At 33.2% G+C, this 60,948-nt stretch overlaps 4 protein-coding genes, 1 long non-coding RNA gene and 1 pseudogene across 6 annotated transcripts; 2 read left to right on the top strand and 4 right to left on the bottom strand.

The window, feature by feature from the left end:
- Positions 1-310: 310 nt before the first annotated feature.
- On the bottom strand, positions 311-4,546 carry LOC122608767 (ribonuclease TUDOR 1-like). The gene is made up of 13 exons (XM_043781857.1): positions 4,391-4,546; positions 3,494-3,568; positions 3,246-3,359; positions 3,048-3,146; positions 2,759-2,950; positions 2,513-2,644; positions 2,308-2,415; positions 1,848-2,213; positions 1,381-1,710; positions 1,032-1,262; positions 738-926; positions 539-659; positions 311-456 (listed from the first exon to the last, which is right to left on the bottom strand). The coding sequence occupies exons 1-13, from the start codon at positions 4,544-4,546 to the stop codon at positions 311-313; spliced, it is 2,259 nt and encodes a 752-aa protein (XP_043637792.1).
- A 6,705-nt stretch (positions 4,547-11,251) lies between these two features.
- LOC122608766 lies at positions 11,252-14,232 on the bottom strand (annotated as a pseudogene).
- Positions 14,233-18,008: 3,776 nt separating this feature from the next.
- Positions 18,009-19,838, bottom strand: LOC122607793. 2 transcript variants are annotated; one of them, XR_006325098.1, is made up of 4 exons: positions 19,565-19,838; positions 18,860-19,326; positions 18,197-18,311; positions 18,009-18,114 (listed from the first exon to the last, which is right to left on the bottom strand). It is a non-coding gene; the product is annotated as an uncharacterized LOC122607793 (long non-coding RNA). The 2 variants fall into 2 exon arrangements; XR_006325097.1 differs by having other exon boundaries at positions 18,009-18,311; positions 19,565-19,833.
- A 10,156-nt stretch (positions 19,839-29,994) lies between these two features.
- On the top strand, positions 29,995-32,463 carry LOC122607417 (inositol polyphosphate multikinase beta-like). Its single transcript, XM_043780385.1, has 2 exons — positions 29,995-30,086; positions 31,436-32,463. The coding sequence occupies exon 2, from the start codon at positions 31,436-31,438 to the stop codon at positions 32,291-32,293; it is 858 nt and encodes a 285-aa protein (XP_043636320.1). The 5' UTR covers positions 29,995-30,086; the 3' UTR covers positions 32,294-32,463.
- A 3,174-nt stretch (positions 32,464-35,637) lies between these two features.
- On the top strand, positions 35,638-40,669 carry LOC122607271. Its single transcript, XM_043780207.1, has 12 exons — positions 35,638-35,706; positions 35,802-35,948; positions 36,494-36,617; positions 36,765-36,904; positions 37,010-37,154; positions 37,336-37,535; positions 37,923-38,163; positions 38,430-38,516; positions 38,649-38,794; positions 39,266-39,373; positions 39,749-39,837; positions 39,944-40,669. Exons 1-12 carry the CDS (start codon positions 35,638-35,640, stop codon positions 40,461-40,463), a joined length of 2,016 nt encoding a protein of 671 aa, XP_043636142.1. The 3' UTR covers positions 40,464-40,669.
- A 4,452-nt stretch (positions 40,670-45,121) lies between these two features.
- LOC122606857 (respiratory burst oxidase homolog protein C-like) lies at positions 45,122-52,013 on the bottom strand. Its single transcript, XM_043779737.1, has 12 exons — positions 51,272-52,013; positions 51,022-51,184; positions 50,857-50,905; positions 50,605-50,718; positions 50,082-50,504; positions 49,569-49,952; positions 49,386-49,481; positions 48,673-48,788; positions 48,473-48,575; positions 48,113-48,180; positions 46,718-47,250; positions 45,122-45,677 (listed from the first exon to the last, which is right to left on the bottom strand). Exons 1-12 carry the CDS (start codon positions 51,903-51,905, stop codon positions 45,568-45,570), a joined length of 2,793 nt encoding a protein of 930 aa, XP_043635672.1. The 5' UTR covers positions 51,906-52,013; the 3' UTR covers positions 45,122-45,567.
- Positions 52,014-60,948: the final 8,935 nt, after the last annotated feature.

Below are 60,948 nucleotides of genomic sequence, written 5' to 3'. Positions count from 1 at the left end.
TTTTTATATATGCATGAGACAATCCCATAGAGTATACATGCTTCAAAGCATAAATAAAATTACAGATGACACATTCAAGGGTCTACACAATCAGAGCTAGCGCCTTTTGAGCATGTTTCACTGTCGTCTTCACTTTTTAGCCTTTGAAGGTTTGAGTTTGTCCAGTTGTGACCAAAATTCGTCTATCTTTATAACCTTGTGATCTATAAATCCATAAAAGAAAAATCAGGTAATTAATTAAGTACAAAATGAATAAGAAAAAGTTAAATAAAACATTAACTAGAAAGCGATAAAAAACAATTTTTTCTCTCTAATGTTTACCGGCATCAAGCAAATAGTCGTCATTTGCATCTGAATTTATATCATCACCATTCTCTGACTGAGATTCAACGTTACTCTTCCTTTGTAGCTGCTCCAAGGAAAGTTGTGGAAAACTTTCTTCCATCAATATTAAATCTACAAATCCATAACGATATAAGTATCTAAAATATCAAGACATCACAAAAAATAAAAAATTAACTCGAGGTCTAATCTTTACTGGTTTCTTTAGCAGACGGGTTTGCACGTTTATCCAGTATTTTTTCACCGGCGGGCAGATCAGGGTTCACATTTTTATCCAATATTTGTTCACTGGTTTCTTCAACTTGTTTTCCCCATATCTGCAATAAATTGTTATGTATTTAGAATTAAAAACATAAATGTTAAAGTATATGTTTAAAAGAGCCCAATTTTCTTACCTTGAGTTTCTGTTTTCTGGCAAGCTGCTCGGCTTGAGCAAGAAGGTGAGCATCTGTCATATTATTTGTTCGAAAGAAAGTCTGAAGCATTGCAAGACCGGCTTCCAAAAGTGTGACACCGGCATTCGTATTTGATTCCCATAGAGAACCCAAGAAAGTCCCATTCTTATCAACCGTTTCTACTTCAATCTACGACACCCAAATCAAAATACAAAATGTACTAAATTTAGTATAAACAAAAATAGATACGGTATACATGTAATACATAATATTAATAGGTAGATGAAGTTGTACCTCGACATCCCTCTGCATTAGTTTCCTTCTCATTAGTGAAATAGCTTCATCAGAATAAGCCTCCTCCCGACCGGGGCATCTAACACCAGATAATGAGAAAGTAATGCTGCACGCTTCCTTTGGAACATGAAGTTTAAATCGGTGGCCACTTAGTACGTATTCAACAATAGCAGCCGTCCTCCTGCTACGTTGCAAAGATGGCAAATACTCTTTGGCTTTCTTTGCTGATTCCTGAAATGATTACAGTTAGAAACAATTGAGTAATTAGCATTTACATATACACCAGTACTACTCGTAAAACTAGTACTATTAATCATGAACAAATAATTAATGTGAATTAGCTTCTAACCTTTGTTAAATCTTTAACATGCATAACTGGAGAATCTTTAGAAGAATGAATCCCCTTCTTGTTAGCTTCAGCCCGTGACTGCGCAGCAAGAAGTTTCTCGTAATAGTGTGATCTTTCCTCAAAATCTCTATGTCCAACGACAGTGCCAAAACCTCTAGAAATAATAAGTTCAGCAACATTTACACCAGTCTGCTGACCACCTGATGAGGATACATTCTCACTGTCCTTCCCTTGTGACAACAAGAAAACTGACCCGAAGCCCATTACTCGTGTATCTGTTGACCCGTTGGCTGTGGGGACCCGCCCAGAGTATTCCATTGAAACTTGTACCTAAAGGACAAGGTAACATATTTAAAATTATACTCTAATGAATATGCATTTAAAAGTAGTCTAAGAAAAGCTAGATATTATCAGCCAAATCCTCTGTTATTCATTTAATCTGACTATGTAGATAACATTTTACTTACATGACGGCCAATTAGCCTTGTTCTTAGAAGTTCCTTTGCTTCACGGGCATAAGGATCAGGCTTTACATCCATTATCGGATTTCCCATTTTAGGACACCTTGTGCTAGATAGGTTTACTCGCCTTTCTGAGGCCGGGCTTCCATATGGTACAGAGTCATCCGCAACAATGATGCAGTCCCCACTAACAACTTCAATAACCTTTCCAGTGAAGTTGTTTGAAATTGCCTTTGAATCCGTAGCTGGTGGAACATAGTTTGCCCACATCCTCAACTTATTCTTCTTTGCTTCAAGTTCCGCAGCCTTCAACTTCCATCGGGCTTCAAGTTCCATCATATTTGCACTCCACTCAACATACTTTGCAAACCCCTGAAAAGGCGCGATAAATTGTTTACACACATTTTAATCCATCGTAGTTACACATATATTATCTAAACATTTGTAACTATGAATCACATCTTACGTTTTCAATAAGCTCAAGTGCAAGGTCTTTTGCTTTTTCACCATCAGGATAATACACGGAACCAATTAAATTGCTATTCTTGTCAACACCCTCTAAGACAATCCGGACCTGTACATAACTTTTGTTAGTAGACCGTAAAAAACGAGAAAAGTTTATAAGGGGAGCGAAGGTAACAATTATGCATAGTGATAAAGCCACAACTTACATCTCGACTTAGTACACGAATCTCAGTATAATGTTTAGCTTCCCTTCCAAAGGGTTCAGGGTTTACTTCCGTGTTAGTTAATGCAGATGATTTAGTAGATTCATTGATAACCCTTCTTCTCATTGATGGTGCCTAGTAAGCAATCAAACAAATTAATTTAGTGTCTATGTTTAATTATATATGTATATATATATACAGTATATAAGAACAATTAGCAAAGAAATATTGATTACGGGCCATATATACCTGGATTCCAGCAACCAACACTTGAACAAACTGAAACTCGGGAAGCAGATAAGCATATAGGCAGCTCCCATCACGAACGTGCTCAACAATTGCTTTCATCGATCTTCCTTTATTTGCAGCTAAGAAGCCGTTTGCATCAAAATCGGCTGAAGGTGGAAGATTCCTGATGGCATCTGCAGTAGCACCAGGAGACTAAAACCAACAAAGTAAGCAACAAATATATACAATAAATTTTAACAAACTTTTCTTGATAAATCAAATTAGGCGTATATAAGTCATGGTAACGAACCTTGTTCCATAGGCCCTTGCCTTGTTCCCTGGCTTGTTCTTCGAGGCGTAGCAACTCAGTGTGCTCGGGAGTAGTCCCCTGTTCTCTAGCCTCCTTAACCTGATACCGCAAATCAGTTTCGTTCATATAAGGTGAAATGACCCATATGCCAGATTATGGGTAATTAAGAGATAACAAAGTTGAAGAACATATATATACCTTGGCCCAACCATTTTTAACAACTTCCTTAGCAATGTTTGTCGAATCAATGAAGACGCTGCAACATTCTCGGGAATAATTTGGGATAGTGTATTCTGTTTTGAATACGACAACCTATACATATATAGCAAACAGAAATAAGTTGATTTATACATCTTGATACAAGTTTTTGACATACAAAGATTGATTAAACACAACATGATTACATATATAAATGTTTGATTGTTTTCATGAATATTAAGTACTACCTTTCCTATACACAGATTCCGTAAAAATTCTTTGCTTTTCCATGCGAACTGTTCGTCATTGCCTTCTTTGCGCGCCTATACAGAAATAAATAAGAGATCAGTTCCTCAACTTAAAAAAGGATTTCATCAACTAAAAATTAAAACATAAAATAAAAAACGCTTATAAAAACCAATTTTTCGGTTCTTAAAACTTATAACCGTTTTGTAAACACTTTAATACTGTAGAGGTTTGTTACAATTAGGAGAAAAAATAAACATAATACAAAAGGGAAAAAAGAGTTTTTTATAAAAAGAAACCAAGACTCCCAATTGAAGTCAATGCGTTGACCACAAAACCAAATCAGTCAATCCAGGTACAAAAGATATATGGTCTAAGTTATCAAAAAAGGTCTTTAAAGAATTAATTTGGCATTCAACATAAAAGCTAAGTTTCAAATATCACTACAGCATTTGTTCACACTTTTAGATGAGTGTGAACAAATTAAAAATTTTGTATATTGAATTAAAAGTGTGTGGAAATTTCTCCACACTAAAAAGTGTGTAGAAATACTTTCATAATTATTTTGTCACACTCCATTTGTCCACGGTAACTAAAAAAGTTACCGTGAACAAATGAGGTGTGACAAAATAACTATGAAAGTTCACACTTTATACACACTTTTTAGTGTGGATAAATTTCCATACACTTTTAATTTAATATATTTCTACCCACTAAAAAGCGTGACAAAATTTTTAATTTGTTCACATTCACCTAAAAGTGTGAACAAATGCAATATTGTTTGTAATGTATCATACATATGTTAATTATCTTTGTCCAAAATTCTAGTTTTCATTGATATTAGACATCAATTGAAGCATAAATTAAACTTAAACATAAACATATATATGTATATATACCAATCGTGGCGCGACAAGATAAGCCAAAGCGATATTCTTCTCAGGCGGGATCTCGGCCCCCTTTGCAATCCCCATAACCACCATTGTATCACCGGATAAAACGGCCTTCACTCGGCCTTTCAACCATCCAGACGAACTACTTGTTGATTTTGCCATAACTATCTAAACTTCACTTCTTAATATCTACAAATTATACACAACAAAAGAAAATTAAAGTAGCTCTATATATATTCATGTAACATGCATCAATATATACAAGAATTTTACATATATGGCTAATATATGTATTATTGGCTAGTAACTTATAAGTAATTGATCAACTAATTAAATCTTATCTACTGAACAAAATAAATAAATTACTACCTCAAACGTACTTTTGGAGAAAGCTCTTAAACCTTTGATCGAGGTTCTCGTAACTTAATTTACGAGGATACGAAACTCTAATTAATTAATCTACTCATACTTTTTTAGGTTTATTATGTGTACGTACGCGCATTAATGATCAAGTATATATATAGGTAGATTTCGGACATTCATATGGAAACCAAATATGTATCAAACTCTAATTAATACCCTTCTTTTATTTTTTTACGGAGTATTTACAAAATTTCATTAATATAATATAGTAATAATTAATTAATAAAATACAATATTATATGATGAAAAATAAAAAATACGGAGTAATAATAATTATAAAAAAATTTATTTAAATGAGGAAAGTATATTTTTGTTTAACATATAAAGTGGGTACCAAATAACAAATTTAGACTACTAAGTATATTAAATTAGTTAGTTTAGTTAATTAGCCCTTATATAGATCGTGTTGTACACGCAATATTTTATAAATATTTTAATTTTAATAATTGAAAAGTATTTTGACAATTTTGTTTATGTTCCACTAGCACAGTACCCGCGTAATGCGCGCGGTGATCATGACGGAGACGGTGCGGTGATGGGGCGAATGTTGGTGGTAAAGGCGACGTTAAATGATGTAGATAATTGATGTAAAATAACTGATATAAAAGGTTAATAGAGCTATTTTAAAAATAAAAAACTAATAGTGTAATTTAATTACTTTAACATCAATTACTTTACATTCAACACCATTATATTGTCGCCCCTACCACCCCGCGCCATTATCATCATCGCGGCCGAATTGTACGGACATATGACTCGTGTATATAAACCAATTTAAGGTTATTTGCATAAAGTATTTCCACTACAAATTATATCACAATTCTCCACGCTTTTAGTTAACAATTTGTTCATGCTTTTATCTATGTAAAATTATATTGAACTACAAGTGTGTAAAAAATTATTCACACTAAAAATTGTGATATTAAGTGTGAATTTTCATATTTAATTTGTCACACAATATTTGTCTACACTAAATTTTTAGTTGATGTGAACAAATATGGTGTAATAAATTAAATATGAAAGTCCATATTAAAAAGTGTGAACTGTTTTAATAGCATGGATAAATTTTAAACACTTTTAATTTAACATAACTTTACACATACAAATGTGAATAAAAAAATTAATTTGTTCATACAAGCTAAAAGTATGAATAATTGTAATATTATTTGTAGTGTTCTTTTAATGTTCTCTCGAGATAATTAATTAACTAAATGTTGTAAACTTATATAAAATTGAAATAATGATTTTATGTCATATTCTTATGTATTTTCAGTTTAATTTCTCATTGATTATTTTATTTGAATCTTAATCAACACTAAGTGTAAGATTTATTATATTTTTATAAATTATTGAGTATATCTAAATTTATTAAGGGATAATGGCATACGAATGTAACCACCTATGACCAAATGGTTATGTAATGTAGTGACTTATTCAGGTGACTATGTAATGTATGCACCTATATTTTCTTGGTTATTGTAACATTCGAGAAATTTGACTTTTGTTGACCCGTTAGTTTTGTGTACATTTGATTAATAATGATCATTTACTCTATATATGATCGAGTTTGGCTATGATTTAATTGTGTTCAAGGTGAATATACATTTTATATATATATAATGATCATTTTTAATCAAGTTGTGTTTACATAATATTCAAGGTGTTTTATGAGATCGAATGGTCGTTAATGTAACGGTCGATTGCTAACTTGTGGTGTAACTAGATTGATTAAGTAAATGAACTATCCATGGGTCAACCCATATCCTAGACCCATATCCATGACCCAACCAAAGTCTTACACCTCTCTCCCTCTCATTCATTCATTTTCCTTATATCTTTCTCTCTATTAAATGCAAGAGCATTTAACTCTCTTGCACTCTCCTCCTTCTCTCTAAAATTAATACATTAAATTAAATGTTTCAAACAAGATTTTGTTAGGGTTATTCATCTATATCATCATCTTATCAACATATCAAAATTTGGGTTTATAAGTGCAAGAAATCATCCAATTCGGGTTATTTTCGGGTTTGACACTTTGGTAGAAGATTTGGTAAGTTAAAACTATCTCATATTCACCATTACATTTTTATAATCATGTTTCTAATCATATTCAAGTGTTTCCGGGTCACGAATTGAGCCAAAAGTCGAATTAGGGTTCTTGTTGATAAATGGGTCAAAAACAAATTTTTCTTGTTAATTTGATAATGGGTCGAAATGATGAAGTGGGTTATGCCCAACCATGTCTAAGAATACTTGTGTATACCTTAAGTGAGTCTTTTTCCCTTCAAAAATTGGTTTAGGTCGATTTAGGGTTTTGGTGTTCTTGGTGAAGTCTTGGCCGAAAATCAACATCTAATTGATGTTATGGAATGAAATTGTGGGTTGGGAATTGTTTACCCACGTCCATTTATGTGTGTTTGAGCTTCACAAAGTCGAATTTGAGGTTAAGTGTTAGTTTTGGGGGTTCATGGGTCGGTTTTGAAGGTCTTGGGGTAGTGTTTGGCTCATTTGGGGGCTGCTGGTCGACCAGGTGCAGACCTGGGCTTGCTGGGCAGTAATTCCAGGCTGCGGCGCAGTGGCTGGTCAGGATCCTTGACTGCTGCGCAGTGAAGAAACACTGCTGCGCAGTCTGTTACTGCGGCGCAGTTGGTGCCTTTATTTATTGAAACATTTCCTAGCTCGACTTTAGTTATCCTAGGATCGTCCCGAACTTTCCGAAATGTCCTCTTATGACCTTATTGGTGCTCTACACAAGACAAACCATTCGTTCAAAGTCGTGAGTCAGTTTTGGAACCAAAATTGAGATTTTAACTCAAACTATATACATATATATACATATATCTTTTGATCCGTAAGTCCGTTTTGGACGTATGACCTATCGTTGAAATCGTGGGAGAGTCTACTTTCTCATGGTATAATCCTTTTGAAGTAAATCCATTTCCATTTCTAAAAATGTCTTGTCAAAGTGTCTTGTTCTTACTCGGAAAAGTTGTTTAAGCGTTTGTGGGTTTGTGACTCGGTTTAAACTTACTAAATCAACTTGTTTAGGGTTATAGAGTTGACTTTGGTGATATTATGATATACATTCATAGGTTGTGGACTCGTAGCGGTCGGTGAGCGTTAATAACCCTTTGTTAACTCGTTATTGTTGCTTGGAAACCAAGGTGAGTTCATAGCCCCTTTCTTTACATGATTTTGGGGTGAAAAGTGTACATCGTGTTCATAGTTTAGTTTGATCGTTATATGTTCCTTTATGTATGTCATCAAGGTTGTGTGGTTGTTTGGCTAGTTTATCAAGGTTATATGCTCGTTTGAATCATGAATCAAGGTTATATGATTGTTTGGCTAGTGTATCAAGGTTATGTGTTTGTTTGAATTGTGAATCAAGGTTGTGTGATTGTATATGTTTGTATCAAGGTTATGGGGTTCATTAAATGATCCAATCAAGGTTTCAAGGCTTGGTGTTCGTTTAACGATCCCAATTATGAGATCATTTAATGACCCAATCAAGGTTTCAAGGTTGTATGATCGTTTATCGATCCAAATCAAGGTTTCAAGGTTTTATGATCATTTAATGATATAATTATGTTCATATCAAGGTTAAACGGTTATTATCCCGACACTTGTTTCTTATAGTCAAAACCTACGAACTCACCAACTTTATGTTGACGCTTTTTAGTACGCTTTTCAGATAATCAAGTGAATCAAAGACGTGATGGATGATTGAATTGCATGTGATAGGATTGAGCTTGGACTTTGTGGATCCGTGATTCATTGCACCCGTTTATGGGTTATGCCTAGGATCGTTAGCCATCATTTGGACTATCTCTTTTGTAAACTATTGATGGTGTTGTGCTCCTTGTGCATTATTTGATCCGTAACTTGTAATTGTACTTGAATTATGTATGGATTACTCAATCCTTGAATGCATTTAGCACCTCTACTTAATTTCCATGTCACGCTGAGCTTTTCTACTAATGCCTCAAGTTTCCACCTTGTTGGGGTGTTACAGTTATACTATGTAAGGTTCTTTTTATTTGGGTCAATCAATGTAAGAACTTATGTATTTTTTTTGGCTATACTATGTAAAGTCCGTACATTTTTTACATAGTATAATCAGGAAAACATAAGTGCATACATTACATAGCCACATGAATAGGTCATTACATTACATAACTATTTGTTCATAGGTGGTTACATTTGTATGCCATAAACCTATTTATTAAAGTATATCAGCTGAATCAAGTTTCATATTTTGCATGGTTTATTAGTTTTTTTTTTTTTTTTTTTTTTTTGAAAATTTAACTATTATTCACAAACTCCAAACAACCACCAAAAAGTGGAGTGGCAATATTTACAGAAATAACATCAAAGCACACCTTCTCCAGTCATCCCAAGAAACTACCCCATTTTTGTACCTAGTCTTATACCATAGAGTCTGATAGAGAGCCTAACGAAACGACATCATGGAAAATTCCATCCACACTAATCTTACCATTCGCAAACCTCTTCTCAGGGCTTTCCAAATACACCAAAACGTGATAGACACATTACTATGTAACACCAAGCTTTTTGTCCTCCCAGGCCTAAAATATGTATGCACCTCAAACAAGTTTTTGACAGTAAACAAAAAAATAGGGGGAAGATTGCACCGCATGCTGATCTTATTCCAAATAGCAAAAGATACCTCATAGGAAGTGTTCCGTAGTTTCATCTTCTTTGTCACACAATCCGCAGACCAAAGGTTCAAACACACAATTCCGATTCTTCAAAGCCATTAACGTCGGTACGTATTCTATCCAACCCCACTCTCCACATAAAAATGTTGCACTTTTTAGGCACCCATTTTGACCATTCGAACACAAATCTTCCATTGTAATTCCTGTCACTATTTATGAATTCCTTCACCTCTTTGACACTAAAAACCTTGTGTCTCTTTCCAACCCATTCCCATTTATCACTTCCATCATTTAAAATAAAAGTCTCCATCAATCTTTCAAGCTCTCTGTTTTCTTCGACTTCTACCTCTGAAGGCGCATCACATGTGCCTTCCCCAAACCCTTCAAATTTTTTTGAATCTAAACCAAATTTGTCACTAACCAAGCATTTTTTTTTATTTATCTTTTTCTTTTCTAAAAAGATGAGGGAAAATTCCCATCAGCAGCTCGTTACACGCCCACGGATCCAACCAAAATCTAATACTCTTTCCATCGCCACATATCCCTTTGTACCATCAAATTTAAACTAGTTCCAGCCGCCTTCACTTTAGTTACTGTTTTAACAATTGTAGCCCATACCCCGGCCCGACATCGACTTCTTATATGGTAAAGGTGACCAACATCTTTTTGTATTATGGAAAGCAAGAATCACAATATTCCTCCATAATTAAACCGTTAGTATCCGTCTTAAATCTCCAAAACCATTTCGAGCAATATTAGTGTCTGCCAGCCTAGCTACTTAATTAATCCCAGACCACCCATAGACGGGTCGCAACCTTTTCCCATCTTGTTTCTTTCATCCGAGCCACCCCATCAAAATCTTTTTATATTTCCTTCTAAACCTTCAATTACCTTGACGGGTGCTTTAAACAATTAATGAAAAATAGTACGTAGGCAATAATCAACGTCACTCTTCCACCAATGGAAAGACTATCTAGACAACCTCGATCTTTTTAAGAATGTCAAATAAAAAGTCCCAATTCACAATTCTATTCATATTTCCCCTAATACAAATGCTAATAATTATTATTGCATTATCACATTAATTTGGTTAATAAGCTAACTATTTATTTATTAATTTTATAAAGTAAGCTATTTTATATTTAACTTTTCTTACTTGACATTTATATTTAAGAGCATAATGCCCACGTGGAATTTTGTTTCAAGATTGACAATTTGTTATAAGGATATATATGGTAATTTAATGTTGTGTGGATGGACATTTTTGAAACCATATATATGGTGAAAAAGGCTTTTTGAGAAAAAAGAACATATGACATATCATAAATAATATCTCAAAATGCTTATAAAAAAGTAAAAATTTATTTTTGAAAAGTTTCAATGTCTCATATATATAATTGATATTTATTAAAATTTTTATTGTTAACTATGGAACACTGTCATATTAATGTTAAAAAAATAAAGAACTTACAAATTTTCTATAAAAAACTTTTTAAATATAAAAAAAAAGTTGTGGGTCGCTTATGTGTTAGATACAACTTTTTAAAGTGACAAAAAAAAAAAATACACTCAAGAATTTAAAGTAAATCAAATATCTAAAATTTAGATAATAATAATCGTTATATATTATGATATATCATGGATGAAAAATTACATAGATTATACATGCTTCAAAAAGCACAAATTAATAACAAGTACAAAACTACAAATGATATTCAAATGGATTCAAGCTAGAGTGCCTTTTGAGCATGTCTCCCTTTTGTCTTCATTTTTTAGCCTTTGAAGTTTCACCATTGGCATCATTCCATATCTGCATCAAATTATCATTATATTTAGAATTATAATAAATACATAAATATATCTAACACTATGTTAAAAAAGAGTTGTCCAATATTCTTACCTTGAGCTTCTGTTTTCTGGCAAGCTGCTCTGCCTCAGCAAGAAGGCACCCATCTGTAATCTTATTTGTTTCAAAGGAATTCTGAAGCCTTGCAAGACCGGCTTCCAAAAGAGTGACACCGGCATTCGTATTTGATTCCCATAAACAACCCACGAAAGCCCCATTCCTAACCGCTTCTACTTCAATCTCGACATCCCTTTGCATTAGCTTCCTTCTCACTAGTGACATTGCTTCATCAGAATAAGCCTCCCCCCGAACGGGGCATTTAACACCAGATAACGAGAAAACAATGCTGCACGCGTCCTTTGGAACAAAGAGTTTGAAACGGTGACCACTTAGTACGTTTTCAACGATAGCAGCCGTCCTCTTGTTACGTTGCAAAGTTGGCAGATACTCTTTGGCTTTCTGGGATGCTGTTGTAAGATCTGTAACATTCACAACCGGAGGATTTTTATAAGAATGAATCCCCTTGCCGCGAGTTACAGCCCCTGACTCCTCTTCAAGAAGTTTCTTGTAATAGTGATCAGTTCTTTCCTTGTTATTATCGCTATATCTAACGACAGTACCAAAACCACGATAAATAACAAGTCGAGCAACATTTAGACCAGGCTCTGCTGAGGATACGTCCTCACTGTCCTTCCCTTGAGACAACAAGAAAACTTGTGATTCTGTTCCATTTGGATCAGTGGATCCATTGGCTGTGGGGACGTATTCCACTGAAACCTGAACCTAAAGAACAAAGAAACATATGTAAAGTAATGAGATTCTAAATCTAGATATTTGAATGATTTGTTTAAATTGACTATATGTGACTTACTTGGTGGCCGATTAACCTTTTTCTCAGAAGTTCCCTTGCTTCACGGGCATAAGGATCTCCCATTTTCGGGCACTTTACGCAAGACAAGTTTACTCTCTTTTCTGCGGCTGGGCTGCCAAATGGTACAGAATCATCCGCAACAATGATGCAGTCCCCACTCACAACTTCAACTACCTGTCCAGTAAAAATCTTTGCGACTGCCTTTGGCTTCGTAGCTGTCAAGTTGTTTGAGACTGCCTTCTGACTTGGCTTTTGACGAGTAAGTGATGGTGGAACATAGTGTGTCCACATCCTCAACTTATTCTTCTTTGCTTCAAGTTCCGTGTCCCTCAACGCCTTCTGATCCTCAGCTTCCATCATACTTCCACTCCATTGGACATACTTGGCAAACCCCTGCACGACACGATAATAAAATAGTTTAATACATGTGCTTAAACCCCACAAAAGATAAATACAGTAAGTGGTGATTACAATTAGAGAATTTGTAATATGAATCACATCTTACATTTTCAAGAAGCTCAATTGCAAGGTCTTTTTCATCTTCTTCAGCATCAAGATAATACACAGAGCCAACTAAGTTATTAAACTTGTCCACACCCTTCAAGTCAATCCAGACATCTCGACATAGTACATGAGTCTCAGTAAAATGTTTAGCTTTCAATCCATACGAATCAGAGACTTCATTGTCAACTGATGGTGCCTAGTTACAAATCATACAAATTTAGTGTGTCTGTATATATTATATATATAAATCTACAAAACTTATTTATAAATAACAATTTTATAACAACATACCTGGATTCCAGCAACAAACACTTTAACAAACTGATAGGTTCCTGATGGCAGCCACAAATAAACATAAAGACAACTGCCGTCACGAACATGCTCAACAATTGCGTCCATTGATTTGCCTTTAGTTGCAGCCACAAGGGCGTTTGCATCCAAATTGCTTGGATTGGCAACAGCTGAAGGAGGAAGGTTCCTAACGGCAGCTTCAACAGCCTCAGGAGACTAGAAGCAAGAACAAATTAAGATAAGCAATTAATTAAAGTTAATACCGATTATACAAATAAAGGTTAACAAACTTGTCATGATGATTAATCAAATTAGGGGTAAATAAGTCTATATGGTAACAAACCTGGTTCCATTGGCCCTTGCCCTGAAGCTTGGCTTGTTTTTCAAGGTTTAACAAATCATCATGCTTACGAGTCACACGTCCTCTAGCCTCTTTAACCTGATTAAATTGCAAATACAGTAATAATTAGTCTCATTGTTCATAGAAGGTCATATGTCAGATAATTAATTAATGGGTAATTGTTAATTAAGAAATAACAAAGTAGTTGAAGAACATATATATATATATATACCTTGGCCCAACCATTTGCAACAACTTGCTTAGCAATATTTGTCGAATCATCAAGGAGGACGCTGCAAAATGCTTTGTAGGTATTTGGGAGAGTGTATTCGGTTTTGAATTTGACAACCTATATATATACAGAGCAATACAGAAATAAGTTAATTGAAACAACATGATCTAACATGACATTAGATAGAATTTTAGATGTTTCAATATTGTTTCAAGTACCTGTCCAATACACAAATGTCGCAAATATTCTCAGCTCTGCCACGCAAACTGTTGGTCCTCGACTTCTCTATGCGCCTATATATCATGTATAACCGATTTCTAAGTATAAAAACATATATGAAAATTTAAAAAATTAAGAAAAACAGAAAAAAGGCCCTGCTTTTTCATTGCTGCTATGTATATATAGTTTGGATATATTTAAATTAAAAAAGTATACATGTTCGATCAAGATCTTCAAAAAAAAAACCAACACATTAAATTAAAACGTAAACATATATATACCAAGCGTGGCGCGAGAAGATGAGCCAAAACGATAGTCGTCTCAGATGGGATTACATCAGCGGAATCAGTAACTTCCATAACAACCAATGTATCACCGGATAAGACGGCCTTCACTCGGCCTTTCAACCACCCGCCGTTAGAAGAACTTGTTGATTTCGCCATGATCACAATATTTACAAATTTAACACAACAAATTAAGATAACTATTCATGGAACCTATATATGCATTGATCAATATATATATACATAAGTTACAAGTATAAAAGACTAACGCAATTTTTACTGAACTAATTAAATTACTATATACCTCAATTAGAAACCAAATAAACCCTTCGAGCTGCTACGTCTCTTTTTTATGAAAAAGAGATCAATTGCGAAACTCTAATTATTAGAGTTATGATGTGAATGAATGATCAAGGCCGAGTTTATATAGGGTAAATTTTGGACTTAAATATGGAAACGAAATATGTATCGAACTCTAATTCCCTTCTTTTCCTATTTTTACGGAATTGAACGTTTCCTTAATGATAAAAATAAAAAAAAAATTTATTTACATTCAAAAAGTTTATTTTTGTCAATTATTTAATGTGCGTGGCTACCAAGTAACGAATATTAAGTACGATTTTACGGAGTATTTGCTAATTTTAATGATAAAATAATAATAATGATAATAAATATAATAAGAATTTTTTACATTCAGAAAGTTGAATATTTTTGTCAATTATTTATAGTGCGTGGTAATTTACTAAGCATAACAAATTAGACGTAAATTCATATATATTTAATTTAATTTAATTAAATTGTATAAATATTTATACGCTCACTTTGAACTTGGTGGGCTTTTATTGTGAAAAATATATTTTTTTTTTGACTATACAGTCCTTAAAGCTATATTTAACATTTTACTTTAGTATAATATAATATATAATATAATGTAATAACATTAATTAATTAGTATATTTTAGTGATTCATAAGTGTTTGTGACGATTTTGTTTAATTTATCAATCTTTAGCTGTGTGGGACAATACAAATTTTATCTCAACATAACTTAAATATGTTAATTTAATATTTTTTTTTATAAAAAAAAGACATGTTACTGTATATGTAAAAGAAAAACTATGCATATTTTACTATAAAAATGTTGTATTTGGTTTTTGGTTCTTGAAATGGGAACGCGCGCGACACTCGACCCTTTTCTCTTTTTTTTTCCATAACATATAGGCTATAACTCCTCTTCTGACTACGAATGAGTTTGATGGGCTAATTTTCTCATGGGCTAATTTTTTCATGGGTTTTAAGATTTTTTATAATTACTTATCAAATATTTATGAAAAATAATATAATATTATTCATGGTATCCATATACTTAAGTACTCAACAGTTGGATGGAGTGAAAACTTTTGAACGTGGTTGTAGGCTTGTACTATTGTCTTTATATAAATATATTTTTATCTATTTTATAGAGTTTTTTTAAGCATTATGTTTAATTGTTTACGAAATTATTAATATGAGAGTAAACATATTGATGATGTTATGTTTCTGAATTCTGATATTGTCATTAAAGAAGAAAACGTACAAAATTGATAAATAAGACTCGCAACGTGGGACTTCCAAACTACCATACCTAAATCAATTTTAAAAGTCAACAAAAAAAATGTCACTCTTAACTAAATTAAATAAAAATTACAACGTAATATGCTAGATAAAAACAAAACAAAAAGAATAACAATATGGTATTCTTACACCCAAAAAAGCAACAACTAATTTACCACAAAATGAGTTACATTTTTCAGATTTTTATCTTTGTTTTACGTTAGACCGATTGAGTGAAAAGAGAACATGCAAAAAAGTAAACAGATTGCATTCGATTCTTCATAGAGTCATAAATATAAAACTATCTTCAATGGGGATGTTTTTGGGCGCCCTTAGATGCCCTTAATTAGGTGCCCTTAGATATCTTTTGCGGTTGAAATTTGTCTAAAACTAAAGATTTTTTGATGCATGCCCTTACCTAAGGGCATGCCATGCCCTTAGGTGCCCTTACTTATAATTTTTTTGTTTTTAGTGGAGTTAAAGAATATGTAAGGATGTTTGTATGGTTGGAGGTAAAATTATAGGATTTTAAGGATTTATAAAGATGTGTAAGGATTTATAAGGATATGATGTGTCAGCTCAAGGACACCCATTGGAGATAGCCTAAGTGAAAAGATGAGGGAGAGCAAGCTCGAGCCTCAAGGTTGTAGTGGGCCTCGTGATTTCATTTGGGAGGAGGGAAAAAGTCACTAATATTAGGCTTTTGATTAGAAGTCTTGAATTTGATATGGGCCTAAATGGGAAATTTTTTTTGAAAAGTAACTATCATTAACATATCGCCAAACTCACCCAAAAAGGGAGTGGCCAACAATGAATACAGTATTTACATCAATTTACAAAGATTGAAGGAGCTCCAATCTTCCCATGAAGTTCTATTTTTGTACCAAAGAAAACTAAAAGCTTTAATGTCTTGAAACAACTTTTCCGGTCCAATGGCTTCCCCTTCAAATTTCTTCTCATTCCTTGCCCGCCAAATACATCAACAAGCCACGAACACAATACCTTTGAAGATCTTCATGCTTCTCTTGTCTAGGCCCGCATACTTATCAATTCAAAAATGTCTTTAACTGGAAAAAAAATAGATAGGGCTAACCTTGCACCAAATGTCAATTCTATGCCAGATTGAGACTGCCAAATTGCAACAGCACAACACGTGTTCTATAGTTTCATATGGGAAAATTTTTTTGAAACGGGCATATTTCAAGGGTGTTTTGTCAAACAAGTTTTCGAAAAAAAAATACGAAACCAGTGAATCCGGTATTCGAAATACCGGATTCAAATATTTGCCTCGAATCCGGTATTTGAAATACCGGATTCAGAAAAAGCAAAATGAAACCGGTATCTGCAATACCGGTTTCGGACTGATGTGACAACGCTACAGTGTAACTTGCAGTGACTTAGTGGTGATGTGACTAAAGGCTTGCTTGTGAACACAAATCTGTCATGGGCCCCACCATTATTTATCTGTACACTTTCCCCTTCCTGTACCTTACTTGTTTATATATATTACGGAGTATATATATATATATATATCTGACATTCATAGCTTTGTTTCAAGGGGTTTCTTAAAAATCCATTCATTCTTTCAGTCCTCGTCGTTAACTGGAACAAGCATTCCAACTCCAAGCTCCGAGAATGGCAAAGTGAAGTCAACATAGTTTGATCTGTTCCACAAAATAGCCGCATCTCCACAAAATCGATATTTCCATATATATATATATAAGAGATAATTCAATGATTGTCAACAAGTTATGGAAACGACTGATCACTACACCGGGTTTCATTACACCAGTGGTTTTGTTTCATTACATCTGGAAAATTTACAAATATACAGTAATATATATATATATATAATCTACAAAGTTATAACCGAATGTGTATATATATATATTTGAAACCGGTTTTTGAAAAACCGGTTTCGAACTTCGTACCCTCACAACTATTCACAGTCACATCGCACAGTCACATCACTGACAAAGTTCTGAATCCGGTATTTGAAATACCGGAATTCAAAGATTCTTTTTTGAATCCGGTATTTCAAATACCGGATTCGGGTCAAAAAGTTGAATCCGGTTTTTGAAAAACCGGATTGACTGGTTTCATAATTTTTTTTTTCGAAAACTTGTTTGACAAAACACCCTTCAAATATGTCCGTTTCAAAAAAAATTTCTTCATATGGGCCTAGGTGGAAAATGATCTTATTTTCTTACGATTTTTTATGACTAGTAAATAATTCTCGCGCTTGGCAGCCGAGGGAAAACCTCAAGTAATTTGTATCTTGGGAGAGTTTCAAACTGAAATGAAAAGTAATTATTCAAAACCACTAAAGGGACCACAGTTGTAGTGTAATATATAAAGGGACCAGAATTGTGGTGTGATATATTGATGTTGTATAGACAGCATATATTACAGAATACTATGAACCATTACAAGGTTAGTAATTTCGGGGCCTGCATTAGATCATTAAGAAATAAGAAGTTAGAGTGTTAGACTCTCTATCACAGTATCATAAGTCTTAGATAAAGTAGATACCTAAAAATCAGAAGTTCACCAAAGCAATGCTATATTGCTATCACAAAGAAGTTGCATATAGAGCTTTGGCATTTGTCCTTGTATGAATCCTCTCCTTAGGATTTCACTTTTTGATCTATTACATTAAAAATATATAAAAACATGAAATAAGCTGAAAGTATGAAGTTACCTTAACCTGTAAGGATTTAACTAAGACTACAATAAACTTTCAAATAGCCTAGAGAACTAAAAGTACATGAAACAATATGAGCCTAGAGAACTAAAAGCACATGAAAAATGGTTTACATTAAAGATAAAGGATGAGAACAAATATACATATACTTAAATATGGAAATTCATGTCACTGTTGGAATTTGTAGTTCATTTAAGACTTGAGGGATACAAAGTGTAAAAGAGAATAAAGGAAACGACATGTCTGTAGAAGAAAAGAGGCGGCAGTTTTAGGCCTCACACGACAAAGAGACATGACTCTTCAAGAAGACATACCCATTCGCAAAGCAACGTGTTGGTTAGGGATTAAGCGCCCAAAAGTAATTAGTATAAATAGAAGTAGAACTCATTCGGTTTATTATCCAACCATGTAACAAAATATACAGTGATTGTATATATATCAATAAAGTGTGATTCTTTATATAAATCATATTCTTCATTCGATAATCATACCTGGGCATCAGTGGTATCAGAGCGAAGGTTAGAATTCGACTTAAATCTGGAAATTCATGTCACTTGTTAAAACTTTCGTATATCAATGTATTTCTGAAACGGTGAAATATGTTTCGATATGGTAGTACATATGGATCATTATGAAGTTGTTTTCATGATATATAATGTTGCTGAGATAACTTACTTGTTGATAGATGTAGTCATTTGATACTTTTGTACATATCAGCCTATCATAATAATTATGGATAAAAGTCATCAAGTTATATCTATATAACACAAAGTGAATGATATTGTTTAACCTGTTTTCCCGTTTGAATATGTAAACACCCAACTCGAACCTTCACTTCCAATTTTTTGCTATTCGTTGGCTAAATACTTAAACTAAGGAGTCTAGTTCTGTCGTGGATTGCTAAAAAGTTAAGTTCATAATTAATGGTATCATATCTTGGATCAAGAAGATGAGGGTCCTGCAGTTTATAAATGTAAATGATCAAGCTAAAGCGAATGTAATGTAATCCATATATATCCAGATTCTGTTGGAAAGATTAGCCCTCGTGTGTACCTTTTAATGTTTATTTTATATACGCAGCGGAAGACTAAAAATACAAACATGTATTATTTATAAAACTTGCACACGATTAATATTTCCTCCAGGATCCAAATACACCATGATAGTTGTCATAATAGATAAACTAGATTTAATACCTTCCAAGTAGATGAAATCTTGTGTGACAAAAACAATATTCAATAATATGAATATCTCTACAGTTGATCCACACGAACACCTCAAACAATACCCAAAAGCTGCTAGACCTTAATCACCAAACTTAAATATAAAGTTACCAAACTCTTAGTTTGGTTTCATTTTGATCTAGCCGTGAACATGAAAGGAATGAATTCCTTATGCCCCTTCTCTTTTAAAGCATATAGTAGTATATGTTAAAAATGTGTGTAGTACTAGACTTGCAACACCCTTTTTATAGAAGAGTTTGATCGGCCAGGCTATGCAAGTTGAGAACACCAAATCTCAATATAAGATCTCCATATCCATATCTAGATCTTAGGTGATTTGCATGACCCACTTTGATTCGATACATTGAACATAACATATCAAAATTTTTATTTATTAATTAATAAATCATCTTATCTATTAATAATTTTGGTGATCTTATATATGCATACAATATACATATATAACCGGGTATCTAAGTGTTTATTGTGTGTGACCCCGTAGGCTCGTGTGTAAGCGGTAGTATAATTTTGTGTTATGACATACACATTAATCCAACAAACTCTCACTTGTGTATGGCATAACATCTAGAAAATTACACAGACAATAATTGGTGTCTAGCGACACATCATTGCCCCCGAAAACACACGAGTGTTTGTTTTAGCTAAACGAACGATCATTATTAAAATAATGATTTAATGATTAAGTGTCTATTGTCTCTTTATTTCGGATACCCTGTTGATATGAGACATGGATCTAGTCATTCTCATTAGTCAACAAAATATTTTCTCGATATAGAAAAGTTGAATGCGATCACCAAGTTAGATTTGATCAACAATCAATATAGCTTGGACACGGCCGTGTAAATATCCATTCATTTTCATCGAGAGGCCCAGTGGTATCATACTCTCACTTAGAGGAATAAATTCTATCTTGATTTTATGCGTACATCATGCACTTCACATTATACCAAATGATGGCCTTTATAACTACCTTATTCAGGATAGCGTTTAACCATATCAAAGCATAATATGTCGTATATTCAGCAACCAACATAAAAATCTCAAGTCTAAGGACACAAAGACATAATCACTTCGAGATTCACTTTTTACGTCGATCCATGTAGTGACATCTCGTGATTGGGTCATTCCAATATTCATCAACAATGAATACATGTGAATTTTGGCCTCATCAAGTTAACTATTCACCATCAGTGAATAAAGCCAAAACTTCACATTAGTCTTAATTCATGTTACTCCCATAACATGACCGACTATGAAGATTTTGGAATAATCAACAATTATTCATGGATTAAACATGCTAATATAAAACACAGTAATATAAATGAAAACGATCATACCAAGTATATCAATTCATTAAAATAAAACTGCTTATTATTTTAAAATATCCAAATACTAAATCACAATTGAAAAAGATCAGTAGCATAGCGAAGTCCAATACTACTAGCATGATCATCATGCTTGTTGTGTGTCATTGGCTTCGTGAACGGGTCAACTACATTATCATCTGTGTGAACCTTAAGAATATTAATCTCATTCCTCTCAATGAATGTAGTCAAACTTTCGAAGAATGTGCTGACTACCTTTACGTACACGTGATTCTTTCGCAAGTATAATAGTACTTGAATTATCACAGTACATTTCCATAGGAGATTCAATGCTGGGTACTACCCTAAGTTCAGCAACAAATTTCCTAATCCAGACAGCTTCCTGAGCAGCTTCTGAGGCAGCAATGTATTCTGCTTCTGTTGTAGATTGCGCAACTGTGCTCTGCTTTGAGCTTTTCCAATCAACTGCCCCGCCATTCATGACAAAGACATAACCAGATTGGGACCGAGAGTCATCTCGATCAGTTTGGAAACTAGCATCCGTATAACATTTAATACTCAACTCTTCTTCCAAACCACCGTAAACCAATAACATATCTTTAGTTCTCCGTAGATACTTAAGAATGCTCTTAACAGCAATCCAATGCTCTTCACCTGGATTCTGTTGATAGCGGCTCATCAAACTCAAGGCTAACGAGACATCAGGTCTAGTACATAACATGGCATACATGATGGATCCTATAGCTGAAGCATATGGGATACCTTTCATTCGTCTTATCTCATCAGGTGTGATAGGACTTTGAGACTTGCTCAAGGTTATGCCCTTTTGCACAGGCAATCCTCCACGCTTGGAGTTTTGCATGTTAAATCTTCGCAAGATTTTGTCAATGTATGTACTTTGACTCAAACCAATAAGCCGTTTGGATCTATTTCTATAGATCCTGATTCCAAGAATGTAAGTAGCTTCTCCAAGATCTTTCATTGCAAAACATTTTCCAAGCCAAGACTTAACATCTTGCAAAGTTAGAATATCGTTTCCAATAAGTAGCACGTCATCAACATACAAGATCAAGAAGACTACTTTGCTTCCACTAGCTCTAATGTAAACACATGGCTCATCTTGGTTTTGAGAAAAACCAAACTCTTTGATTCTCTCATCAAACTTAAGATTCCAAGTCCTTGATGCTTGTTTTAATCCATAAATTGATTTATGAAGCTTGCATACTTTATTAGGATGCTTTGGATTAACAAAACCTTCTGGTTGAACCATATATACGTCCTCACTTAGGTGGCCATTCAGAAACGCAGTTTTGACATCCATTTGCCATATTTCATAATCATGAAAAGCAGCTATGGCAATAAGTATCCTAATCGATTTAATGCTCGCGACTGGTGAAAAGGTTTCCTCATAATCAATTCCTTGAGTCTTAGTGTATCCTTTTGCTACCAACCGAGCCTTAAAAGTGTTTACATTACCGTCTTACAATTGGGTGGAAGATCAATCATGTCAATCTTCTTCTTAAAAGTGTTGCTACCAACCGAGTCTCATGTCAATCTTCTTCTTAAAGACCCATTTACACCCTACTGTCTTACAATTGGGTGGAAGATCAATCAAGTCCCATACTTGATTATCTTTCATGGACTGCATCTCTGCATTCATAGCATCTTGCCATTTATCAGATTCAGGATCCAATATGGCTTGATGATCAGTAGAGGGTTCATCATAATCCCCTAGATCAGTTTCATCTGAATTAATTAAATAATTATACCTCTCAGGTCGATGAGGAGTTCTATTAGATCTACGAAGTGCAGGTGCAACATGTTCTGGCTCACCAACTGTGTGCTCAGTTTCAACATCTGGATAGCTAGTGCTTGCAGAAGGTATGTCACTTTGTGGTTCTTGAACTTCTTCAAGATCTACTTTACTCCCACTAACTTCTTGTAAGAGAAGATCTCTTTCCAAGAACTCAGCAAACCGAGCAGGAAACACTTTGTTTTCAACTCTGTAGTAAAAATAGTAACCCATTGTTTCTTTTGGGTATCCCACAAAGTTACACTTGATACTTCTGGGTTCTAATTTGTTTAAAGTGTCACGCTTTACGTAAGCTTCACAACCCCAGACTTTCAAGTAAGACAACTTGGGACTTTTCCCATGCCACAGTTCATGTGGTATCTTTTCTACCTTCTTGTTCGGAACCATATTGAGTATGCGTGCAGCAGACTCTAATGCATATCCCCAAAAAGACAATGGTAGAGTAGTCAGACTCATCATAGAGCGAACCATATCAAGTAAAGTCCGATTTCTCCGCTCAGACACCCCATTATGCTGTGGTGTGTATGGCGGAGTGAACTGTGAGACAATCCCACGATTCTTTAAGTGGTCCAAAAACTCTTGACTCATATATTCACCACCTCGATCAGAGCAAAGGGCTTTAATGGTCTTTCCAAGCTGATTCTCTACTTCGTTTTGGAAGATTTTGAACGTTTCAAAAACTTCATGTTTATGTTTCAACAAGTAAACATAACCATATCTACTATAATCATCAGTAAATGTAACGAAGTATGATTCACCATTTCTAGACATAGTTCTAAAAGGGCCACATACATCAGTATGTATTAGTCCTAAAAGATCTTTAGCTCTTTCACCTAAACCGGAGAAAGGAGCCTTTGTCATCTTTCCACATAAACAAGATTCGCATACATCAAATGACTCAGAGCCAGTTGATTCCAAAAGTCCATCAGATTGGAGTTTTGAAATGCGTTGTTTGTTTATATGACCTAGACGACAATGCCATAGATAGGTTTTGTTCAAGTCTTGCTTGAATCGTTTGGCAGTACAGGTATATACATGATTATTACTTGAAATGGCACCACACATATCAATTTCAAAAATATCATCACGTGGACAAGCATTAAAATAAAAAACATTATTCTTAGAAACTGAAATGCCAAAGTGCGTAAATGCAAGTTCATAACCAGCATTTTTCAAAAGTGAAACTGAAATTACATTGCTTGTAATACTAGGAACATAATGACATTGTTCTAATAAAACAATAAGGCCACTTGGAAGAGTAAGCTCATAGGTGCCAATAGCTTCAACAGATGCTCGATTCCCATTGCCCACTCGCAAGTCCAGTGTCCCTTTTTTCAGTTTCTTACTTCTTCTCATTCCCTGGATATTGTTACAGATGTGAGTGCCACAACCAGTATCAAAAATCCAGGAATCACTAGAAAAAGTATATAGTTGTATATGAAATATACCTGATTTGCTAGTCTCACCAGCTTTGCCCTTTTTCAGCTCAGATAGGTAGACAGGACAGTTCCTTCTCCAATGGCCAACCTTTCCACAATGGAAACATTCGGCGTCTTTTGCTGGGTTTTCTTTCTTGGGAGGTGGTGGAATCTTATTCCTGGCAATTCCTTTGCCTTTTCCTTTCCCATAAGTTCTAGGCTTATTCTTTTTAACCCTTCCATCCTTAATCATAAGGATGCTAGGATTGGAGGCTTTGGATGGAATATTCTGTTCAGCAGCTTTGAGCATCGAATGCAATTCTGACAGAGACTTATTCCAACCTTGCATGTTATAGTTCATGACAAAGTTATCAAACGACTTTGGTAGTGAAGCCAAAATGGTGTTCACAGCCAAAAGAGTCGGCATAGGAGTTCCAAGCTTTTCCAACCTGTCAATGTAGCTTTTCATTTTCAAAGCATGAGAGCTCACTGACTGACCCTCCTCCATTTTGCATGTGTGAAGAAGCTTGTGAGTTTCATACAACTCTTGATTTGCCTGTTTCTGAAACATATTTTTCAGCTCAGTGATCATATCATATGCTGTGCGATCTTCCATTTCCTTCTGGAGTTCAGGAGTCATACTCGCAAGCATTATTAAAGCTATCTTCTCTTGCTCATCAAACAATTCTTGATAAGCATCTTGCTGAGCAACAGTATCTGTCTCAGCAGGAGGATCGGGCAAGGGTTCATCAATGGTTTTCACCTTCCCTTCATACTTGAGGACAATCCTCAAATTGCGATACCAGTCTAGGAAGTTAGTACCATTAAGTTTCTCCTTCTCCAACAAAGAACGGAGTGAATTTTGGTTTACGTTTTGACTGTTTGCCATCTACATTAGAAGTAAGGTTTATTTTAGTATTTTCGATATGAGAACTTTAATAAATTATTTACCTAAGTTTTAATATTATAAAACGATTAATTATTAAAGTCTAAGATCCACATAGGGATTCCACAACTACATAGGGATTCCACAACTACATCTGTTGATCAGCTAGTAGTTATAGAGTCTATTGGTAGGTAGCGAGTACCAATTGCATTACAAGTGCAACTCTTAGATCTTTACGGGACCTAGAGATATGTGTAGTTCAACAAACTACTATTATCTACTGGCATGTTTATCCCATCCTTGCCTCGGATTCAGGTCTCACCGTGAACTCGATTAAGTCGTCCAATTTGTATACTGTGGAAATTTAGCCTAGTCTCACTCGAAACTAAAAATCTACCTCGTGGCTATAATTCGATTAGGTCTTACCGTAACCAAAAAATAACGAGGAGTGTTCACAAGCTCATTGGATGGCATGACTTAAGTTTAACGGGTATATTTTAAAAATTTTGTGTTAACGAATAAAAAAAAATTCATTACACTATTTGTTAAAACTCATTTTAACCGATTATTATATAGTTACTTATAAAAGAAAACTATTTGAAGTTTAACTTTTAAAATCATCAATTTTAAACTTTAAACTCATTTTATGTTTTTATTTAATGTTTCCATCAAAAACATTTTAGCATATTATAATCAACAATTATATAAATAAAAACATATCCATGCATCAAACACTTATAGCTTAGTCCAAAGGAAAACTCCCACTTAATCCAAGAACCAAGTGAGATTTTGTGTAATAGGCCAATGTTTTTAACTTAACTCCAAGTCTATCTTTTAAGCCAAATTAAAAACCTTTTTTTGTAAAATTTAATAACTACATTATTAAAAATTATATATGGCTTGTCCATGATTACAATGCATGGGTATAATCATGGATAAATTTAAATAATCAAGCCATAACTAATAAATTCAAATTTTATAGAGGTGATTTATTTTTCGATCTTATTTGTGCGCCATGAGGTTAAATCTGAATCAATCAAGTTGATTCTAAAAACCAAAAGGTTTTATTAAATACCAATACGCCACAAAGCTAGATCAAAAATAAAATCACATGACAACTAAAAGGTGTAAAAGTGGCTCTGATACCACTGTTGGAAAGATTAGCCCTCGTGTGTACCTTTTAATGTTTATTTATATACGCCGCGGAAAACTAAAAATACAAACATGTATTATTTATAAAACTTGCACACGATTAATATTTCCTCCAGGATCCAAATACACCATGATAGTTGTAATAATAGATAGACTAGATTTAATACCTTCCAAGTAGATGAAATCTTGTGTGACAAAAACAATATTCAATAATATGAATATCTCTACAGTTGATCCACACGAACACCTCAAACAATACCCGAAAACTGCTAGACCTTAATCACCAGACTTAAATATAAAGTTACCAAACTCTTAGCTTGGTTTCATTTTGTTCTAGCCGTGAACATGAAAGGAATGAATTCCTTATGCCCATTCTCTTTTAAAGCATATAGTAGTATATGTTAAAAATGTGTGTAGTACTAGACTTGCAACACCCTTTTTATAGAAGAGTTTGATCGGCCAGGCTATGCAAGTTGAGAACACCAAATCTCAATATAAGATCTCCATATCCATATCTAGATCTTAGGTGATTTGCATGACCCACTTTGATTCGATACATTGAACATAACATATCAAAATTTTTATTTATTATTAATAAATCATCTTATCTATTAATAATTTTGGTGATCTTATATATGCATACAATATACATATATAACCGGGTATCTAAGTGTTTATTGTGTGTGACCCCGTAGGCTCGTGTGTAAGCGGTAGTATAATTTTGTGTTATGACATACACATTAATCCAACAAACTCTCACTTGTGTATGGCATAACATCTAGAAAATTACACAGACAATAATTGGTGTCTAGCAACACATCATTGCCCCCGAAAACACACGAGTGTTTGTTTTAGCTAAACGAACGATCATTATTAATATAATGATTTAACGATTAAGTGTCTATTGTCTCTTTATTCGGATACCCTGTTGATATGAGACATGGATCTAGTCATTCTCATCATTCTCATTTTAAGTTTCAACATTTCATCAAAACCAAATTACATCAATAACCTACACTACTCACCGCTACCGCTACCGCTACCGCCACCTACACACCCGTCACAACGCGCGGATACCAATCTAGTACAATTAAATGGCAAAAATGAAAAGGCTTTAGTTTTAAGTTTTAACACATTAAAAGTTTCACTTAGGCAATATGTCAAACACCTTGTAAGCGTGACTTTTTAAGTAACCAGAAAATCATTCTTAATACATAAAAGTTGCCCATGTTATGAAGATTACTACAACTTCCTATATCACAATTATACCTGTTGTTAACTACTAGCATTTTACCCGTACAATGCGGCAGCGACGGTGTGGTATTGGTGGCGATGTGGTGGTGGCGTGACGGGTGATGACAATGTGGTTATTATTATAAAAAAAATTAATGTAAAAGGGGTAGTGTAGTATTTTTAGGAGTTGATGAGTGTACGTTGTAAATTATTTTATTAAGGGTATTATATATATTTTAAGTAGAAATGTTTAAGTTATTATATAAAAAAAGAAAGAATTAATTATTCATTTAGTATAGAATGATAATTTCTCATATAGACATTTTTATGAAAGAGAATATTAAAAAATGTTTGGAGAAAAAATGTAATAATTTTTATAAAGTAGTAGAGATAAAGTATAAACCCATCTACAACATTATAGTTGTTGAATCATAATTATACGAAAATCATAAAAATGGAGTTGTACCTTCTTTTGAGTGACTAAAGGCACTTCAAATTTATCAACTTTCTGTTGTTGATTTTCGGCTGTAACAAGTGACCCCAACTTAATTATGAAGATTGAAGAGTCTTTCAAGAACAGAGGGGACGGTGGTGGATGATGTTGATGGTGACGGTCAAGCGGCGGAACTTGAACTACATTATTGGGGGTAAAATCATGCATTCACGTACAGTTTTTTGCATCTATCTTTTATCTCTGACTTTCAGAGGGGGTAAAATCACACAAAAAAATTTTTTTACCCTTAAATAACATATAATTGCTAGATAAGACTCAAAAGTTTGGAGGGACCATTACCCCCTTTGGCCCTTATTGTCTTCCGCCCCGGTGACGGTGTCGATCAGAGGGGGAAGGGGTAGGGTAGGGTTGGGTTAAAAGATATCATGGTTTTTTGAAAGTTGGAAGATGAAGAAGGGGGAAAACTGATGTAGAAAGTGTGAAGAAATGAGAATTTGCTGGTTAAAATGTAAAGAAAAGAAAATGTTGTGGTCAAAACCAAAAATTTTCAAAGATTACTGTCCGTAAGCCTACTTAAAAATGTTAGTATACTGTATACATAGGAACTTCTAAAGCCCCTCGTTGTAAGGCTCCAATGATTTTCTTTTTTATTGTACAACTTAAAAATTGTTATAGGTTAAAATTCATTGCAACAATACCATTTACATAAATTAAAGGAGACTCTTAACTTTAAATGTGTCATAGAAAAATTTATCAAAAAGAAAATAAAAGGGTCGTGTGTCGATATGTAATACGCGAGTTAAACATATTATAATCTTAATAAAGGAGCAACTCGCAGTCCCTTTTCTAAAAAAAATCACCCGATCTATCCTATTTATCTTTCTCTTTTATTTACTTAAATAAAAACTTCTACATGATATAACTATAATATGTTTAATGAAATAATTTATAACATATATCCTTCAACTTTTAAAAGTAATTACTCTACCCTCTTTATATATTAAAGATTAATCAATATATATGTAAAATTTAGCTAATAATTGTTATTTTTTGAATATTTCTATATGTATATATGTGCATGAGAGAATCACATAGAATATTCACGCAGCAAAGCACAAATAGAATGAAACTAGTTTTGTGTAGTTGTAAAAATTTTAATCGAAATCTTCATATTTCATTCATACAATACGCTTTGTTTTGGTACATCTATATTATGGGGGTGTTTGTTATTGTGATTACAAAACAGATTTTGCGTTTTCAAAATAGATTATGCGTTTTCAAAACTGCGTTTTGAAAAAGCAGGTAGGTACATGCTTCTTCAAAACTGTGTTTTCGTAGCAGGTAATCACTTTTTCACACAAACACTCTTTTAGATTATTTGTGTTTTACGAACATAATAATCAGATAATCACTTCAAAACGCATTCCCAAACACCCTCTATATCCAAGAAGACAATCAAAGGCATCTAACTTTTGGTCCGGGGTCTTCTAAGAATAGAATTGGAATAAAAAAAATGAATGGTTTTAGTGTTGGCCAGGGAATCATATATGTACCAGTTTCATACAATGGGTAATGACAATGGATTCAAGTTTCCACTGGACCATGTAAAACTATCTACTGTTTACAATTTCTATGCAATTGCCTCAAGTTCAACTTGTACCAATAACTATTTATGGTGAAATGTATACATCTGAGTAATTCCACTTAATTAGTATAGAGTAGTAATGGACACACGAAGCATTTTACATGTATCGAATACAAATACACTGAATACAGAATTCTCATTCGTGTAGTCAATTAAGCATTTTACATCATATTGAAGTCAAAAACTTGTCTTTTCAGATACATTGAACACAGAATCCTCATTCGTTTAGTCATCAATCTATATCTATACTAAGTATATGATGCAAGTAGGGAGAAAGAATTGTATTCTTTAGTTTATTCATGGTCGGGCATATTTTATCTTTATAGTGTGGTAGGTCTCATGTGTAGCGACTAGCGAGAATCCCAAAGAGGCAAAGAGCCTAAGAATAATTTAAGATGTAGAAAATTACAGGGGCTGAAGGGCAATTCTACCATACTTCTATTGAAACTTTTGCATGTATTTAAGAGTCCCCATTTTCTTAAAAACATATCAAAACAGAATTCAAGCTCAAGTTTTTAATTTTTAATTAGACTTCAGCCTATATTCAGGTAATTTTTCATTACACTAAGTATTTAAATGTCATTTTGTGTTTAATTTATCATCCATTATCAATTTTAGGGGCTAGCTAGGTTTTAGTAATAGTTATTACATTTTCTTATGGGAGAATTTCATATTTGCCATTGGAGAGTTTATAAATATCATATTTGCCTAATTAAAAATCAAAATATCAAAAATGCCATTATTAAATATAAAAATATCAAAAATACCTAAATGTTAAAGTTTAATATTAAACTCCTCTGATTTTATAGAATGTATTTTCAATTTTACAAGGATGCCCCTTTTATACTAATCCCTAATTACATCGCATTTAGAGAGATCTACACTTCCCGTACTCCCGTGTTTTTTCTTCCCTCAATATAGTCAAGTTCGATGAACATAAAAGTAGCTCTAATCATAATGAGTCACTCTAATCAGGTTTTTCTATACTTATTTTATGTATCTGTTTTCAAGATGGATTTCTATTCCATTTAATCTTATAAAGAAACTCCATGTTTTGATCATAATTTGTTTCGTTCACACAGATTGATGATTGGTATTACCATGATTTGAATAGAGATTGGATATATGAGGAATTGATTGTTGTAGTGTGTACCTTCTTCTGTTTCTTTTTTTCCCCCTGTATTGGATTGCAATGTTTACATGATTTTGCCATATACATGTACCTTTTTTGGCTAATAATTCTTATCCTCAAGTAAAAATTACATGCAGTATTTTTTTCTAATAATTCTTACCCTCGAATAATATATCACTGTCAAATGAATTTGAAATTACCAAGCTGGGCACGCAATTTCAGCCATAATAATTTGTTTAAATAGCAAAAAGTCGTTATTAAGGATAACATTACATATGGACAATGATGTAGATTTGGTGAAATCATCCAAGCCCAGATACAAAAGACCTGATCTTCTAGTATGTGCAATACCAAATTGCCAAGTTACAATAACTAGTTTGATTCTTAATTTTATTGAAACAGCAGTTTGATATCTTTTCTGGTGTTGGTAAACTACTTTGAAATTACGATGGTGTAATTTTAACTAAAAGAGGGTATAATTGTAAATTGGAAATGTCATTTAAAGGATTTTAAAGTTTTATATTCATTAAATTTAATTATATGGGTAATTATGATATTTTTAAATGTTAATAATGGCATTTTTGATATTTCAAAAATTAATTGGATAAATATAATATTTAAAAGGTTAGTAGTGGCAAATATGAAATTTTGCCTTTTCTTATTAACCTTTTATATGATTAACTTCTTGAGTTTCATAAATGGGTCTAGACCATATTTTATATAAGAAATAATTTTTTTTTGCGCGGTTATTTCTAATCTCTACAGATGCTTAAGATCCCAGAACATCAAGTAGCTGGACACCATGCTGGTAACGAAACTCGTGGTCCCCTAGTCGACGATTCGGGTCATTTTTACAAGCCTCTCCAAAGTGATGAACGCGGACCCGCCGAAGTAAGTTTCTATGAAAAATTATCTTGCAACAAACATATCCCAAATCATATCCGTAAATTTTTCCCTATTTACTATGGCACAAAAATCATGAATGCATCTGACGGGTCCGAGCAACCTCATATCGTGTTACAAGATCTTGCTTCGTCTCTACAAAATCCTACAATTATGGATATCAAAATCGGGTCTAGAACATGGGTCCCAGAAGCTTCAAATGAACACATTGCAAAATGCTTGAAAAGAGACCTCGAAACCACAAGTGCTCAATTAGGATTTAGGATATCGGGCTTGCAAGTCTACATTAACAAAGAGGCCGGTTTTTATAAACCATCTAGAGATCTTATTCTTAAGAGCAACGTAGACGATGTTAGGGTGAATTTTAGGAGATATGTGTCTTCTAACCTATCTTCAGGCCCAGGTTTAGGCCCGGATCGTGCATTGGCATCGGATGTTTATGGTGGGCCAAATGGAATATTGGCCCAGTTGGTGGAGCTAAAGACATGGTTTGAGGATCAAACTATTTACCACTTTTGTGCTTGTTCACTTTTAGTCATGTTTGAAAAGAGGATGGATTTAGAAAGAATGAGTTCAAATGCACAAGTTAAGCTTATCGATTTTGCACATGTGACAGAGGGTAAAGGTGTCATTGATCATAATTTTTTGGGTGGATTATGTTCGGTGATTAAGTTTATATCAAAAGTACTTGAAGATATTGAAGGTAACAAAGAGCAATAAGATGAAGATGACCAATATATAGAGTTGCCAATTTTGGATGAAATCAAATGAAAGAGTCCATTCTTATGTTATTTTCGTATCTCTCTTACAAGAAAATGGTATAAGTAATTTTGAAAGTTATGTTATCATGTATCGAATATAGAATATTTGATAAATACTTTATTACTATATTTGTAAGAAACTTGCATAGAAATGTTAGCGTCTTAGCGAAACCTTGTATCGTACAGTAACACTGTAAAACATCTTTCTAATTTAGTGCCTGAATCACAAATTAGAATTAAAATTTAAAATTAGTAATATTTAACCATTTTTTAAAATAAATTAATAAATAAAGGGTTATAATATATCTTTTTTTAGGGGCAAGGGTGTAGTCGTCTTGTTTTATCGGCAAAAAACATTGACAAATCGGCATCCCTATAGCATATGTATTGGCTAGTTTTTGCAAGTTTAATCGGCTAGTTTTGGAAAGTTTCATCAACATGTTTTGGCTGATGCAAGTGAACGTTGGGAGCTTTTCATTGTTGACTTTTCTTTTGTCTTATTCAATTTATATGAACTTTGGGAGCTCTTGTGAATTTTATTTATTTTTTAAATTGGCAAAAAAAAAATATCTACTACATCACATTTTTTGGCAACAAATTAGTAAGAATTGGCTAGTTTTTTCTTGGACACATGACAATTTCTTATTGGAGAAAACTTATCAAAACTTGCCAAATTACCAAAGGTTTGGCACTACCCCTTGCCCCTTATATAACTCTATTAAAATTTTTGTCCTCTTAATGGATTCAAATTTACTCACAAATTAATTTATTAGTACTTCTCATATTAAATTCGGTTTTAACCTTTAACATCAGTTTCACTCTTTTTACATTAGTATATATTTCCGTTTCTTTACAAATTATTGAATGAGTATTGGTTTTAGTTAGAATACATAAAATATAAATTACATACATATACATTTGATACTTAGTAGTGCGCGTTTAGTTTTACTCCCTATATATAACACAAAACTATACATTCATTTCAATGGAACGATATGATAGTCTTTTCATTCCGTTTGGAAGAAGCAACATAAAGAGAAAGAAAACAGCTTCAAGACTTCCAAACTATCTTTCCAATGAAAAACAACATAGTCAAGTTTAACCTAAAAGACTTTTTATGATTACTGATCAAGGTAACGAAATAAATTATTTGTACACATAGCTATGATTTGTACCAAAGAGATCGAGTTCATCCCAGACAGAGGTCTTGAAGATTCGTACGTTCAATAAGCATGGTAGTTTCTTTAATTTGAACATCATTTTCTCATATACAATACGAGTATATCTTGTCGACTTGTCGACCAATTTTTTGATTTTCTAAAATTAATTTTCACTTTCAAGTTAAATTTTGGTTTTTTTTAACTCATTCAACTTTTATGTGGCACACTCTATACCACTACTTGTATTTTGTTACATTGCATCCACTTGAATTTTAAACTAATATATTGATATATTCGCCATATCACATCCGGTTCAGGTTTCTACTACGTTTTTTTTTTGTTTCTTGCAAACTTTTAAACAAACATATATTCATGACAAAATTAATTTTAATCAAGGGGTTGAAGGTTTACTGCAAATATACTAAATTAACGTGATCATTTCAACAAGAGAATTGAGACCTTGCAACACGGGTCCAAAACTTCTTAGTTTTCATTAATTATGTCAAAAAAAAAGTTAAACATGAAAAAAAAATTCACCCAATTAAGTATTGAATTAATTTTTTTGTGAGATGTGCCATGACAATTAATTTGTTTATATGATTTTTCAGTTTTTGTCAAAATCAATTGTTTTTGATACGTTTTATATTTAATTTGTGAGTTATGGGATTACCATGGTCTCCCTTAGCCACCACATAACTCCTCTACTCATTGAATTCCATAATGTTTTTCTTATTACTTTTGTTTTACTCGATTGTTGTTGTAATTTTGATTATTTTTTTTTCTGTTTGTTGTAATGTTTAAAGTTATTGCTCAACATACATACAAAGTTGTAATTAAAATGTTTGAAGCTCATTAAATGGTAAATGTTTTTATGCTATGTTATAGACAACAAAAATTATGACGTTTTCACCCGATCACCAACCGTATATTGAGCCGGTTTCAATTGATTTTAATAACATGAGACTTATAATTTAGTTATTTTGTGAGTAAATCAAAAGAATAAAAAATGAAACTTATAACTTATAGTCATTATGTCAGTGACATTTATATCAACATACAACACTTAACACTGTCACCACCACTAATAGTCGCCGCCATCACCATCCGTTGTTAACACCGTCATACCACCGTCGTGGCCACCACCCTAGTTGATCAATTATATCTTTCGATTCTTCAAATAAAACCTTATTTAAGGCATTAATATATTTAAAAATCTTTATATATATATATACATTTACAATCAGTTTATAAACATCAAAAAATAAATCTAGTTACTATACTATCTTATCTATACTATATCATAAAGTAAAAAAACCTATGTATAAATTTTAAGTTTCAACTAATACTTTCCTAAAATGCCCCTCATATTCTATATTATATTATAAAGCAAAAAACATATGTCTAAATTTTAAGTTTCAACATTTACTTTTTTAAATTTTATGTCTAAATTCTGTATTTACCTGAAATAACTATATTACTCTTTCTATGTTCTCAAATCTCAACAAATTATTTTTTTCTCTCTTCTCTATAAATCATCTGTTTTTTCCAATTCATTCAAAATCTTTTATCTCAAAAACCGTACATCGATAAATTGTAAAAATTATATGGGTGTTCTTAAAATTTCATACTTTTTCATTAAAGATGTCATTCGATATGCTTTCGACGAATTTTTAAATCCAAGAGTGAAGCTCATACGGCTAAAACATTTGGCTATCACACTCTATAACTTATCACATTCTATGACCTATCACACTCTTTGATCTATCACCTTATTATCTCACCGCCACAACGCGCGAGTACTTACTCTCGTACTATATTATAAAAAAATAACTTTGTTGGAAGTTACATAAAAAAATTATCAAAAATATCTTTAATAATTAAATCATATTATGAATTTTTTATATTTTAAAATATTTTTATTAACACCTTATTATCGATTATTTTTACATCAAATATCACTCTACCAACATCCCCACCATTCCACTGTCTCCATTATAACCACCCCGTATTGGGCGCCGTTTCAAAAAGAAATTTCGGCTCTAACGCCCGAACCCCCTCTAATTAAATAAAACCGCGCTAAACTTAAAACTTTAAAACACAGTCAGACTTCAGACTTCACACTTCAGACTTCAGAGAGAGAATAATGGTGATGCTGTGCTTTCTGTTAGACTTACGAACCTTACCGCCATCATTACTTCGAGATCTAAGACAGGTTCAATTTTTCAATCAATCATTTAATTTACAAATAATTTTAATTCATTTCGAAATTGATTCAATCGCCTAATCAATTCGATTATATTTTCGCAGTCGTTACTTCAGTTAGCCAATTTCTACGCGATTTCAAACCCTAGCGGTTACAAATCGATCTCAAAACCGAAACCGAATTCGAAATCACTCATCGATAAGATCGGACTTTGCTACGTGTTTAGGAATAGAGTTTCCGGTTCCACCGAGGTGCGTAATATATATACACACACACACAATGCGTAGTTTCGATTTATACATTATGTATTTGATTATATAGACTTTGTGTAATTGATTGATTTTTCGTAAAAAAAATAGATATAGAAGTTATGTTATTGATTAATGTGAATTTTCGCTTTTTTATGATTTTTGATGATGAACAGATCAAATACTGATTAAACTTTAGTTGTTTGTTATGATTTAATTCTGTTAAAAGTGGCTTAAAATGTTAAGGATATTCGACCTGATGTATCGGTAGATATTGTAAACAGAACACGTGCCGAATCAGCTATAGCTGTTACTTAATCGGTTAAACTGTATGCAAAAAGGATAAATTTCGTTGTTTCAAAATCGTAGTCCTGAATCAATGTATTCATTTAGTTTAATAGAAAAACATCAGATCAGTTGAAAATTCCAGGTTTTGGTTTTGTTTTTGGCCTGCAGAATAAATTCTTTCTATGCTTAATGACAATGTTAAGATTTAACTTGTATAAGGCTAGCTTTCAATTGTTTTGTGGTTCTTTTTTTTGTACCAGATGAAGGTGGCATATAGGCCGAGTGGAAGTTTCAGTCTTCGTGATTTTCATCATGCGGTTAACAACTTGCCTATTGATGCTTTCTTGCCAGAACTCAACAATAATGTAGCTGTGCCTTTTTCTGGTAACATTCCGTTTTTTTTTTTCTTTTTTTGTGTGTGCATATTATTGAATAAATGCAACTATCTAGCATACTTGTATCTAATTCATTTTGTGGCTTTATAGTTGACAGATGTCCACCTTAGATAAGTTTATTTTCCTCTGTTGACAGATGTCCACCTTCCAAGTGTCCTTAGCGATAAAGTTCTATACTCATGGGGAGGTGACAACACAGATGTTGGACGAAAAGTTATTGTTATTAGTGCATGTCTACTTGAAAACCTAGACTCTGTGACGAAGAAGACCTTGATAGTGAGCAAGTTGACTAAGTTGATCTTTGTGTCATTTACTTGCTACAGCATTTTAAATTTAGATAGTCTAATGATTCATTTGCCATGTTGAATGCCTTACTTATAGGATGCAGCAGACAAATGTGTTTCAGTGGAGTTTGTATTATTGGAGCAAGTGTCAACTGGTCTTGGTGATCTTTCCGAAGGCATGAATAACTTTGTCAACAACATAAGCGATCTTGAGAATTGTTCGTTACGTAAACGTCTTCCAGGTTGGTAGCATCCTTCTATTGTTAAAAATTTATCGAAGACTCTAACAGACTACTTCTTTGAACTGATAATAATCACAAAAAGCTGTGCTATACCATTAGGTATATGATCTCTGTAAATGCTAAAGAAAAGATAGCGGTACTTGGAAAAGTTATAGTAGTTAAGAGGACGTTGTATAGCAAGTGCTTTTACATTACGCTTTTGCAGAGGCAACGGTGTTGTGTGGGCTGGTGAAAGAATGGCTGCAGGACTTGAGGAACGAATCAGAACAACTGCAGGCTCGTCTCAATTTTAAGAAAAATGTTTTTGGCTCATTAAACCAAATATGCTGCAATCTGTTTTCATCTTTCAATCACATCATTGATGAGTTTGAGCCATGCCAGGTATTACGTTTTTATGTAAATCCTTAACTGAGTAAACTCACCCAAGTAGATCCTGTAGCGCTTGATTGATAATTCCTTGCATCATGTCCTATGTTTATGAGAAGTTTTCCTTTGAATATAGATGCTATCTATTGAGTTGACTTGATGCCATCCTTTTATCTTTTCTGGAATAGCATTTCTAATGATGGTTAGATTTCAATATTAGACATGCCCGATGGGATAAACAAGTACAACTGTACAAATTCCTACTTTATTGTGTCCACTTGATATTTGGTAAACTCGGAGTACCGGGAACCACATGGAATACCATTGGTCATTTGGTCTTATATATTTCTTTTTTTTTTTCTGCTTCTTTTAAAACTTTAATCAACACACTGTGATTACCAGGTATGTAGATGTCATGGCTATCCCTTGAGTGATGAACATGGAAATAAAATGAAGTTGACCTGCTGTCCATTCACTGGCAATGAGCTTGGTACACTTGACTTGATTGCAAATTCTATGAAGGTTGGCGAGCAAACAGTACTGCTTATGCCATCCTTTCACTTTTATACGAAGTTGCAGCACGTGACCGAACCTATTGACTTTAGCATCATTGACAGAACCAACTTAGGGTCCTTAAGCGAAGGTAGGCATCATATCTAATCATTACAACAAATTTGTATACCAATATGGTGATATCTGTATATCTTTGCATTTCAACGAAACTTTAATCAAATGATGCTAACTTACTCATTCTTGCTGCAGAGAAATAATTATCGATTTTAAATTACTTAGAGTGTTATTTTCTGATTGATTCTGAATTCTGTTATTCTAATTGTTTTCTTTATATTAATATTCCGATAGGAGTCCCAATGCTTCTTGTTGTTTACTTCCTTTTACTTGGTGTAACAGGGTTGATTGTGGGGACCCCCTTTGTTGTTGTGCCGTCTACTTCCAACGAATTGGATGACACTGACCAGGCAGAGTTAAACAACCAAGGTTGCTGAATGACTGCCTCTCTGGTTATTTTTTCAGTTTGAATTTGAGTAGGGATCCCAGATATCGAGCACATCTTCATCTTCCTCCATCGATGCCCTGAGTTGAATCTTGAAAGATGCAATTTTTTTGCAGTCTTCCAAGGGATTTGCAGTACTCTACATTCTCTTGATCAGGGGTTTGTTTGCTCATCCAAATGTAATATAGAGACTATGAGGGAGACAACATTCAAGTGTTATTACATACTTCTGCCTTCAGAAAATGGAGCAATGCTGCTTAGGGTAAGTTCTTTTTCCTTTTCCTAGATTGTCCGAAATGGGCAGGGTGGTTAACGGGTCAGACCGGTTGATTTTAGCACAGATAAAACGGGTCGGGTCTAGTTTAAATGCCAATGTGTTTTGTTTCTTTTCCATGGACTTTTAGTGATAGTTAATGTATTAACTATGATCAAAAGTGGTATTTTCAATATACTTGTATTGATTAGAATTTTTTGAATAAAGAGATTTAAGAATATGACCCACTAGACATAAGATATAACCCAGATTAACCCATTTAATGAGGAAACACATCAATTTGCTACCCTTAACTTCCTTGGTAAACTTAGTTCCCATGAAAGCAGCAAGTAGGCATTAATTATGCTTTATGTTTCCAGTATCCACCTAGGGGGTGTGTACTGCCGATTTGAGGTTTCCATGACATTGTGACTCTTGATCAAGGCTCATGAATTCTCTTACCTATTATCATTCCTGCAGAGACTTGCAGGATCAGAAGAAGTGATACCTGTCCCTGATGTTAGCCAATCATTTGAGCCTACAGAAGCTAAGGATATTAGAGCTTCAGTAAAAGCCTCTTTGCTTGAGGTTGGACCTTTTGGATTATTTGATCATATCGTATCACTACTTCAATAATTAGCTCATATAGTACCAATTACAGGTGGCAACTTCGAACCATTTGTAAACAAGTCGGTCGATATAGCTTATGTCTTTTGACTAAGATAAATTTTTTACCTAAAAGGAACGGGTCAAATGAGTCGAGTAGATAATGAAGGTCGAAGTCATTTGAAATGTCTTCAATTAATAAGCTTAGTAGACAAGCAAGTTCATTTCAATGTATTATTCTAAATTAACCAAAAGATAGAAAAGCTGTTTATTTTAGTCATAATAAGCTTAATTAGGGACATATACCTGTAATATCCTACAACTCAAGTGAATTTCGTATTCTATTATGTTGATCAGATTGAAGTATGCGATTACAATCCCATCCTGCATGAAAGGGGATTCCATCAAAAGCTAAATGTGCTTGTGAAAGAAAGCTTGCATTTTGGGTAGATATCTTCTCATTTAGTGACAAATTTACTTAGATAAGTTTACTAGAAATGGTAGAATGCAATATCTGAGAATCATTACTTAGCACTCGCTATATCTGTCCAGGTCATTACCTGCCAAATCAGAAGAGTTACCTCCTGAATCAACTTCAACTCAAGGAGAGTCATTAATTAAATCTGGACCTTCAAAGCAAGCAATGGATATAATAAGCGTTGAAGAGGAAATCCCAAAGTCAGATTTGAAATCTGAACGAGATAAAATCACTGCACGCATTACAGAAGAATGGGAGCAACTAATTGTTAATGAAATTCCAAATATCAGCTCTCCCAGTTGTGTTTCTAAACCCACATTGGATCATTTGGCCCATAAACCGCTTGAGAGTACTAAACCATTGGACGAGAAGACTTCAAGGATATTAGAGAGACTAGAAGTACCAAGAAAGCTAAAAGCTAAATTAGCTTCACCAGTAGCTATTTCAAGTAGTGCTGCCACCATTGATGCATGCATTCTGACAAAGAAGCCTCTCATTCCATTTCAGCCGACTCAAACCTCAGATACAGGAACAGTTGCAAGCCAGCCAATGAAACCCAACTTCCAAAGGCTAAAAAGGAAACATAGAGTGTAGATTGGTTCCACAAGCTGAGAGTTATGAGATCTGTTTGCTGTCTTTTTTGCAGGTAAGCCTTCTTTTACATATCATAGTATGTTTGATTCTTGCATGCACTACTTGATTGAGATTGATTTTGCGACATGTCTCTGGAATGCTGTTGAAACTGATTATAAATGATAAGAACTTACAGTCCTGCATGTCTAAATCCACATCTGCTATGTTAGGCCCTGTAACTCTATGTTATCAGGTGATTGTCTTATAAATAATCTGGTATTCAGTTAATAAACTGAAAATAATCGAGAGTTAAGAAATCAATAGTTTAGCTAGTATATTGTTCAAGCTAATTTTAACATACGGAAGGGTTAAGAGTTTAATGCTTAAGCGAGGTCAGTGTTCAATCGCTACACTTGAAGTACTCCAGAGTACAATAAGTTAATAGAGTAGTTCACTAGTCGATCAATAAACTGATCATTAAGATAGTCTAGGGTTCATATCTTATGAACTTCAAGTTGTTAAGAATCCGATTTTCTCTTGATGCTTATGACATCATCCTAGTTTAGTCAGTTGGATACTGAAATGCAGGATCCTTGAAACATATTCAGCCATGGGTCATGAGCTATGTATGCTATGGTTGGTCCGACACAAAATAACGTCTTCCTGATCTTGTTTCCTAAAGTAATGTGTCCGCTGATTAGATGTAGGACAATTAAATTCAAAGGTAATTTCACCCCATTGCTTTTTGGATGGCTCAATATGTGGACTATGTGTTATGTTTTAGCTCTAAAGGGTCAAATCAGTAAAAGGCAATAGGTCCAAAGTTGCCCAGAATTTATTGTTAATGTATGCAACTCACATGATAACATTATTTCAATAAATAGGAAATTGATATATCCTCCTAAGAAATTTGACAAACAGTCTCGGGTCATTCTTACCTGACCTCATTCGTGTATATAAAGTTATCTGATTTGGCACATTATCTGTCCTCCTCAACCCGTCCAATTTGTCAACTCTATTATAATCTCAATAGCAGCCACCACTGCCATTCAACTTAGGAATTTGTTTATGTATGGGTTTGATGAAATAATGAAAAGCTACAGTAAGAATGATTACTTATATTTAGTCAAAACCTGCATCTTGTGCAAAAGAAGACTTTAGAAGACTATGCCATTGTGGCCTTGTTATTATTACCTGTGGATATTGGTGTGGTAAACCTTGAAATTTCCACCCTCCAAAAAGGAACAAAAAAACATTATAATACTTAAAACCTACGAATTAGCTTAATTACAGTGGTGTAGAATTGAATGTCAAGAGGCGGTATCGGACGAGAAGATTGAATTCAAGTGTTGTTACTGTTTTTCAAGTCAAAAGAAAGCAAACAAATAAGAGTACGTAATATAACCCAAAATATTCAAAAGTGAAGCTGCTTTTTATTTAGTGGAAAATGCTTGATGCATCGTTACCTACCGCATTACTGGTAACTCCTACCTGCTCATATGTTTGTAAATTGTATTGTTTTGCACATGCAAGTATTAAGACACCTTATTTCGAAATAGTTGGATCATGACCTTGAATGGCATTATCATCTACAAATGGGGCCAAATACCACCAACTGTAATCCTTGATGACAAGATTAGTTATAAAACTAATTAAGTTTCCTTTTGTTTTTTTATAAATTTATAAGCATAATCCTAGATGATAAAAAGATCCTTGTTGTGGCTTCAAATTCAAAAAGAGAATAGTATCAGTTTATTTGTCTGTAGGGTTGTATTTAAAGTAGTCTTTTTGATAAGGCAAGTGGGAAGAGGGACTTGTAACCATGTTCTTCAAAGTAGTACCACCCAGGTGAGGGGCCAAATACCACAAAACTATTTGACATTAGTTTTAGAGACTTTTTTCAACATTTTACATTTTTGAAGAATTAAGAGGGTGTTTGTGATTACATTATAAAGTAATTAGCTGATTATTACGTTTTTCAAACGCAGATAATCTAAAAAAGTGTTTGTATGAAAAAGTGACTTTTGGCTATGAAAATGCAGTTTTGGAGAAGCATGTACCTGCATGCTTTTTCAAAACACAGTTTTGAAAACGCAAAATCTACTTTGAAAATGTAGATTTTGATTTGTAATCGCAATACCAAACACTCCCTAAGGATGAATTTACCACTAACCTATTAACAACTTTTTGAATAGGCAAATCAACGACTAGTTTTCATATAGTCCAACCTACAATATCAGCCAAAACTGTTTTGTCTTTCCACATATTTAAATCGTTATGCAAAAATAAAAAAGAAAAAACCTATCTTGTGCATCATTTGCAATTGTATAGCAAAATCATTTACAGCCTTTAAGCAGCAAAATCAATTGTAAAGATTGTTTCACATATTTTGTTTTGTTTTTTTCAAATCTAACCAGTCTGATCTATAAAGAGAAGAAAGGGACATTTTAGAATTGCAATAATTCTCTCCCACAAAGTCAAAAAGGATAGTTCCACTGGATCCCCTTGCTGATGATTTGCTGCCATGTGCTTAATTTAGGCCTTAAAAAATTTGGTTTAGTGCCTTTCCATAAAAAAAAATGTTGGTTTAGTCTCCACGTCTATTTTTTGACCCTTGTGGTCTCAATCCCAAATTTGGTGTTATTTTGTCATCATTTAATATTAACCGTGTAAATGGGAACCCGAAAAAAAATCTTTATTACGAATATGTGACTAATCTAATGTACATTAGAAATTTTCATCAGTCGACAATGATAGGTTATTATATATGTATCAAGATTTTTATTGATGCCTTTATCCCTTTAGGATGTAAATTATCTGCCCCGTTTGTTTATTTCTGCCTTCCATGTGACAATTTGGGTTATTGCTTAATATAATTAGTCAATTTGTACCATGTTTTAACTCCAATGAAAATTTTAAGAGGATCAGGATACAAGTCAAACAGGTCTGGTAGAAAATTACCCAAACTGTATTTTTAATGCATGTAACCTTATAAATCGGTATCCAAATAGATAAATTATAGCTGTTGTAATAGTGTCTGTTATCTTAACGCAGTTTCTATTTATAGTAGAAAACAAGGTAAAGTTTTCTGGATTAACCCAACTTCGGGGGACCTGCGTCTGTGCTAAAATTATCCGTTATGACCCATTATACAACCGTTTCATCTTGCCACAAGTATAAACACAGGGCAAAGTTATCATCTCTTCTGGAATGCTAATCTGATAAAAAGTACTCGGAATACTACACAAGAGAATTTTAACAATCCAACATTTAAAACCGACAACTTTTGAAAATGATATTCATTATTACTGTTGCAAAATTTGAGTGAAATATGTAAATCTTGAGTCAATATTTAGATGACTATATGGTATTTCTTTTCATTGCCTGCCACCATGCCTAATTGTATCATATTGTAATGTGAATTGTTCTTAATATTAATGATACAATGAAGGGCTTTATATAGCCAATATACAATACATGAATATGGAAATAATACTAAATCTAAGACATGACTTGATCGATGGACAAGAATATAATTAACTAATATACATAGTTTCCTTAATACGCCCCCGCAAGATGGCTAACCCGTCAGGGAAGCCCATCTTGGACTTGAACTCGAAATCTCGGACTTGAACTTGTAGATAACTTCCTTATACGCCCCTGCAAGATGATCAACCGTATCTTGGACTTGTAGTTGAAACATTGATCGTTGGCATAGCGATTTTGTTTTTGAGGTAGCAAAAAACCTGACGAAGGGGCTAAAGATTTGATTGAAAAAAAAATTAGGTTGCTCGTTGGAGCAAAAAGAGAAAAAAATAAAATAAAAGTTGTACGAATAGAAACCGATCACTACGGTATGGGCTTACGAATGAAATTGCTCGTTGAAGCTTTTAATTAATGAAACCGCCCACTACGATATGGGCAAAGATGAAAAAAAATTAACCGACCATTACAGTATGGGCTTATGAATGAAATTGCTCGTTGGAGCTTTTGATTAATAAAACCGGCCACTACGGTATGGGCATGAGAGGGAAAAAATTAAATTAAATTAACCGGCCACTACGGTATGGGCAGATGGATGAGATTGCTCGTTGGAGCAACATGAATTGAAACCGGCCACTACGGCATGGGCAGAGAGGAAAAAAAAAAACCAACCACTATGGTATGGGTATAAGAGAAAAAAAAATTAAAAAAATTAATCAGATACTACGATATGGGCAGTGATGAAATTGTGGAAACTTTTTGCTCGTTTTAAAGAGTTAAAAAATCTGATAAAGTTGTTTGAAGTTGATTAGTTTTTTTTGTCGAACTAAGGCAAAAGAAAACTAACTAGGAGAAAACTTTGTGTTGTCGGCTATAATTAATTCCAAAGACATATGATGATTGTAATTGGTTTAATTGCTCGGTGGAGCATTGCAAAGGAAAAAAGAATATCGAAGATTTGAGGTGTTCGAACGAAGGATAACTTTAGTTTTACGAGGAAAAAAAAAATTTGATGATGAACGATTTTCTTTTTTTCCCGGAAGAACAATTTGTTCTTTGGAGCCGATTTGACTCTGAATACCATATTATGATGTGAATTGTTCTTAATATTAATGATACAATGGAGAACTTTATATAGTCAATATATAATACATAAATATGAAAATAATACTAAATTTAAAACATAACTTGATCAATGGACAAAAATATAATTAATTAATATACATAGCTTCCTTAATAATCATAAGTAATAAAACAAGAAGAATTAAATTGAACAAATAAAATTTACTTAATTTGACAACCAACCACCATGACGTAAGGATGACATAATGTCATTTACTATAACATCTTTCTTTAATTCTATAAAGAGCTTGATGGTGGATTCTACTTGTTAATTATTTGTAACAAATTTCCCACTAACTTTGCTGGCAGCCACAACAATCATGGATGTCCCTATACTCCTTGCATTATCCTTTTACAAATCTCATACTATGTTTATAAAAAAACACCATGAATAAAAACATAAAAAAACATTAATCTTAAACTATGGCACTATAGCAGCCTTGATCTTCACTTATCTGTACAGATGATGTATGTTTCTAGAAGGGGTATAATTTGTTGATGCAAAATAGGAAAAACTTCCTTAGAAGTTCTCTTTGTGAAAATCGAATTTGGTTGATGTCTTATGTGAGAAATCTGAAGCTAGTTGTTTTAGTTCTTTTGTTGGTGCCGGTGCTCCACAATAGAATACCCCTGCAGATTTTCATGAGACAGTAGTCAGATAACAGCACATATGACATGATGCAATAAGTAGAACTACACGTTTTTCTAAAATTTTGATCATATAATATATTCCAACAACATTCTCTTTATGATATAATTTATTCATTACGCGGTTTAAAAGCACCGTCTTTTTACCCTTGTTGCACCATTTTAACACGGGTAAACCACCCGGATCCAAGTTACCTGTGTATTTAATTTTATCGTGATTATCAACGTGGTGAATGAACACTCACAATACTACATTTTGATCCTTGGTTTTGTATTTCTACCTTTTTTGGCATGATGCCCCTTTCATTTTCAATGTTGTTGATGAGATTAGTTTATTAAAACTAACTGTTAAATAATCGCCATTATTAGTGAATAAAATATCAGCCACTATATAGGTTGTATTTTAGCTTTTAAGGACCTATCAATTTCTTTCTCTTAACATCTAAATTTGGCGCTATTACAATAAACTACTCCAGGTTATAGGATATCCCTATCCTTCTAGTTATGATACATAATATGACCTCATAATAATTTGTCCTGTTAAGATATAGTTTGAAAGGGACTGTGATTCGGGAACTATAACGCGTTTTATGGTTTACTTAGGTGCCTAATATTCAAAAGCCATCTGTAGAATTGAAGACAAACAAAGGTGTTTGGGTTATATTTAGTAGTCAATGCATAGATTGTCTAGTTTTGATCACTTTTTTCTTTTCGAAAAAAGCAAAACTTATGTATTAGTCCTTAGGCCACCACTCCACTAATACAAGTCACTTTAGACTTGAAATTTCCTAGTAGATGTGTATAAAGCTAAAAAGCATATATCTTAATAAATTCAAGAGCTTAAAGCTAATTTGGTTTTGGTTACATTTATTGTAACAGTAACGGGTCAAATGGGTAAAATATAACCCATTGTTTCAGGTCAACCTGACCCGAGACCAGTTACCCAACCCAGTGACCCACTCATTTTTGCTATATCTAGTTTAAAGTAAACCAATTAGACTGAGTTATAATTATGGACTGACCTATTCTGGAACCGGTATGATTAAGAGCAATCCTCTTGTAGACATTGCGCCAGTTGGGTTTTGCAAAATGAGACTTAACACGAGTACCCGAGACAACATCAACACCATTTTTGGCATGATTAAGTGACTGGAGCATAGTAATTAAGGCAGATCTTGCGTCACCTTCTTCGTAAACACTTGTACAATAATTATGCATCTCTATAACACCATTTTTGTCCATTTCAGCAGCCTCATTCATAACTCCTTTAAACCAATCGAATGAACCCTGTTCCCTAGTAACCCAATAGAAGTAAGCTCGTGTTGTTCTAAAGTTATTTGCACTTGTTGGCCCAGATTTAGTCTTTTGTAATGTGCCTCCATTTTCCACGGTATTTTCTTCCTCTTCTTTGGCTTTCATGTTATTTACAATGTCTTTCACAATGCTTATCATAGGGGTTGCTCCAATTCCTAACCCCACTAGCAACACCACATCGTATTTTTTATAATCTTGTGCTGGTGCTCCATATGGACCATCAATCAAAACTCTCGGGAAACTATCATAAAGTTTGAATTACGGATTACAATTGGGTTCAAGTTGAAACGAGTAAAAACAGCCTGGGTCAGATTGAGCCACAACACTTTGGGCCTGGTACTGCTATTTTTTCCTCACAGTAATTCATGTCTTACCGATGATTATAATAACAATATAATCTCATTAAATATGTAAATGCTGAATGAAACTATTTAGGAGGTTGTATGCGCTAAATATTGACTTTGAACAACTTTCGAGCTGTTTGACCGATTTTCCTTTTTCCTTCTTAGGTAAATCTTTTATTTGACCCGTTTGAGATGCAAAATAACCTATATCGACCCATTCATAAGTAACTACTAACTAGGTAAATTATCACATCTTCTATGTAAAGCATTATTTATAAACTTCTGGTACTTTCAGCAACCACTAGAATTTTTTCTTTATTAAGCTTTTGTGTAAGGTCTAGGTGAAATATTGTTAGATCATACATGAAATATATTGCCTAAAGTTTTCTATATAAGTCAAAACAGAATCTGTCATTATTGAAGAAAATGAAGTTAGATGTTTCATATTTGTGTTTGGACCGGTGAATATATCCCCGTGTTTGGACCACAGATAAAAGTCCAAACCTATACATGATATTTGTGTTTTGCCAACTTTTCTCTAATCTGTTAAATGTCCCTGTTTGCATGATGTGGACAATATATATTCATCTTATAAAATGCTTCACAGCTAAATGCTTTGATTCTATTTCTATTTTTCAATCATTTCCAAACAGTAACGACTGGTAAATGGCTTTAATACTAATTTAGTTGTAATATTTGATATTAATATATGTATGATTATCTGAATCTATTAATTGTAACAAACTAGCAATCACTTACTTTGGATTTTCTCCTTGGCTTTCAGCTCTAAGGAGCCCACTTTTCCCATTACGTGGAGGCTGGCATACCTACCATAGACCAAAAGACACATGTTAGGTGATGATTAACCAGCATATATCTCATAAAGGACCAATAAGTTACCAACTTGGATAACAAACAGTAAGAGTATATTTGGTTTGAGTACATGAGTGTCATGGTGAATGGGTATATTTGGTTTAAGGTTATGGTCGAGACGATACACAACTAAAAGGTTGAGTTTAGGATCTCATTGCCATTCCCGTGCCACTATGTTATCAAAATCATACGCATAATGATTCATTATTAGAAAACAAACACCCCCCTAAGTAACACGTTGTTTACCTCTGAAAAGACTGTTTTTAGTTGCCTGGTCCAATCACCGAGAGTCCGAATATGCACGCTCAAGTAGTCATCTCCAGGGGCAGAAGTGATGGAAAATGGGTGCCTGTGGACATGAAGTTAGTGGATTATATTAAATTTCTTTTTCATTTAGGTCATATCCCATAAGTTGCAAATTAACTAAGTTTTATGGTACAACTCACCATTCAAATGGAGAGACAGCAGCACAGTTGACAAACATGTATTGTCCACTCTTGTATTTGAAGCCCTGAGGCTTTGACATATGAAGTGCCAACACATTTCCCGGATAAACAGCCACCTTTAAGACATTAGAAAACATTAGACATCTCATCTTATGTATCAATGACAGAAGAAAAAAGAGGTGGCAAAACGGGTATGTGTTGAAATGGGCTGGGTACACTTTTTGTTCAATTTAATTTCTATAATAGTCCATTAGTTATGAATAAAGACAACATTACTACAATAGTAACCTTTTTTTTTATATACGATCTAGAAGGTTATATTATTTATATTTCTTAGTATGGGTGTAAACAAGCCAAGTCATGTTGGGTTGACCCAGAAACGATTTTTGTCCAATTTTAAGAATTTTTTATTGATAATATATGCACTGATTATCATTTACAATGATATGGCTACAAGGATAACTTAAACTTTCCAATCAAATGATTTTAGAATAATAATATAGCTACAATTATGATCTAAAGCTATATTGATTGAAAATCAACTTTTTAGCAAAACTTTAACTTGTTTGGCTCGACTTGTAACCTTTTTAAAAGGTGTATTTACCCGTTTGACAGAAAAAAATAATTCAACTTGGCCCTTGCATGAAATAATTGGTTGTAACAGCTACTTCTAATCAAAAAGTTCAAAGTTTAACCTGAGTCTAAGAATGTACCTTAAGTATTTTGACTGGCTTGACACTCGAACGAAACGCCCTTATTAATCTCTCACAAGCATAGAGCAAGATTGGAATTGCTATATACATCCATGTCTGCAGCCAAAAGTATTGTTTAGTGCTGAGATTACAAGTTTATAGAACATTAAGAGGAGTAAAGGCAAAAAGCATAGAGAAACTAACCGTCTTCTTGTACCATTTCTTGGTGAGGTAAAGTTTGATCCCGTGAACTATGAGTAACCCATATACAATAACAAAGAGATGGTGGGAATACCAAAATGCATTAAACCCTGTTAGTTTCTTTAGGAATGTTGGTAGGTTTAGCTTGCCTCGTCGTAGCCATGGGGTTGCTAATGTAAAGGCGATTGTCATTAGTACTACCATTGCAATTCCTGTATACCCTTCTGCTTCCTTCACAAAATGCCAGTAATTTTTGGCTTGATCCCCAAAGTATTGTTGCATCGGTGCATACTCTTCCTCTGTTGCGTGAATTAGTCGAGGGAAGTCACATGTTAAATGGGAAATGGCATGTAACCCAACTCCAATACTAATTGCCACTGCAATCACCTATAACAATATGGTGTACCGAATAGTGTTTAGTAACTATAACAGCCTGAAAAACCTTCCAAATTTAAAGGTTCCAGACACCCACTAAGATTTAATAACATATTTCAAATGCAAGAATAGTAAGCTTACTTTGTGAAAGTTGAGATTGTCATCAAATGGAACCGCCACACCCAACCGGGTCTTGTTTCTCAACCATGTGATTGTGTTTCGACAAACAGGTAACAATATAAGGGCCATATTCAACTTTAATGTCTCTGCTGCTCCTTTAGCTATACATACACATGGCCCCAATACCTTATACACCGCTCTATCTTTGTATTGAATATATTTCCATGTAAACAGACCAGCCATCACCCCTATCCAAAGTACAAGGACCCAACATCTCTGCCAATTATCCTGTAAAAAGAACTTCAAATCTTCATACCATCTTCTTATCGGATTACCATAATGTGTCGATTTTAGCTTTTGGCTCAACATTTGGCTCAAGTTTTTGCTTTCTCCTCTCACGTTATGTGTCGGCGCTTGTAACAATAGCATCTCCAAGTTCTCAATCTGTTTAACATTAATAGTTGAACTTTAAACACTTTTTCCAACCAAATCCTACCTAATGTAGCTGTATATATATATATAAGTTTATAAATATATAACTTACCATAATGTAACCTTGGTTGTCAGGGTCTAGTTCTTCCATGATCAAGGCTGCATATTCATCTGCTTGTTTTTGTATATTAGACAACTTGTTGGCTGATGCACTCAAGCTAATAATCTGCATCACATGGGTATCAATAATTAATACTTAATCATTAAGACAAATATATTCCTATCTTCCACTAACCACCCTTTTATTGTTTTAATTTTGGACAAGCTTAATAATACTAATTCTTTTATAGAGTGTAATCCATACCTCCCTAACTTCATCTTCTGTTATCCTACCATCTGCATCTTTATCTACCCTGCATTAATAGAAATTCTATAAATTCTCCCTCAAAATAAATACAATTATATATATAAATAAATAAATACTGGGATTGAAGTAAATAATAATAAATATATATTTATTGTTTCTTACATGTCAAAGAAAGTTTGTAGCCTTGAATCAAAACTTTGATCAGCAATTTGGTCCCAAAATTCTTTCAGTTGTGCTTTGTTAATCACGTCTCCTGTGATATTCCTCCGGCGGCTAAGCGAATCAAATAGTTCTCCGGCAAAATCTTTGGACTCTTTGTTCATTCCTATCATATTCAAAACTCTCAAATGAATTCTCTACTATAAAATGAAGAACAAATGTTACAACAAGGTTGGTTTGAATAATGGTTTACCAATGCATTCGCCGAAAAGTGCACGTGGAAGTAAGCCATTGGTTTTTACAGTAAGATCATCAAACCGTTTCTCTAAGGCAGCCCATGCTGCACCACCCTCACTCTTGCTAATGAACTTGAGTCCCTTTAAAGCATGAGCTGCAGCGGATTTCGTTCTCTCTAAACGACCATGGGGTCGTTTAGAGAAAGAAGTCAATCGCCTCAGCTCTTCGGACACTTGCCTGATTTTTGCAGAAGCATTTCGCACCACTGATGACCCAAAAGACGACCTTTTTTCCAAACCTTTAGCCAACAAAGTTAGCTCAGGGTCTTCTACGTCCATACCACCTGCCGTCTTGACACTATGCAATGCCACCGTGTCATCCCGGACATCCAAAGTGATCTCAACGTAATCATCGTTGTTGCTAGACTTCATGGAGCCAACACTGCTACTTCCAGGAGCACCATCAGGGATATAAAACCTGGCACTTTTTCTGCCAGTTCTTTTGTTTAGCGGCCCACTCAATGGGCCGCTGAACCCTTTCCTGTCCTTTCTATCCACCTCGACAACTTCTGTGTCGGAGTGGTAATGATCATGACGGTTGTAATTTTCTGACAACCCATTTCTTCCATCATCTGTACCCATATTTTGCATTTAATTTGCTGATACAAATTAGAACAAAAACTTTATAAACAAGAAATAGGTGTGAATGTTAATATGATGAAAATGTGTGTGATAATATAAAGTTATGTATATGTTTTTGGTTTTGTTTTGTTGAGGAAATGAAGAATGAGAGGCCTCCCACTTATATGCTCAAAGCGTGTATGAGATTTAAAGAAGTCAACGAATTGGTTGTCTTGACCAGCAGAAGCTGATTTTATTTTATTTTTTTCATATCTTGTTTTTTAGTTTTTTAGTTTTAATATAATATGAACGCCTTTACAACCCATAACTGTATATTCGTTGTACGTCCATTAACTATTACGTGTGTATATATAACACTAGATAGATATATAGGCTAAAACTATGAATGAATCTGGGTTCTTTGGTCGGTACCATCTTCTGAATTTTTCTACATTATATATTCATCTATATATTTTACAGAATACTCTTATCAAACACCAAGCATAATTATCACACTGTCACTACATGTATGTATAACGACACTTAGCCGTAAGGTGTATGCATATAAAAAATGAGAAATACTATAATTATAGACATTTTATCAACAAATGTTTACAAACATGTGTATCATCGTCAAATCAACAAAGAAAGATAAAACATGATTTGGTGGAAGTTGTATTTACTAAAAAAATCAATCAGCTACCCTTATTAAAAATTACTCTAGATATAACAAGTGCATTATTAACTTTGTGAATTTAATTTATATCATTAATTTGGTATAATGATGACATCCAGAAGTAGATCATCATAACTTAATGACAAGATCTAATCTTAGTATTATTATTAATCAATGCATATGAAATGAATATTTTGATATAGCATAAGAGTATAAGACAGAATATATATGTTTAATCCCAAACTAAATCTCTTTATTTTATTGTTTAGCTAATCTATGGTCTACATATTTTATTATTTTATTTTATTTTCGAATTTGTAATCATATATATGATTGGGTACATAGTTGAACGTGAGAAATAAGATAAAACGTTTTTCTTTTTTTTACTAATAGGCCCGACATTAGCATAAAATTTTAGGTCCGTCGCAACTAACAACAACCGTACTTAATCTAATCTTCTACTTAAGGTATCAAGTCGGTTAGATGTAAACATTTTACTCCAACTCCGATAAGAAAATCTGAAATATAAAAACCTTACTAATAGGTCATTAACTTTATTGGCATACAAGAACGGGCCCTTATAGTACTAATATTACAAGAAATTGTTGTAATTATAAATTAGTACCAATAAGTCATTAACTTTAGGAAAATGATAAATCCTCCTAATCAATTCTCCTAAAAATTCTTTTAATATATCCACTTGTTAACACATGTAATTCACTAATTTTTTTTCCTAATCTCACCCCCTGATTTTCCACATGTAACGATCTTATTATTTAGGAGGATTTTTAGGCTAAACAATTAGGAGGATTGATTATTACTCTTAACGGATTAGTGGTATACCGCATACAAGCTTAGTTTCGACTTATCTCTAATTATAAATTAGTGGTAATATTACAAGAAATTTTTATTTTGTTTATCAAATAAAATTAAAACGTAATAACAGCGTACATGATCACTTGTATTTTATTATGTGTATTACAATATTTAATTCAAGTACTGAACCAATCTATTACTCATGATTCCACTGACTAATCATATATATGGAATTCTGTCTTTATAAATTATGCCGTTGGATCGGTCATGATAAACAAATCAACTCATAATTAAATATAGATCTTGAATTCTTGATCATAACCTGTTTGTCCGTTTTATAAATTTTACTCTTCGATTTTCATATTATCACCTGACCAGACATGACACGACTCTAGATCATTAGTACTTAAAATACCATATTTTAAGACCCAATATACTCCAACCAGCCCATATTAACATTATATTTACTCAAAGGGACAGGCAGACAAAAAACTTTTAATTAATATTTTTTTATTCATTTGAACCTCGATGATTGTGTTGATACTAATATTAGTCTTCAGGTCCGTTCGATATTGACGAATAGTTTCAAAATATATAAATCAAATGCAAATATCAAAATGGTAAATAACAAAAACGGGTGAATATCAAAAAATAAAAAACCATTAAATGTTTAAATAGATGATGCTTAACATATGTTGGGTTAATAAGCAAAAAAAAAAAAATAATAATCAAGAAATTATGAGAGGGATAATTAGGAGGGAAATTTAGGCTTAAAAAAAAAATTAGTCATGGCAAGTGTACCTCATTAGTAGTGTCAAGTGTATCATAACTCCTTTTAGTTATAGAATATATAAGTTGATAGAAATGAAATATGTACAAGTTTAACCTATTTTTAGGTTGTTAGATCTTTCAAATAGTTTATATAAATAAAAATTGATATTGCTCAATTGAATGTTACAATGATCTCTCGAATATTAACTATTAAAATGGTAATTCCTAAGATAAATTTGAGTATGTTTAAATTGATATTAGTAATTTTATATATCATCTCTAGAAATAAGTATACAGTCAATTTAGTTGGGTTTTTTGAAAGGCATTTATATCATTTTCAATTTTAAATATTAAGTAGTTTTTCAAAATTATAATATGTTTAAATGCTTTATAAATAGGCATAGATATAGTGAAATGAAAACATTTTTAAAGTAAAAGCATGTAAATACACTTTTTAATTTGCAGTTCAAAAAATAATAATACTCGTAATAAAAGAAATTATTAACAAGGCCTAAATGGACCTCCGAGCAGTGACATAATTAGGGTCGAAAGTAACTCACAACACAATTTTTGTTACTAGCTTTATATCGACGTAAAGTCACGATAACAACTAGATTATTAAGATTTGACAATTTTTAAAATATTTTGGATATTTTAGAGGGTATCTAGAGTTTTTGACACTTATAATAATTCGTAATTTCTTATTTAGTAGCAAAAGTACATCTTTATATATATGTTTTATTGATGGGAAAATCTTTCAAAAGTTTAAAATACAGTATTTGTCCAATTCAATAAGCTACGTAGATACAGTAGACTCGTAGCCCAAACTACCCTATATATTACATGTAGTTCCGCTTATGCCTCCGAGCTTTCATAAAAACAGACTATAAATTATATTTAGTATTTAAATAAGCTTTCATTAATTCATAGTTGTAGTAATTGGACATCCAGGTTTTATCTTCGGGTCGGGTAGATGTTTAGTGGCTTGGTTTTTGTTTGGAGTTTCCAAGAATGAAGCCACACTGTGGTTTAAGCTACCTAGTGTTGCCTACACATTCGCACGTATATGGGTCTTTTGTCATTGAATTACCCCGGGTAGTTATGCTGCATTTGTTAGACCGTAAGAGGGGAAGGAGTGGTTTTTGACTTGGGTAAAATACCCAAATGTTTATCCAATCAATACCCTATAACTCACCACTACTCAATTTAACCCAATTTTTACTCAAAACACTTGAAATACATACTCAATTCATTAAACTTACCCAAATTCATTTTCTTTTTCTTTTTATTTTATTCCACCAATAATTTAACTAAACATTTTATTAAAACCTTAAAATAACATTACATAACACTTAAAAAAAATAATACATAATTAAAAAAAAATTAAAATAAAAACAATACATAATAAAAAACATTAAAATAAAAACACTAGACTTATTTTTTTTATAAAAAAAAAACTAGTCGTCAAGATGTCCCAAGTCTTGAGCCCACACGTGTTCAGTGAGGTCATAACGAAGACGATGATGGATGTCTTCGTTTAGCAACTCCGCGTAAAAGGTATCGTCCCACACCGGTTGGTCCATGATGTGAACCGGCGAGATAGCTCGACCATCACCTTTTTTTTTAAATTAAAGGGGTATGTAGCCGTTTGGGGGGGGGGGGGGGGGGAGGTCCACATGTTCCAACATTCAAATCAACACCACGACTCTCGGCTTCACAAACCAATCTAATACCCGAAATCTACCTACCCGAGTCCTAGCCGAACCCTGGAAGCGGTGTAGCCGATCATGATCGGTGAACCCGAGTGGTAGCCGACTCCCACTCCTTCCCCCTAATATATTAAAATTTAAATAAGCTGTTAAAAGATCTAAGAATTTCTTATTAATTATTTAAATCTTTATTAATTCGAAAACTTAAGTATGGTATGTCTTGACTCTTGAAGGCATGCAACGCGGCTTCATACGAAAGCATATAATTTATATGCTCACATAATAAAGTATTGAAATCATCATTATAATTAAAGAACTATTAATTAAAGTCTCTTTCAATGTAATTCTTTGTAAAACTCAGACATTGGAAATCCATCTGAAATGATGGATTGTTTGTTGGCTATAGGAAAAGTGAAGCCGTGTCTCTTTTTATTGAGCGCAAGTTGTCTCTCGCTATATTTCTTGAACGAAAATTTTGTTTTCGGATGATTGTAAACCGTTTTTATACAATGACATACCAAGTCATATAGAATTTCAATTGTTCGTTTTTTATCATAAAAAAAAAGGATGGCATGCAATCGGCCGCTTATATGTGAAAGTCAATAGTTTGGTGGCATTTAATTATCCACAAACTTGCTTCCACTAGGAGATAGATATTATTAATTTTAATCTTTCCATCATAGTTAAGATGTACTAACATATATGTATATCAACAAGTCTCAAGTTTAATTTAAATACGAGTATCTATTTTTTTGAACGGTGCATCTTTACATGAGATTTTTGGGCTTGAATTTCACTAAGTTACAACTTTAATATGGTCAATGAAGAATACGGGAATGACCACGAGATAACCTAGTTATTCATACATATGCCTAAAAAATATTCATCTTTTTTGGATAATTAAGCTGCACGTGAAAAACCTTATTAGTTTATTGGTTTTACCTTGAAAAAATATTCTATATATGTATGTAATTAATTGAAGAAATATAATATAATAAGTTACCGCATAAACTATAAACTTAAGAGAAATATATATTAAACATAGGCTATGTCTAAAATATTATTACATGCATAAAACAGTATAAGTTAGGTATCAATTTGTAAATATAGAAAATTATTATGATTAATACCCAATTTATTTATGCATGTAATAACATCTTAAAAATAACCCTCCCGGTTGTGCTTATCATTTCCTTTAATTTAATTGTTTTGTATAAAAGTAAACATCAACTATTTTAATAAAGTTAAATATAACTAATATCCCGATATGCTCGATAAAAATGACTAAATGAGACAGAGAAAGTGAAAAAAAAGTTCACCCCTAATTTTTTTCTTAGAAAAAAGATATCTAAAGTTTATTACGGTACGTAGTAATTAAAGATATTTATTTTGTGATTTAAGATGTCGTTGTTTTTAGAGTACTTGTTGTGGAGTGGGAAATTAACCCCGTGATCAAACTTCTATGAGGCGAATCATTAATTATTATCAGACGGCCGAAATGAGATCATTATGTAGTTAAGTAGTTTGATGAGATATATATATATATATATATATATACATATAGATTTTATACATTTACAAATAGGTCAAATTTACACTATGATATATAATTGAACTCAGTTACATATTACAAGACTTTGTAAGGATATCTACAATTAATTTGATGTTTCATCGACCGAATGGCATGAATAGATCAAATATCATTAAGCTTAATTGTTTGTTCAAACAAAATGACAATCACTCTCAATGTGTTAATTTCATGTGCACATGAAATCGAGGATTGGCTAAGATATAAGTCACACCTTAAGGTTGGAGAAACCGATCGACATTATATTTTGACGCCAAGTTCCCCCAAAAGTAAAAAATAGCGTTGTAACCATAAAAAAAAAAAAAAGTTACCTAATAATTAATTTGGTTCTCGTTAAAATAATATATAAAACCCCATTAGGATCATCATCACTTAAGTTGTAAGTTTTCGATCGGAGTGGTAGGAATCATCTTAGGTCATTTGACTGATTCAAACTATCCGTACGTTATGTATACTACTATCAGTCTAGCTAGCTAGCTTGTAGCTAGACTAATTATCACTCTTTTAATTTAGAACAAGTCTTGCAGCAGGGAAAGGCGGGGGACTAGGTTACACCTTTCTATATTTAAACAAATTAACACCTCATGTACGTCGTGTATATACTAGCTTAATTATTGAAAGATGGGGTAGTTTTGACCAAGTTAATGCTAGCACGCTTTCAACGTATATACTTGATGTATAGATGGGCGCCAATTAACAATCAGTATATATATAGGTTGTGTTTAGATACATTAATTACGATCAAAGCCATATACGCCCATTATAGACCAATATTGGCGTATAAGCGATGTTTTTTCCTAGAAAAGATGCATGAAATGTGTGAATATATAGACGCTTTTTTATTTTATGCTAGAGTTCTATAGAGCAGACTATCCTTTCTAATTTATGTGCATTGATTGAATCAATTTTGATCAGTGCAAAACTACAGTAGTTGTTAATTCATAAAACAACCTATGGTAAACTTTAATTACGTACATTAACTAAACAAAAAAAATGGGAATTGAGCCATTGACTTGATAAATTGACTTGAGGTGGTTGATGCGATTGAGAGTTTGTTTTTGAGTACGTTAAGTCAGCATGTTTACATTATTCACAATTTCACATCATCAAACGGTTTCCAATTCTCCAGAAGAATAGCTCAATGTTACAGACTCACCCCTGATCATTTTTCAAAGACGAAATTACCCCCATAATTCTACATATTGAAATATACATATGATTATAGACTTATAGAAACTTAACAAACAAATACATATACTTAATGTATTAAAATATATCAATCATAAACAAAATATCATCAGTCGTATAGAAATATGATAACCAATTTCTTATTATGATATGTAAATATATGTTTATGGCACCTGAATGTAATCAACTGTGCCCCAATGGTTATGTAGTAACCTTTCAAAATAGCTATGTAATGTAAGTACCTTTCATTCTTGTTCAATCAATTTATGTTACTGGGTGACTGCCTAATTGTAACAGGTAATTGTCATGTGACTTGCCACGTCAACCCATAATGCTTACATAGACTATTCATTTAAATAATATATTTGTTTATTTATATACATACTATGTAAATAAATATATATATATATAATATATATTATATATACAGATTATACATATCCAGATTAAACAATACTTTTTTTACTGTATTAGATATCTGTAATTTGTATGGAACAAAATAAGAGGTTGAATCTGCTACTTTAGCTAGAATATGTTGTTGTTGTTGCCGGAATTTTTATGCGATTGTAAAACCAGGAGATAGCATTGAGAGAGATGAATGTTTGAGTGATGAACTTGATGCCACTTAATTCAGCGACACTAAATCCATGAACCATTTAACGATCCTAAAACACCAAACACAGTTAACCGGAAAAGTTACTCTAATCGGAAAACATCACACCACACCACCGGATCTACCACACATATGTCATCATCTACTGTCTAGAATCACCGTCGTCATCCCTTATAGAATCTAAGTTTTTCATCATTCATGTCTATCTTTTTCAATCATCTATTGGGAATTTGAACTCAATGGAAATCTTGAACTTCTGAAACCACCGCCATCACCACCTAGATCCAGTAAGATGAGGTGACTGGATTTGGTCACATTCAAAATCAATTTTCAGATCCTCTTCATAACCATCTTCTAAATCTATACATACACCTATCTTCTTCTTCATCCTTGTATATCGATTCCCATTTTGGGAGAGAGACCGTGTGTGTGTTTGTCGATGATGGTCTTGGTCCATCGGAGATTTGCTCTCGTATGATGATGACGGTGTCGAAGACGTGCTGGAAGAAGGGGTTTGTATGATGATGATGATATCAGCTGATTGCTTGAGATCACGTTATATATATATATATATATAATAAATCAATGTTTTTATTTTAAATGAAATGTATTTTCCCAGTCAGCATGCCACGTGGACAATTTTTTAAAATAAATTAAGTTTTATTACCGGTTACATGTACAACAGGTAACTCGTTACACGAAAAGAACAAAAACAGAAGTTAATTACATTACATAGTCATTTTGAAATAAATATCACTACATTACATAACCATTGGGGCATAGTTGGTTACATTTAGGTGCCATAATCCCTTCTGAATAAAGTTGTATTTAAAAAGTATTTGGGGTTGTGTGTTTGACTTCACAAATTAAAGAATTGATGAACTAAGAATCAACCTTTGATCAGATATGAAGAAAAATTAAGTTGGCTGCTTGTGAGGTTAGTGAGCTGACAAGTCAAGATTCTACAATTCTTAGGCTTCTCCCAACAACGACTTATCCTTCACTGTCACATCAGTTTTTTCCTCTCTTAAAACACCTCTTTCACACTTACTATCAATAACATCTCTTCCTCACCTCATAAATAAATATAAATAAATACCCCACACACACATACCCATTATATAAATATATATAGGGATAAGTATCCAGAAATGCAGTCAACTAATGCTCAAAAGTTATTGTTTGCACGAACTTTAGGTCAGCTTTATTGTATTCAGAAAACTTGTTCAATAGTCCTATAGCATGCAAAAGTGACCGGGTCAAAAGTTAGTCGGTCACCACTTTCACGTTGACCCGTTGACTGCTTACGTGACTTGCACACAATAACTTTTTGGGATTAGTTTATGCACACAATAACTTTTTGGATTAGTTTATGCACACAATTATTTTTTTTCAAACTCGCCGGAAACTGCAAATACTCGCCGGAAAACTTAAAAATCTGATTAAATCTTCGTTTCTTCGAATTAAACTACGAAATTGGTACCAAAATACTCAAAAATCAGCCGCGAACAAACCCTCGGCAAAAGTTAAACCAATTGAGACTCGCCGGATAATTCATCAACTCGCCGGAAAATTTAAAATCACCATAACTTTGTTGTTTTTTCGAGTTTCGGACAACAATTTTGAGCAGTTTGGTGTTGGTTTCAAGTCGAAACTCAAATAAAGGGTTTATGGTATACAAATGTAACCACCTATGACCAAATGGTTATGTA

This window comes from Erigeron canadensis, chromosome 7 (genome assembly GCF_010389155.1).
Source record: "Erigeron canadensis isolate Cc75 chromosome 7, C_canadensis_v1, whole genome shotgun sequence".
NCBI classification, from domain to species: Eukaryota; Viridiplantae; Streptophyta; class Magnoliopsida; order Asterales; family Asteraceae; genus Erigeron; species Erigeron canadensis.
The sequence above is the reverse complement of the archived record's forward strand: the minus strand, read 5'-3'. Positions and strand labels throughout refer to the sequence as shown.

What these genes read in the sequence shown, in the direction of transcription:
- LOC122607271 (XM_043780207.1), top strand. Translation starts at nt 35,638, where the DNA reads ATGGTGATGCTGTGCTTTCTGTTAGACTTACGAACCTTACCGCCATCA. An exon ending in ATGAGTTTGAGCCATGCCAG is followed by an intron (nt 37,536 to 37,922) that starts GTATTACGTTTT and finishes TGTGATTACCAG; the next exon opens with GTATGTAGATGTCATGGCTA. An exon ending in AAAGAAAGCTTGCATTTTGG is followed by an intron (nt 39,838 to 39,943) that starts GTAGATATCTTC and finishes ATATCTGTCCAG; the next exon opens with GTCATTACCTGCCAAATCAG.
- LOC122607417 (XM_043780385.1), top strand. Translation starts at nt 31,436, where the DNA reads ATGCTTAAGATCCCAGAACATCAAGTAGCTGGACACCATGCTGGTAAC.
- LOC122606857 (XM_043779737.1), bottom strand. Translation starts at nt 51,905, where the DNA reads ATGCAAAATATGGGTACAGATGATGGAAGAAATGGGTTGTCAGAAAAT. An exon ending in ACTTTTCGGCGAATGCATTG is followed by an intron (nt 51,185 to 51,271) that starts GTAAACCATTAT and finishes TGAATATGATAG; the next exon opens with GAATGAACAAAGAGTCCAAA. An exon ending in ACAACCAAGGTTACATTATG is followed by an intron (nt 50,505 to 50,604) that starts GTAAGTTATATA and finishes AATGTTAAACAG; the next exon opens with ATTGAGAACTTGGAGATGCT.
- LOC122608767 (XM_043781857.1), bottom strand. Translation starts at nt 4,546, where the DNA reads ATGGCAAAATCAACAAGTAGTTCGTCTGGATGGTTGAAAGGCCGAGTG. An exon ending in GGAATCTGTGTATAGGAAAG is followed by an intron (nt 3,360 to 3,493) that starts GTAGTACTTAAT and finishes ATATATGTATAG; the next exon opens with GTTGTCGTATTCAAAACAGA. An exon ending in TGTTGGTTGCTGGAATCCAG is followed by an intron (nt 2,645 to 2,758) that starts GTATATATGGCC and finishes ATTGCTTACTAG; the next exon opens with GCACCATCAATGAGAAGAAG.